The sequence below is a fragment of the Rhamphochromis sp. 'chilingali' genome (assembly GCF_963969265.1).
Source record: "Rhamphochromis sp. 'chilingali' genome assembly, chromosome: 22".
NCBI classification, from domain to species: domain Eukaryota; kingdom Metazoa; phylum Chordata; class Actinopteri; order Cichliformes; family Cichlidae; genus Rhamphochromis; species Rhamphochromis sp. 'chilingali'.
This window is the reverse complement of record NC_137950.1, coordinates 21,539,146-21,607,176: the sequence shown is the minus strand read 5'-3', so window position 1 is coordinate 21,607,176 and position 68,031 is coordinate 21,539,146. Positions and strand designations below refer to the sequence as shown.

Below are 68,031 nucleotides of genomic sequence, written 5' to 3'. Positions count from 1 at the left end.
GGAAAGGGCGGAGGCGATTGATATTACGGAGTTGGAAATATGCTGCACGTGTGACATTATTGATATGTGAATTAAAGGATAATGTGCTACCATCACGTTATAGATTGTGTAGTGAGCTGGATGGATCAAGCTGTTACTCAGCAGGATAATGTAGAGAAGCTAACCAAATGCACCATGCATTGCATCAGTTTGTGTGCAGTTCCAAGTTACCATTGCCAGCTCACATTTCTAGCAGGCAACAAAGCCCCAAGCAGCAATTTGGTCAGTGTTGGATAATGACACCAGTCTTGAAAGCCTACAGAGACAGCTTTGTGTATCCTGTTATGTATATGTACCATTTTCTAGATGGCTGAACTGTATGAAACCAAAGTGGTGCATTTGAAACTCATTGCTCAAACTGAAGTTCCAATAAAGCAGCTTTTTTATTGCAGCACACATTTTAAGACATTACATGGACCCACTCCGTTGTCAGACCCCGGCCTTGGTCTGGCTGTTGGCTGGCAGTGGCTTGCCCATGTGGATCCCCACTGTGAGGCCAGATTCTTTGCTGGCATATTTCTCTTTGACCTCAGGCTTCAGCAGGAAACCCTTCTCCTTGTCAAAGTAGTCCAAGGGAGCAAAGTACACACTGGCTTCCCCACAGAGGTTTTGCAGTCGTGTGCGCCAGCCCTCCAGCATGGAGCTGCGAGATTCAGGAGAACCAGTAGCAGGATCCCAGAAGATCTGAGGGGCAAAAACCTGGAAGCCACAGTAGTTCAGGATCCCGTTCTGCACACAGGGAGGAGCAGCTGTTACCACATGACAGATCATTTCATGCTTGGCTCCGTTTATAGTGAGACCTCACCTGCAGTGGCCACAGTGTGACATTGATGTCACCATTGATGCCAGTGTCACTGTACACAGATTCAGGACAGTCAGTGGTGAAGGACAGCATGGCTTTCTTGTCCTGTACAGAGAGCAAGGAGTGAGCAAAGAGGGAGAGGACACAGCCTGAACACAGACATGTTGGTGGAGCTCTCACCTTGAAGATCCCCTCACTGTACCGCTTCTCCTGTGCGTAGGCAAAGCCCAACACACGATCCATCCACCCCTTCATGATTGCCGGAACAGATGACCAGTACATGGGGAACTGGGAACACAGGTTTAATGGTCATTTTGATGTTGACACCTGTTAGCTGACCACAAAGACGATTCCAGTCAGACACTACCTGAAAGATGACAAGGTCTGCCTCCTTGAGCTTCTCCTGCTCTTTTTTGATGTCATCTGCAAGTCTGCCCTCCTCTGATGCCAATTTGATCTCTTTTGCGTAGCAGAAGTTCTCAGCATCCTTCACTCCACCTGTGACAAAAATACAGTATTTGTATCTGAAAAGCAATCACAGCTAAAGCATTGCTATACCTGCAGAATATTTGTATACCAGTGATGTCCTCAGTAGTAGCAGCAGCTTTGAACTTCATGGCGTACAGGTCAGACACCTCTACAGTGCAGCCTTGAGCAGTCAGAGCTGCCACAGCAGCATCTTTGGCAGCAGCATTGAAAGAGGCAGGGCTCTCATGGGCATACACAATCAGCACTTTCTTGGCTGCAAAGCCAAAGAATAAATTTTAAAACAATACAAGTTTTGGTAAAGTTTAAGTCAGCACAGAAACCTTTCACTCCTTTGGCCAAACAAGTTGCAGCAATTACTAGGAAGAAGTCTTACCCATTCTCAAAAGTGCTGCGCAACAGTAAATGCTGAGTTTTCTGCCAAGCTGGTATAACAACAGAAAAGGTGCCCATACTGAAGCAAAACACACCTGCTGCTTTTATACACACTTCAAGCACTACTTCACACAGGTGCTGTCAATCAGCAATAAACCTCAAGAGTCAGTCAGCTGCTACTGGGGTAATATCTCTCAGACTGGTTGGTGGCAGTAATGCACCATTTTGCTGTTTACCAATCAATCAATATCAATCAATACTTTATTTATATAGCACATTTAAAACCAGAGGTACACCAAAGTGCTTCTCAATAGTAAAATATGAAATAAAATTAAATACATATGGGTACGATAATAGAGTAGAAATATATTTCCATACAAAACAAAGCACTAATCAACCTGTGAGTACTATGTTGAAAGAAATATTGCACACCTAGGCCCTATTTCAGGAAGCGGGTTTAGAAAACTCAGAGTAAAAAACGATACTCAGGGTTGAGTAACCCCGAACTGTCCAACTCGGAATATTCGGTTTCAGAAAGGCTGATAACAATTAGTTCAGTCAACGCGGAGTTGCTTTAACCCCAAGTTAAGCGTGTGCACGAGGATACATAAAGCCCTGATTAGTGGAGCACAGATTAAGCGAGTCACCATGGAGACGGAGGGAAAGAAGGCGCGGTCAATGTATTTCACAGCGCTTGAGTCCGAAATTCTGATGGCAGCATATGCCGATAACATGCAAATTCCGCGGAAAAAAAGTAACACAGCCTCAGCTGTAAACAAAGGGTGCATGCATGGCAAAACAAAGCCGACAGAGTCAATGCGTGAGTGTTAATTTAAACATTGATCTAGGGATTTCCACCCATTTAACACGTTATTTTATTATATTTTATTTTATTTTTTATTTTATACATTTGATTTTGTGATGTGATTTAAGCGCAGGTGCAACCCAACAGGCCCCAAACGTTCCTGGCAGCAAGTAAAAATGAAATATAAAAATATAGTCCAAACAGGTAAGGTGTAATTGTATTATGAGCCATAGTGCTTGGTCTGTTTGTCCGATGTAAATCAATTGCAGTTAGAGGCTACATTAATTTCCCCTCTGTAAGCACTTATTGAAATTATCTGAGCACATTACAAGTACATATTTGCTTACTCTGTATGCTCAAATGTGACCCATTATAGCCAACAGAAAAAAAAGCGGAGGCCCGAAAAACAGGTGGAGGTTGTCCACCACCACCACTCACAGAGGCTGAGCAGTTGGCTTCCATATTTGTGATAATGTTGGCAGCATCACATATGATCTTCACAGTGCAGAGAACACAAATTAGCATCCATTACTATAATGAAATAATTTGTTAGTTTGAAATGCTACAGGGAGCTATGTACCTGTACATTAATGCTGTGGAAAGACTTCCTGTTCACATAGTCTCCTTCATTTACTGAAGGAGCAATGATTGGAATGTGAGTGCTATCTATACAGCCAATCACGCCTGGGAACCGTGAGAATAAATGTAAAATTTAAGTAGTAGTTCAAGTATCACCACATCATGAATTAAGTTTCGTTCATCCTGATACCTGCAATTTTGTGGCATCCCTCTTTGATAAATCTTGTGGGTCTATGACCGGGGAACACCACAAACAAGTACAGGAGACGTTTCAGTGTAACTGTAACATTCCTGACTGCCCGACAGACGGTAGCCTTGGAAACGTGCTCAGCGTCACCAATATTATACAGAAAGCTCCCGTTTGCAAAAAACCGAAGTGCAATACAAATAATATGTACAGAACTGAGAGAATGTCCGCGATGTGTCACATGAGCAATATTAGGCCTGAGGATGTTATTCAAATAAATTATAGATTGTGCTGAAAAACGGTAACGTTCACACAGGAAATCATCAGGAAATGATAAAATGTCCGAACGCGCTCTAATCACTCTCCCCCGGCGGAGAGCTCTGCGGAGAATTTGGGCTTCAACATCTACTGGCTCTTCAAGGAAGGGGCATGCCATGTCTGACACTTCCTACAGTCAGGTTTCTGACAAAGAGGCGGAGAAGGTCAGGGTTAGTTGAAGTAAACCTGCTAGGGGGCAGGTTAGCTTCACGGAGTGTGTCGTCATAGTAACTCACTCAGAATTAATCTAAACTCGCTTTGTGAAACCGAAAACCCAGAGTTTTCGTTAACTTAGGGTATACTTACTCAGAGTTTGCACTAAACCCGCTTCCTGAAATAGGGCCCTAGTGTTAAAGTTAGGTAAAATCAACACAGAAATATCAGCTGGAAAAACCCAGTAATACAATAGGTTAAAATTACATACAAATGCAATAAAAGTACAAAGTGTACATCTGATAACTGACTAACTAATCTAAAATGCAAGATCAAATAAATAAGTTTTCAATCGTGTTTTAAAAGATTAAAACAATTCAGACGTGTGAAGTTTAGCTGGAAGATTGTTCCAGAGGTTAGGTGCAGCAATGGCAAAGGCACAATCACCTCTGGTTTTCAGCCGGGACCTAGGTTGCACCAAGAGCATTTGACTCAATGATTGAAGTGCTCTCCTAGGAGTATACAGGCGGAGAGGTTCAGTTAAATAGCAAGGCACAATATTATTTACGATTTTGAATGTAAGAAATAAAATCTTAAAATCAATCCGATATTTGATGGGCAGCCAATGTAGGTCAGCAAGGATCGGGGTAATGGAATAAAACCTTCTAGTACCAGTTAAAAGGCGTGCCGCTGCATTTTGGACAAGTTGTAGTTTATGAAGACGGGCAGATTGGAGGCCCAGGTAAAGGGGGTTGCAGTAGTCTAATCTTGAAGTAACAAATGCATGTGTAAGTTTTTCAAGATCCATCCGTGGTATGTAATGCTTAGCCTTAGAAATTTGTCATATTTGGTAAAAGCTAGACTGTACTACAGAAGACACTTGTTTATCAAGTGTAAAGGAGCTGTCCAAAAGAACGCCTAAGTTACGTACTGTATCAGAGAGGGAGGTAGCAAAGGGCCCAAATATATTGGCTAATTGTCGCCGAGGGATGTGGCTATCAAAGACAATAATTTACGTTTTCTTTTCATTTAGAAAAAGGGAGTTACTCGTTAACCACCCTTTGATCTCCTTCATACAATCAAGAAAGCAGCGTAGTGAAGATGGGGTATCGTCAGTCAGACAAAAATAGATTTGAATATCATCAGCATAAAAATGAAAATAAATGTTACATTTGTGAGATATAGAGCCCAAGGGAAGCATGTACAATGAGAACAACATAGCCAACTGCCAATAAACCCTATAAGAAGTAGAAGAAGAATTTCTCTCAGGTTTCCTATTTTGTATGGAAACTGGTGGAAGTAACTCTTGAGATTAACCTAAACCTTCAGCCCAGTTTAAACACAACATGAATATATACTTCATATAATCATAATCATCTCAGTTTCACACACATCATTTTCCCATGGTGATTGTTGCCCAACATGACGAACCAATGATTTGCCTTACGCCCTGCGGTCTGAGAACCTTTGGTATAAACTATACATAAGGATATAAAAGGCGGCCTACATGGATGAAGTGAACAATCTGGCATCATGGTGCCAGGACAACCACCTCCACCTGAACATCGGCAAGACCAAGGAGCTGGTGGTGGACTTCAGAAGGAGTCAGCACAGAGACTACAAGCCCATTATCATCAATGGAGCTCCAGTGGAGAGGGTGCAGTCCTTCAAGTATCTTGGTGTCCACATCTCCTCAGACCTGACATGGGCTGCCCACATTCAGGTCCAGACCAAAAAGGCTAGGTGTTAGGTTTTGTATTGTTGATTGTCATTTATGCTTAGAAATATTTACTCATATATGCTTAGAAGTATATAATCATTTGTAGATTGAAAGATTGTCTCATCCTAGGAGGTCTGTAACAACTCTGTGTAGCATGAAGAGGGGAGTGTGAAGGACCAAAAAGCTCTCCAGAGAGTGATCCGTACAGCAGAATGCTGCTGCAGGATTGCTCTCCCCCCGCTTCAGGACACCTACACCAGGAGATGCCGGACTAGAGCAGCGCAGATACTGAAGGACCCGTCCCATCCTGGCAACAAACTGTTCCAACTTCTGCAATCTGGTAGAAGGTTCCGCATCTTCCGGGCAAGGACAGAGAGACTCAAGTGGAGCTTCTATCCCCAAGCCATCCGTGCCCTAAACACACACACCCGCCCTCTCACATCATCTATAATTGACTGAGACAGGACTCTTCCAGACACTAAACCAAGGCACAATGTACATTTCAATTCCTTTAATTTTAAATATGTTTATATTGTCTATCCTGTAAAATAGTCAGATGTCTATTCATATCAGAATTCACCTGCTTGCTGCTACTACTGCACATTCACCCAATGTATGTATATATATATATATATATATAGAGCAGCTGGATAGCGTAGTGGTTAAACTACACGCCTTTGGAACAGAGGATCGCAAGTTCGATTCCTGCCTGGGGCGTCTGTATCCAGTAAGGGTCCTAAGGCTAGACCCCCTATGCTAAGCAAGCCTACCGCAGACATGAGCGAGACAGATAAATATGAAGGCATGCCGGCTCGGACGTCGCCCGGATCAACAAGGTCCGCGTCAGGTGTTGAGGAACCAGGGCACCCTGACGAAAAGTGGGCTACTGGAACAAGAAGGCATCGGTGGGCAAGGGACGAAAACAGGGCGTTGTTGGAATGCTACTACGCAAGTAACCCCGGCGGAAGGGGCTACATGAATAGGATGAGGGACCTATGGATTCTTCGATACCCAACATCCACAATGACGGCGAAACAACTAGTAGCTCAGTGTTCCAACATTCGAAAGAAGGGACTGCTCTCACAGCTAGAGATTGACGAGGTACAACACAAATGCTACGGCAAGGAGGAGTCAGGACGCCAGGTCAGGGGGGAGATATCATCACCCCCACCCGAGATTGGGTACATAGCCCCAAGTGCGATAGGAGAAGGATCGTTGAGTGCGAGAGGAACTGACCTGAAAAATAGGATCATGGCCAAGCTTGAAACCTGGATCCCCCGTAGCCGGTTACCAAGATTACGTGAAGTACCCTCAGAAGGTCTGCTAGATGATGTTAATGCAGCACTACGGGCAATACCTACAACCACGAAATAAGGTGCCTAAGAAATACAGCAAGCTGTCCATACCTGAGGCCTTGGAAACTGCCAAGCAAAGACTCACAGCCTTGGCCAGCCGCTTGAGGAGGTACACCAGAGAAATAGAAGGCAGGAGAATAAACCAGCTGTTCTCCACAGAACCAGCAAAGGTGTACTCTCAGTGGCAAGGGAACAATAAGAGAACAGCACCACCAAGGCTGGAGACGGAGCAATACTGGAAGAGCATATGGGAGAAGGATGCAACCCATAACGGCAATGCTCAGTGGCTAGTGGATCTGAGGGCAGACCACAGCGACCTCCCTGAACAGGGTCCAGTAACCATCACAGTGGCAGATATCCAAGAAAGGGTCTCCAGTATGAAGAGTTGGACAGCACCAGGGCCCGACATGGTTCACGCCTACTGGCTGAAGAAGCTGACTGCACTCCACGAGCGTCTGGCAGCACAAATGAACCAGCTGCTAGTTAACGAGAGACACCCGGAATGGCTAACTGAAGGCCGGACGGTCCTGATCCCCAAGGACCCCAAGAAGGGACCGGTCCCCTCCAACTACCGACCAATAACCTGCCTCAGTACTACATGGAAGCTCCTGTCAGGCATCATATCGGCTAAGATGAACAGGCACATGGGTCAATACATGAGCGGGACACAGAAAGGAATTGGCAAGAATACCAGAGGCGCAAAACACCAGCTACTGGTAGACAGAACAATCAGCCGAGACTGCAAGACCAGACTGACCAACCTGTGCACTGCCTGGATTGATTACAAGAAGGCCTATGACTCAATGCCCCACAGCTGGATACTGGAATGCCTAGAATTGTACAAGATCAATGGGACCCTAAGAGCCTTCATCAGGAACTCAATGGGGATGTGGCGTACAACACTAGAGGCCAACTCCAAGCCCATAGCACAAGTTACCATCAAGTGCGGGATCTACCAAGGAGATGCTCTGTCCCCACTGCTGTTCTGCATAGGCCTGAACCCCCTCAGTGAGATCATTAACAAGACTGGCTACGGATACCGACTACGGAACGGAGCAGTTGTCAGCCACCTCCTGTACATGGATGACATCAAGCTGTATGCCAAGAGTGAACGAGACATCGATTCACTGATCCACACTACCAGGCTATACAGCAATGACATTGGAATGTCGTTCGGACTGGAGAAGTGTAGTCGGATGGTAACAAAGAGAGGGAAGGTAGTCAGAACTGAGGGGATTGAACTACCAGAAGGCAACATTGCAGACATAGAGGACAGTTACAAGTACCTGGGGATCCCGCAGGCAAATGGGAACCATGAAGAGGCCGCTAGAAAGGCTGCAACCACCAAGTACCTGCAGAGGGTCAGGCAAGTCCTGAGGAGTCAGCTGAATGGTAAGAACAAGATCCGGGCCATCAACACGTACGCCCTGCCCGTGATCAGGTACCCTGCTGGGGTAATAGGCTGGCCAAAGGAGGAGATAGAAGCCACTGACATAAAGACAAGAAAGCTCCTGACCATGCATGGAGGGTTTCACCCCAAGTCCAGCACCCTGAGGCTGTACGCTAAGCGGAAGGAAGGGGGCCGGGGACTGGTGAGTGTCAGCACCACAGTCCAGGATGAGACAAGGAACATCCAAGAATACATTGGGAAGATGGCCCCAACTGACCGAGTGCTCAGTGAATACCTCAGGCAGCAGAAACCCAAGAAAGAGGAGGGAGACGAGGAACCATCATGGAAGGACAGGCCCCTGCACGGTATGTACCACCGGCAGATAGAGGAGGTGGCTGATATCCAGAAATCCTACCAGTGGCTGGACAAAGCTGGACTGAAAGACAGCACAGAGGCACTAATCATGGCAGCACAAGAACAAGCTCTGAGTACAAGATCCATAGAGGCTGGGGTCTATCACACCAGGCAAGACCCCAGGTGCAGGCTGTGTAAAGATGCCCCAGAGACAATCCAGCACATAACAGCAGGGTGCAAGATGCTAGCAGGCAAGGCATACATGGAACGCCATAACCAAGTGGCCGGCATAGTGTACAGGAACATCTGTGCCGAGTATAACCTAGAAGTCCCGAGGTCAAAATGGGAGATGCCCCCAAGGGTGGTGGAGAATGACCGAGCTAAGATCCTGTGGGACTTCCAGATACAGACGGACAAAATGGTGGTGGCTAACCAACCGGACATAGTGGTGGTAGACAAACAGAAGAAGACGGCCGTAGTGATCGATGTAGCGGTTCCGAATGACAGCAATATCAGGAAGAAGGAACACGAGAAGCTGGAGAAATACCAAGGGCTCAGAGAAGAGCTCGAGAGGATGTGGAGGGTGAAGGTAACGGTGGTCCCCGTGGTAATCGGAGCACTAGGTGCGGTGACTCCCAAGCTAGGCGAGTGGCTCCAGCAGATCCCGGGAATAACATCGGAGATCTCTGTCCAGAAGAGCGCAGTCCTGGGAACAGCTAAGATACTGCGCAGGACCCTCAAGCTCCCAGGCCTCTGGTAGAGGACCCGAGCTTGAAGGATAAACCGCCCGCAGGGGCGTGCTGGGTGTTTTATATATATATATATATATATATATATATATATATAATGTTCTTCCTCTACACCCCCCCAATTTTTTTGCACATGTCAAGGAGCGTGTCAGGCTACATTTCACTGTGTGTTATACTTGTATAACTATGCATGTGACAAATAAAGAACCTTGAACCTTGAACCTTGAAAAGGTACACACACACACAAACAGCCAAAATTCTCTGACTTTGGAAGAACGTCTATATCAAGGTGGTTAATAGCTCACATTGAAAATAAACAGAAACAAAAAATAGCAGAACAAACACAGAGAGGTATAAGTCTGGATTTCTTAATCTTTATTTTGAATGTTGTTCATTTTAAAGATGTCATAAAGTCTGTTGACATTTTCAGTGAGCTCAGCATTTATCTTTTTCATTAGTTAAGCATTAGCTCAAAGTTTATGCTCCAGGTGAGGCTTGAACTCACAACCTCGGCATAGCTCAGCCCAATACTGTCATATAAGTACCGCGCGCTAACCAATTGCGCCACTGGAGTACATGCTCAAAGGTTTTATTCCTTTCTCCCTTCATTCAACTGGTCTAAGGGAAAAAGCAGGAGGACAGAAGCAGCTTAGTCAGTAACTCATAGGACAAACGCTTTACACTATACTATATTGCCACAAATCTCACGCTTGTAGTCTATGTACTATATATAGGATTCATCGATAGATGCATCGTAACAGCAGTCTGGCGAGGGAGGAGCGGCTAGCAGGTCCAGCGGGCGTGTGGTGTGGAGGTTAGCCGGATAACTCAGAGCCAGTCAGTTAAACAGACCTTTATTTGACGTTAGCAACATAAGACCATACAAGCCAGGTCCCACGGCTCTACCCTGTCCATACATACATGTGCGGGGATCGGTAGTCGCCGGCGCCAGCCAAGTTACAACGGTAAGGTTTCTCTGAACAGCAACGCGATCAGCATGTAACGGCCACCACTATACTCCCACACCCACTAGCAGGGATGGGTACCGGTATCCGGTGCCATGATGGCACTGGTTCTGACATAAACAGTAGTAACCAGACCGAAAAGCAGTGCACATTTCGGTGCTTTTTTTCGGTGCTTTTTTTTCCTGAGATGTCATACACTTTGGATTCTAGCCAATCATTTTACCTTTGCAAGCGTAGTAGGCGGGCCCAGGTACGTACGTTCTTTTAGAGCAGAGCTACAGATTAAAAATGCCCAAGGCGAAGCGGTCAAAAGTCTGGCTGTACTTCACAGCAAAAGATGCAAACTCAGCAGCCTGCAACAAGTGCTTTAAGCTGATACTGTGCAAAGAAGGTAACACCTCGAATCTGATGAAACACCTGGCGACGTATAACATTTTGTTAAAAGCCGAGAAATGCACCATATTTGATAGCTTGCTGCGAGACCTCACACCGTGCACATCTACTGCGGGTGTGGTGCCTGCTATCGGACCCGGAGCAACATCCCCCAAAAATCCAAAGAGGGGAGTCCTGGCCCGTAGCCCTGCCAGTGTAGCAGAAATGATGACGGATGATGATGGCAGCAGCAGCCGTTCTTCTCTGCGTGAGTAGCTTAATGTTGTTTGTGTGTAATTTACGTTGAGTGGACTAACCACATTATTACATTAATGCATGTAAGGTGAACTAGCAAACACCGTCGTAGTTACATGCGGCTGTCTTCTTGTTTGATGGCAGACACTCCCTTCACCCTGGCTAAAAAGGCTAAATGACCAAAGAAAAAGTGGAAAACGGCTAAATATGAAAGGTTTTTGGACAAAGTTTGTGTTTTTCTCCATTGTTTAAGCACTGCTTCCAGCCAAGAGTGATACCATATACGCCCTATAGCTGCAGAAAAGTCTAACGTTGTTATCGTTTTACAAAAAAACAGCAGAACATGTGTTCTCCATTCTTTAAGGACCAGTTCAAGCACCAGCACCATTTCAAAAGTACCGGTTTGGTAGTGGTATCAGATAAAACCTAAACGATACCCATCCCTACCCACTAGGGGACTCCCTCAACTACAATAATAGTAGGGCAACACCCCCACCCCCCAGTGGTGCTATAATACAATAAGGGTTGTCACAGCATGCATTAATATATGTGGGGAATCAATTTTTTTTCTATACATCTATGTTACAAATGCTTTTGTTACAGTCTGTGCGCATTTGTTTCAGATCATTTCTGTACCCTTTTTTCATATTTCACTTTTATTCTTTAATTTTCGTAGGTTTTAGTGTAGTTTACTAAGAGATATTGAACTAATTGATAAAGAATTCAAGCATGTGGCAACAAAGTCTTTGTATCCCTGTATTCTACCACTATACCATGAACTTCCATTTAGCAAAACTAAATTAAATGAACGAAAGTGTAAGTCTGTGTCGACTTCTTTTCATATAAATGAGCTTTGCCTCAAGTAAAATTTGCTTCTCTGTTATACTATTTCCCAGTAATGTTTTAGAAGCAGTTAACTGTACTATTTGATTGACTTTCACGCATTTAAATGAGCTATTCTGACATCCTTGGCTCTTACTTTTTAAAAAGCAGCTAAGTGAACTACATATAAATGTTATTTAGCCTTCAGTACAGTTAGTGTGCTTCCACTGCAGCAAGAGCTGATTGGCTTCTACAGTTCTTGGTAGTGGAGGAGCACATGACTGGCTAAATCTTGGTTGAATTTGGTACAAAAAAAAACTATAGCCGCTCACATGATGGATTTGCTTGACCAACCGGTGGCAGGGGAATAGAAATGCTTAAAAGCCTTCAGTACAAATATTAGAAAAAGGACAAACACAATCTTTAAATATTAAACATGCTTTACTCTTCCTGTGCACTGGCATCACAGTCAGCTGATTTCAGTTCATGTGTGGGAGGAGGGAAATGGTGGAAGATCCCACAGTGGCAATAGACATTTTTACCTCACAAAAATGTCAAGAGTGCAATGGTAAACTCAACTGCATCTAGGACAGAAAGAACACATACTGCTGAAAGTGTGATTAAGAAGGAGATTTTAATGCAGGTTGAACACCATCTTGACCCCTTCCAGTTCACCTATAGCGCAGGGAGAGGTGTGGAGGACGCTGTTGTCACACTCCTGCATCTCTTGTATAAGCATCTTGAGTCCCCCCACACCCATGCAAGATTATTATTTGCTGACTTTTCATCTGCATTTAATACAATTCAACCCTTCTTACTTGCTGACAGGCTTTACAATCATTTCAAGCTTGACACTAGTCTGGTCGGCTGGGTGACAGACTTTCTGATCAATAGGTCACAATGTGTTAGGGTGAATCATGTATTTTCTGATGTGCTTTATTCCTCCACTGGATCACCCCACCCAACAGACACATCCTGAAGTTTGCTGACGACACAGTAATCGTCAGTCTTCTAGTGGAGGATGACTCAGGCCATGGACAGGTTGTAAATGATTTTGTGAATTGGTGTGATGAGTCCTTCCTTTCACTTAATGTGTCAAAAACTAAAGACATGATTATTGATTTTAGGAAGTCCTCTTATAGCTCATCACCCACTATCATTAAAACTGCCGATATTGGGATCGTTGAGAGTTATAAATATCTAGGTGTGGTACTTGACCATAAACTGTGTTTTGAATCTCATTCTGATGCCACTACTAAAAAAGTTCAACAAAGACTGTTCTTTTTAAAGAAAATGGGATCTTTTAATGTCTCATCTGAGATGTTGTCTTTGTTTTATAGAAGTTTTATCGAATCTGTGATGTCTTTTTTATATTGCTGCCTGGTTTGGTAACCTGACGGTGAAGAATAAGAATCGGTTGGGACTTGTGGTAAAAACTGCTAGCAAAATTTCAGGGCGCTGGCAAGATGGACTTTTGGCCATTTACAATAGAAATGTGCTTAGAAAGGCTCATTCTATTATTAATTGTGTGAACCATCCACTTCACAGTGAATTTAAGTTGTTGCCTTCTGGCCACCGTTTTAGAGTAACTCCGAGGAGGACCAAAAGACTCCAGGTCTCTTTTATCCCTACTGCGTCTTGTCTCCTTAATGGCAAATAATTGTTCAACTTTCTATTATTTCATAGTATTGTTCTGTTTATTTTTATCCTCCTGCTGCTAAACTAATTTCCCCTTGTGGGACAAAAAACGAAATTGAAAGCTGCTTTCACGCCAAACCCAGCAGTATAGGCAGTGAGGCGCAATAGGGCTTGCAGTCACCTGATCTACAGCAGTGGTCAGGTGTCAGTCTTGCTTTCAACCTTGGTGTACGGTCACCCCCCCCTCCCCAAACACCTGTGTGTTCTTATTAGAACAGGGATTTGCATGAGCATGTGGAACCATAGCCAGCCCCCCCCCCCCCCAATCACATTTAAAGCCATACATGACTTGATCCTATATGGACTAAGAACCATCATTACATTGCGGTAGTATACATCATGTTCTAGAGGGATAACATGTATGAAACCCAAGTGGTGCATTTATAACTCATTGCTCAAAGTTTGAATAAAGCAGGCTTTATTTTAAGATCAAGACATTACATGGACCCACTCCATCATCAGACCCTGGCCTTGGTCTGACTGTTGGCTGGCAGTGGCTTGCCCATGTGGATCCCCACTGTGAGGCCAGACTCTTTGCTGGCATATTTCTCTTTGACCTCAGGCTTCAGCAGGAAACCCTTCTCCTTGTCAAAGTAGTCCAAGGGAGCAAAGTACACAGTGGCTTCCCCACAGAGGTTTTGCAGCCGTGTGCGCCAGCCCTCCAGCATGGAGCTGCGAGATTCAGGAGAATCAGTAGCAGGATCCCAGAAGATCTGAGGGGCAAAAACCTGGAAGCCACAGTAGTTCAGGATCCCGTTCTGCACACAGGGAGGAGCAGCTGTTACCACATGACAGATCATTTCATGCTTGGCTCCGTTTATAGTGAGACCTCACCTGCAGTGGCCACAGTGTGACATTGATGTCACCATTGATGCCAGTGTCACTGTACACAGATTCAGGACAGTCAGTGGTGAAGGACAGCATGGCTTTCTTGTCCTGTACAGAGAGCAAGGAGTGAGCAAAGAGGGAGAGGACACAGCCTGAACACAGACACGTTGGTGGAGCTCTCACCTTGAAGATCCCCTCACTGTACCGCTTCTCCTGTGCGTAGGCAAAGCCCAACACACGATCCATCCACCCCTTCATGATTGCAGGAACAGATGACCAGTACATGGGGAACTGGGAACACAGGTTTAATGGTCATTTTGATGTTGACACCTGTTAGCTGACCACAAAGACGATTCCAGTCAGACACTACCTGAAAGATGACAAGGTCTGCCTCCTTGAGCTTCTCCTGCTCTTTTTTGATGTCTTCTGCAAGTCTGCCCTCCTCTGATGCCAATTTGATCTCTTTTGCGTAGCAGAAGTTCTCAGCATCCTTCACTCCACCTGCAAATAAAGCTAATGTTTACACCTGAAGTACAATCAAAGCATTGCTATACTTGCAGAATATTTGTATACCAATGATGTCCTCAGTAGTAGCAGCAGCTTTGAACTTCATGGCGTACAGGTCAGACACCTCTACAGTGCAGCCTTGAGCAGTCAGAGCTGCCACAGCAGCATCTTTGGCAGCAGCATTGAAGGAGGCAGGGCTCTCATGGGCATACACAATCAGCACTTTCTTGGCTGCAAAGCCAAAGAATAAAAAAACAATACATAAAGTTCCATTCAACACACAAAGCTTTCCAGAAGCTTTACCAGGAAGAAAAAGTCTTACCCATTCTCAAAACTGGTGCACAACAGTAAATGCTGCGTTTTCTGTCTAACTGGTATAACAACAGAAAAGGTGCCCCCTGCTTTTATACACACTTCAAGCACTACTTCACACAGGTGCTGTCAATCAGCAATAAACCTCAAGAGTCAGCCAGCTGGTACTGCGGCATTTTCTCTCGGACCAGTTGGTGGCGGTAATGCTCTATTTTGCTGTTTGCCAACTGCCAATAAACCGTATAAAGAAGTAGAAGAAGAATTTCTCTCAGGTTTCCCATTTTGTATGGAAACTGGTGGAAGTAACCCTGAGATTAACTTAAACCTTCAGCCCAGTTTAAACACAAGATGAATATATACTTCATATAATCATAATCATCTTAGTTTCACACACATCATTTTCTCATGGTGATTGTTGCCCAACTTGGTGAACCAATGATTTGCCTTACGCCCTGCGGTCTGAGGACAAAAAAGGTACACACACACACACACACACACACACACACACACACACACACACACATACTTCCAGAAATCTGACTTTGAAGGAAAAGCTATATCTCGATGGTTAATAGCTTGCATTGGTCGACAAAAAAGAAGCAGAACAAACACAGAGAGGTATAATTCTGGGTTTGTTAATCTCTATTTTGAATGTTGCTCATTTTTAAACATGCGATGAAGTCTGTTGGCATTTTCAGTGTGCTCAGCATTTATCCCTTTCATTAGCTCAAAGTTTATGCTCCAGGTGAGGCTTGAACTCACAACCTCGGCATAGCTCAGCCCAATACTGCCGTATAAGTACCGCGCGCTAACCGATTGCGCCACTGGAGCACATGCGCAAAGAGTTTATTCCTTTCTCCCTTCATTCAACTGGTCTAAGGGAAAAAACAGGGAGACAGAAACAGCTTAGTCAGTAACTCATAGGACAAACGCTTTACACTATACTATATTGCCACAAATCTCACGCTCGTAGTCTATGTACTATATATAGGATTAATCAATAGATGTATTGTAACAGCAGTCTGGCGAGGGAGGAGCGGTTAGCAGGTCCAGTGGGCATGTGGTGTGGAGGTTAGCCGGATAACTCAGAGCCAGTCAGTTGTCCTTTGTGTCTTCCCTGGGACACTGTTTGCCTTTCCTGGACTGCGCCGTGCACATTGAAGAGAACGGCAAACTCAACATCGAAGTTTGCCGGAAGCCCACACACACGGACCAGTACCTCCTCTTTGACTCCCATCACCCTTTGGAACACAAACTTGGAGTAATTAGAACCCTACACCACCGGGCAGAACATGTTCCCTCTAAGCCTGAAGGAAAAAAGAAGGAACACACACATGTAAAGGAAGCACTCAAAACGTGCGGCTATCCTAAATGGGCGTTCTTAAAGTCAGCAAAGAGGCACAGAAAAGAAGACCAGACACCAGCGAGGGAGGATAAGAAGGACAGACGCAACAACATTGTCATCCCCTATGTAGCCGGTGTATCAGAGAAACTCAGGAGAGTTTTCTCCAAGCATGACATCCCAGTGTGTTTCAGACCCAGCAACACGCTCAGACAGAAACTGGTTCACCCGAAAGACAAAACGCCAAAACACAAACTTAACAATGTGGTATGCTGTACAGTGCAGCGAGGAATGCTCAGACCTCTACATTGGAGAGACCAAACAGCCACTTCACAAGCGCATGGCACAACACAGAAGAGCCACCTCCACAGGACAAGACTCAGCAGTCCATCTGCATCTTAAGGATAAAGGACACTCTTTCAAGGATGCCAATGTTCACATTTTGGACAGAGAGGACAGATGGTTTGAAAGAGGAGTGAAAGAAGCCATCTATGTCCACTGTGAGTGACCATCTTTGAACAGAGGCGGGGGTTTACGACACCAACTCTCTGCCATCTATAATCCAGTTTTGAGATCCCTTCCCAGACGCCTTAACGCCCACTCACATCCTGGGCCATCTGACCTCAGGAATTCGCATGATAAGGTGGGGCCAGGTTTCACAATGAACATACCCGAAACTCTGGCTGATTGGGACCCACGCTCAGTTTCACACCTTGGCTCAGGCGATTAGAGGATCATCAGGGGGTCCTTTTGTCCCTCTGTGGGGGGTTACTCCCACTAGGTTTATATCTGGGACTCTCTACCATTTGACCTTAGAACTGAAGAAGCTTCTCGGATGAGAGGTGAAACGTCTTCAAGCAACTTAAAGAAGTCCAGACGCTTTTCTTTGCAAGCTCCTTTGACTACAATGACCTGGATGACTGAGAACCTTCACAGACATATTGTATGCTGTAATCGTACTGGGCAATTAGTGATACAAAAAAAACTGTTTTATCCTGTGAATAAAAGTATATGTTTTTGTCAGTGTACCATAATAACAGAAGCGAAACGCAATATTGTGTCAGGACAATTCACTATTTATGCACAATAAACAAAGGAGCATAGCGCGACCATTTCTGTTCAGCGCCAGACTTGCTTGTAACCTATATCACCAATTATGTTATGAAAATGACGCATTAACTACAACAGCAGACTGACCTTTGTGTAAATGCTTGGAGCAGACTAACATGTGAGCTGGAGTGTTCTGGGACGTTATATTTGATCTTTGAATGGCTGCAATCCAGGCCACCCGTCGCCTCTTTGTTACTTTGGAAACATGGCTCGAACAATTTCTCTTCAACGACATAATCCGATAACAACCGATCTCTTTACCCGTCGGCTTCCCATGGCTGTCATGCGACCGGCTATTGCAGTTAATTATACAACAGCTTCTTGCCATTTTTTGTGTTTCTTTTTATCGCTGTGTGACTGATTTCAATTAAAAGCCTGCGTGCGCTAGTACCTCTTGCCACGAGTTCCCAGAATCCTTTGTGGTTCTACCCCTGAATGACGTCACATTTTCAATCTCTATATAATATGCATGTTAAATTTTATATTTGGGGTGAAATATCAAGTCTTTTCAAGTAAACCGGTCCAAGTCCAATTCAAGTCCCAGGTCATTGGTGTAAAAGTCTAAGTCAAGTCACAAGTCTTAGAACATTTTTTCAAGTCAAGTCTAAAGTCATAAAATTAATGACTCGAGTCTGACTTGAGTCCAAGTCATGTGACTCGAGTCCACACCTCTGAGTAGGGCAGTGGTGCTATAATACAATAAGGGTTGTCACAGCATGCATTAACACACACACACATACAGCCAAAAATCTGACTTTGAAGGAAAAACTATATCTTGATGGTTAATAGCTCACATTGGTCGACAAAAAAGAAGCAGAACAAACAAAGGTACAATTCTGGGTTTCTTAATCTCTATTTTGAATGTTGCTTGTTTTTAAAGATGCTGTAAAGTCTGTTGGCATTTTCAGTGTGCTCAGCATTTATCTGTTCTCATCAGATAAGTATTAGCTCAAAGTTTATGCTCCAGGTGAGGCTTGAACTCACAACCTCGGCATAGCTCAGCCCAATACTGTCATATAAGTACCGCGCACTAACCAATTGCGCCACTGGAGTACATGAGTAACGATTTTATTCCTTTCTCCCTTCATTCAACTGGTCTAATGGAAAAACGAGGGGACAGTAACCACTCGCTCAGTCATTCATAGAAAGAATACTTTACACTATACTATATTGCCACAAATCTCACGCTTGTAGTCTATGTACTATATATAGGATTAATCGATAGATTCATTGTAACAGCAGTCTGGCGAGGAAGGAGCAGCTAGCAGGTCCAGCGGGCATGTGGTGTGGAGGTTAGCTGGTGTTCTGACAAACCATCCTACTTTGGCAAAACGTCCTACCGTAAGTAGTTTATGCACATTTCTGCTGTCACAGAGTAATTCCAGACGTTTCACCTCTCATCCGAGAAGCTTCTTCAGTTCTCTCAACTTACTCGGCGTTGCTTAGCGTGTAATATCAGCCTCGAATCCCGCCGATCGTCATTCATCGAGGAGAAAAGACAGACAGTTAATCCACAGGAACTTCCTGGCTGACGTCAGTCTTTCAGCGTGCCTCTTCTCCCCTCGGTGAATGCCGACTCCAGGGATCCGACATCGAAGGACCAATTAATGATAGGTTTGTAGCTTGAACCTATTCGCTGGAACGTTGAAGACAATATAATTACATATAATTTCAATTATAATTACAAGCAAGCCACGAAGTAGGCAAAGTTCTTCATGTTTCTCGTGCATGGGAGAGAACCGGACAAACGCCGTTCCTTCGCTTGACCCCAGTTGCTCTCGTCCGTTCCCCCGTAACACTGCTCTTTTATTGAGGTTACATGAATATGCATAGGTTCATTAACATATGACGTCTACATACACACAAAGAGTACCTTGCCTTTGTGTGTGTGTGTGTGTGTGTGTGTGTGTGTGTGTGTGTGTGTGGTCAAGATGTGACCCCGTGAAGACCCTCCCCAAAGCTGGTGCCAGGAGTCCAGCGGGTCCATCTGAACAAAAGGCTCTTATACTTAAAGAGATATATACGTGTGTTTGCTATGCCATATATCAGCAAGAGAAGATACGACCTCTCCTAGGAGGTGTGTGATCTATGCCAGAACACTCTGTAGAGGAGTGAACGCACTCCCCTCTTCATGCTACACAGAGTTGTTACAGACCTCCTAGGATGAGACAATCTTTCAATCTACAAATGATTATATACTTCTAAGCATATATGAGTAAATATTTCTAAGCATAAATGACAATCAACAATACAAAACCTAACACCTAGCCTTTTTGGTCTGGACCTGAATGTGGGCAGACCATGTCAGGTCTGAGGAGATGTGGACACCAAGATGTCCACAGGACTGCACCCTCTCCACTGGAGCTCCATTGATGATAATGGGCTTGTAGTCTCTGTGCTGACCCCTTCTGAAGTCCACCACCAGCTCCTTGGTCTTGCCGATGTTCAGGTGGAGGTGGTTGTCCTGGCACCATGATGCCAGATTCTTCACTTCATCCATGTAGGCCGCCTCATCGTTGTTGGAGATGGCACCCAACACCACTGTGTCATCAGCAAACTTCACAATGGTGTTGGAGCCGTGGGTGGCCACACAGTCTGAAGTGTAGAGGGAGTAGAGCAGTGGCGAGAGGACACATCCCTGAGGTGCTCCTGTGTTGATGGTGATGCTGTTAGAGACGCATCTACCCACCCTCACCACCTGAGTTCTGCCAGTGAGGAAGTCCAACACCCATGCACACAGACGGCTGTTAAGTCCCAGATCCCTGAGCTTTGTGAACAGTCTGCAGGGCACTATTGTGTTAAACGCTGAACTGTAATCAACAAACAGCATTCGCACATAGTTACCCTGTTTCTTGTCCACGTGGATGAGAGTGGTGTGTAGGACGTGGGCGATGGCACCTGCTCCTTGTCGTTTCTATCTCTGACTTTACTCTACAAGAGTTTCTGGGGGTTTTTTGCTAGCTCTTCAAATGTTCAATAAAAACATGTATGCTAATTCATAACGAAGAAAGCTTTGTAACTATCCCTACCAGTGAAGACTCATTTCCAGAACCCCCCCATGGTCCGCAGCGCTGTTGAAAAGGTTGTGGATAGTGATGGGACGTTCTGTATCGAGGCTTCGGAGCGTGTGTCGAGTAATGGAGGGGGCGTTTCCGCGAAGCGCGTATCGAGGCTTGCTTCATTTATGGGAGGAGCTGAAAATGATGACGTCCGAAGCCTCGCTGCCCGGCTGTACCACGTGACTGGTTCATGAAGCGGTTCGAACTTTGCCGCAAATAATCATTTTCCATACTGCCAGCATAAATATACACAGTATACTGCCATCACTACACTATAGGTGTTTTACACACTCCTTTTGTTGTTGACATTTACAGGCTGTGTGCAAAATGCCACACTCTTCAAATTCATGCCAGCTATTATTTTTACGTCCAGTAGGTGTCCTGCTAGAGCAAATGAAGCTTCATGAAGCTTCGCGTTGGGGTGAACCAATTGGATGAAAAGCTTCAGTGCTTCATGGGGCTTCATCTGCCCATCACTAGTTGTGGAAGTCCCTGTATTAAGCATGTAAACCTGTGACACAAAAATCACCAAACTCAGACCACCACAGACTGTTTTCCTTCGTGGTGATGAAGGAAAAGGGGCATGTAAAAGGGCATTTATTCCCTTCAAGGACCTGAAGCTCCATAAAGCACCCTCTCCAATAGCCAAACCGATCTGTTCTCTCACATGATGGATTTGCTTGACCAACCGGTGGCAGGGGAATAGAAATGCTTAAAAGCCTTCAGTACAAATATTAGAAAAAGGACAAACACAATCTTTAAATATTAAACATGCTTTACTCTTCCTGTGCACTGGCATCACAGTCAGCTGATTTCAGTTCATGTGTGGGAGGAGGGAAATGGTGGAAGATCCCACAGTGGCAATAGACATTTTTACCTCACAAAAATGTCAAGAGTGCAATGGTAAACTCAACTGCATCTAGGACAGAAAGAACACATACTGCTGAAAGTGGGATATTAAAGCTGCGTTCATGCGAAACCCAGCAAAAGACTGTAGTATAAGCAGTTAGGCGCAATAGGGCTAAAGTAGCAATCGGGTGTCAGGCTTGCTTTCAACCTTGGTGTACGGTCCCCCCCCCCCCCACCTGTGTGTTCTTATTAGAATAGGGATTTGCATTAGCATGTGGAACCATAGCCAGCCCCCCCAAACTCAGTTCCCCATCACATTTAAAGCCATACATGACTGGATCCTATACGGACTTAGAACAATCATTACATTGTGGTAGTATACATCATGTTCTAGAGGGATAACATGTATGAAACCCAAGTGGTGCATTTATAACTCATTGCTCAAAGTTTGAATAAAGCAGGCTTTATTTTAAGATCAAGACATTACATGGACCCACTCCATCATCAGACCCTGGCCTTGGTCTGGCTGTTGGCTGGCAGTGGCTTGCCCATGTGGATCCCCACTGTGAGGCCAGACTCGTTGCTGGCATATTTCTCTTTGACCTCAGGCTTCAGCAGGAAACCCTTCTCCTTGTCAAAGTAGTCCAAGGGAGCAAAGTACACACTGGCTTCCCCACAGAGGTTTTGCAGTCGTATGCGCCAGCCCTCCAGCATGGAGCTGCGAGATTCAGGAGAACCAGTAGCAGGATCCCAGAAGATCTGAGGGGCAAAAACCTGGAAGCCACAGTAGTTCAGGATCCCGTTCTGCACACAGGGAGGAGCAGCTGTTACCACATGACAGATCATTTCATGCTTGGCTCTGTTTATAGTGAGACCTCACCTGCAGTGGCCACAGTGTGACATTGATGTCACCATTGATGCCAGTGTCACTGTACACAGATTCAGGACAGTCAGTGGTGAAGGACAGCATGGCTTTCTTGTCCTGTACAGAGAGCAAGGAGTGAGCAAAGAGGGAGAGGACACAGCCTGAACACAGACATGTTGGTGGAGCTCTCACCTTGAAGATCCCCTCACTGTACCGCTTCTCCTGTGCGTAGGCACAGCCCAACACACGATCCATCCACCCCTTCATGATTGCAGGAACATATGACCAGTACATGGGGAACTGGGAACACAGGTTTAATGGTCATTTTGATGTGGACACCCGTTAGCTGACCACAAAGACACTTCCAGTCAGATACTACCTGAAAGATGACAAGGTCTGCCTCCTTGAGCTTCTCCTGCTCTTTTTTGATGTCATCTGCAAGTCTGCCCTCCTCTGATGCCAATTTGATCTCCTTTGCGTAGCAGAAGTTCTCAGCATCCTTCACTCCACCTGCAAATAAAGCTAATATTTACAACTGAAGCACAAAGCATTGCTATACCTGCAGAATATTTGTATACCAGTGATGTCCTCAGTAGTAGCAGCAGCTTTGAACTTCATGGCGTACAGGTCAGACACCTCTACAGTGCAGCCTTGAGCAGTCAGAGCTGCCACAGCAGCATCTTTGGCAGCAGCATTGAAAGAGGCAGGGCTTTCATGGGCATACACAATCAGCACTTTCTTTGCTACACCCCCCAAAAAAAGAAGTTGTGATAAAATTCCAGTCAGATCACAAACCTTTCACTCTTCTTGTCAAAGATTATCAGCTTTGGCCAAACAGATTTCAGCAGTTACCAGGAAGAACAAGTCTTACCCATTCTCAAAACTGGCACACAACAGTAAGTGATGAGTTTTCTGACTAGCTGCTGTAGTAACAGAAAAACCACTCATATTCAAGCAAAACACACCTGCTGCTTTTATACACACTTTGAGCACTACTTCACACAGGTGCTGTCAATCAGCAATCAGCCTCATGAGTCAGCCAGCTGCTACTGCTGGATTTTTTCTCAGGTTTCCCATTTTGTCTGGAAACTGGTGGGAGTAACTCTGAGATTAACTTAAACCTTCAGCCCAGTTTAAACACAACATGAATATTTACTTCATATAATCATAATCATCTTAGTTTCACACACATCATTTTCTCATGGTGATTGTTGCCCAACTTGGCGAACCAATGATTTGCCTTACGCCCTGCGGTTTGAGAGCCTTTGGTATAAACTATACATAAGAACATAAAAGGCACACACACACACACACAGCCAAAATTCTTTAACTTTGGAAGAACGTCTATATCTCGATGGTTAATAGCTCGCATTGAAAATAAACAGAAACAAAAATACCAGAACAAACATACAAAGAGTTTCTTAATCTTTATTTTGAATGTTGTTCATTTTTAAAGATGATATAAAGTCTGTTGGCATTTTCAGTGTGCTCAGCATTTATCTGTTCTCATCAGATAAGTATTAGCTCAAAGTTGATGCTCCAGGTGAGGCTTGAACTCACAACCTTGGCATAGCTCAGCCCAATACTGTCATATAAGTACCGCGCGCTAACCGATTGCGCCACTGGAGCACATGCACAATGACCTTATTCCTTTCTCCCTTCATTCAACTGGTCTAATGGAAAAAAGGGGGGACAGTAACCGCTCGCTCAGTCATTCATAGAAAGAATACTTTACACTATACTATATTGCCACAAATCTCACGCTTGTAGTCTATGTACTATATATAGGATTCATGGATAGATCCATGCATTAATATATGTGGGAAATCAGTCTTTTTTTCTATACATCTTACAAATGTTTTTTCAGTATGTACACGTTTGTTTCAGATCATTTCTGTTTCCTTTTTTCATATTTCCCTTTTATTCTTTAATTTTTGTAGTTTTTAGTGTATTTTACCTAATAGATATGGAACTAATGGATAAAGAATTTAACCATGTGACAATAAAGGCTTTGTATCCCTGTATTTTACCACTGTATCCTGAACTCTTATTTTACAAAACAAATAGATTAAAGAAAACTGAAGTCTGTGTGTACTTCTTTTCATGTAAATGAAATGTGCTTCTCTGTTATACTGTTTTCTAATAACGTGTTAGCAGCAATTAACTATACTAATGGACCTAACTGTACGCATGTCATTGCTATTCTCACTTCCTTGGCTCTAACTTTTTAAACAGTAGCTAAGTGAACGACACAAATGTTGATTAGCTCGCTACCATGGCAAGAAACGACCATCATATCAATACTTGTGTTTTTAACACTAACCTTTGACAGATTTAATTGCAGTATTGATGCAAGTCAAGCAGAACCTTGGTAGCCATAACAATGAATGATCAAATCCTGGTAGGTGGTTGGCTTCTGTAGTTCTTGGTAGTGGAAAAGCGTATGATTACCCATTTACCAAGAATTAGCCAAAGATACTGATATAATTCATTTCCCACCACAATTCCAGCAGTGGTGCTGCTGGAATAGAGAGACAGTACAGGAAAGCAGCAGTCAAGTGTTCCCAAGTAAACCATTAAGCGGAGAACACCATCACGTTATAGATGGTGTAGTGAGCTGGATGGATCAAGCTGTTACTCAGCAGGATAATGTAGAGAAGCTAACCAAATGCACCATGCATTGCATCAGTTTGTGTGCAGTTCCAAGTTACCATTGCCAGCTCACATTTCTAGCAGGCAACAAAGCCCCAAGCAGCAATTTGGTCAGTGTTGGATAATGACACCAGTCTTGAAAGCCTACAGAGACAGCTTTGTGTATCCTGTTATGTATATGTACCATTTTCTAGATGGCTGAACTGTATGAAACCAAGTGGTGCATTTGAAACTCATTGCTCAAACTGAAGATCCAATAAAGCAGCCTTTTTTATTGCAGCACACATTTTAAGACATTACATGGACCCACTCCATTGTCAGACCCCGGCCTTGGTCTGGCTGTTGGCTGGCAGTGGCTTGCCCATGTGGATCCCCACTGTGAGGCCAGACTCGTTGCTGGCATATTTCTCTTTGACCTCAGGCTTCAGCAGGAAACCCTTCTCCTTGTCAAAGTAGTCCAAGGGAGCAAAGTACACAGTGGCTTCCCCACAGAGGTTTTGCAGTCGTATGCGCCAGCCCTCCAGCATGGAGCTGCGAGATTCAGGAGAACCAGTAGCAGGATCCCAGAAGATCTGAGGGGCAAAAACCTGGAAGCCACAGTAGTTCAGGATCCCGTTCTGCACACAGGGAGGAGCAGCTGTTACCACATGACAGATCATTTCATGCTTGGCTCTGTTTATAGTGAGACCTCACCTGCAGTGGCCACAGTGTGACATTGATGTCACCATTGATGCCAGTGTCACTGTACACAGATTCAGGACAGTCAGTGGTGAAGGACAGCATGGCTTTCTTGTCCTGTACAGAGAGCAAGGAGTGAGCAAAGAGGGAGAGGACACAGCCTGAACACAGACACGTTGGTGGAGCTCTCACCTTGAAGATGCCCTCACTGTACCGCTTCTCCTGTGCGTAGGTAAAGCCCAACACACGATCCATCCACCCCTTCATGATTGCAGGAACAGATGACCAGTACATGGGGAACTGGGAACACAGGTTTAATGGTCATTTTGATGTGGATACCTGTCAGCCGACCATACACATTTCCAGTCAGGCACTACCTGAAAGATGACAAGGTCTGCCTCCTTGAGCTTCTCCTGCTCTTTTTTGATGTCTTCTGCAAGTCTGCCCTCCTCTGATGCCAATTTGATCTCCTTTGCGTAGCAGAAGTTCTCAGCATCCTTCACTCCACCTGTGACAAAAATCCAGTGTTTGCATCTGAAGAGCAATCAAAGCATTGCTATACTTGCAGAATATTTGTATACCAGTGATGTCCTCAGTAGTAGCAGCAGCTTTGAACTTCATGGCGTACAGGTCAGACACCTCTACAGTGCAGCCTTGAGCAGTCAGAGCTGCCACAGCAGCATCTTTGGCAGCAGCATTGAAGGAGGCAGGGCTCTCATGGGCATACACAATCAGCACTTTCTTGGCTACAAAGCCAAAGAATAAAACAAAACAAAACATAAAGCTCCATTCAGCACAGAAACCTTACACTCCTTTGACCAAACAAGTTGCAGCAATTACCAGGAAGAAAAAGTCTTACCCATTCTCGAAACTGGTGCACAACCGTAAATGATGAGTTTTCTGTCTAACTGGTATAACAACAGAAAAGGTGCCCATACTAGAGCAAAATACACCTGCTGCTTTTATACACACTTCGAGCACTACTTCACACAGGTGCTGTCAATCAGCAATAAACCTCAAGAGTCAGCCAGCTGGTACTGCGGCATTTTCTCTCGGACCAGTTGGTGGCGGTAATGCTCTATTTTGCTGTTTGCCAACTGCCAATAAACCGTATAAAGAAGTAGAAGAAGAATTTCTCTCAGGTTTTCCATTTTGTATGGAAACTGGTGGAAGTAACTCTGAGATTAACCTAAACCTTCAGCCCAGTTTAAACACAACATGAATATATACTTCATATAATCATAATCATCTTAGTTTCACACACATTTTCTCATGGTGATTGGTGCCCAACTTGGCGAACCAATGATATGCCTTACGCCCTGCGGTCTGAGGACAAAAAAGGTACACACACACACACATACAGCCAAAAATCTGTCTTTGAAGGAAAAACTATATCTTGATGGTTAATAGCTCACATTGGTCAACAAAAAAGAAGCAGAACAAACAAAGAGTGGTACAATTCTGGGTTTCTTAATCTCTATTTTGAATGTTGCTTGTTTTTAAAGATGCGATGAAGTCTGTTGGCATTTTCAGTGTGCTCAGCATTTATCTGTTCTCATCAGATAAGTATTAGCTCAAAGTTTATGCTCCAGGTGAGGCTTGAACTCACAACCTCAGCATAGCTTAGCCCAATACTTTCATATAAGTACCGCGTGCTAACCGATTGCGCCACTGGAACACATACATAAAGATTTTATTCCTTTCTCCCTTCATTCAACTGGTCTAATGGAAAAAACGAGGGGACAGTAACCACTTGCTCAGTCATTCATAGAAAGAATACTTTACACTATACTATATTGCCACAAATCTCACGCTTGTAGTCTATGTACTACATATAGGATTAATCGATAGATTCATTGTAATAGCAGTCTGGAGCGGAAGGAGCAGCTAGCAGGTCCAGCGGGCATGTGGTGTGGAGGTTAGCCGGTGTTCTGACAAACCATCCTACTTTGGCAAAACATCCTACCGTAAGTAGTTTATGCACATTTCTGCTGTCACAGAGTAATTCCAGCACAAAATTAAGTAGGTATGACAGTTTGCCACTTATGTTTGCCCATCACAGTATGCTTTTAGCTCATATTGATAAAGCCAGGATGGTTTGTCACTTCATTTTACCAGTTAAAGTATGCTTGTAGGTAACATTCACAAAGGTAGCATGGTTTGGCACTTTATTTTACCCGTCAGAGTATGTTTCTAGCTCTTATTAACAAAGGTAGAATGGTTCGCCACTGAATTTTAGCTATTAAAGTATGCTTCTAACTCAGATTAACAAAGATAGGACGATTTGTATGGGCTCAAATTGTGGTCATAAATATTTTGTACTTGTAAATCAGTTTTGTATTTGTAAACTGGGATTTGTATGTGTAAAAAGAATTTGTGTGTGCGTAAAAAAGATTTGTGTTTGGACTTAGCCAAAAAATGCCTGTGAAACTCTCGCACTCAAGTTTCAACTTACAAGTACGAATTTTGACCCTATTTTTCTTCCTTTCATCTGATTGGTCAATGTCATGTCAATCACAAATTTAACTATCCAATCAGAGAACACATGGGTTTGGCTGTCAGAGGGGCGCTTTTTTCAACTGCAGGTCCTTAAAGGGTAATACAGTTTGAAGCTGAAGGATCTCTATATAAATATCCGATAGAAGCTAGGTCCCGTAACGTTCAGCAGTGGTTGAAAGGATAAATCTGTGGTATATCAGTGGTTAGAAATACCATTATTACTTTAGGATTAATTTAACACAAAGTAAGGGCTGACCCGGGACCATTGCTGTGAGTCACAGTGCTCAGCATAAAGGTCCTTTCACATCGGACGCAGGATGTGCTGTTAATGCTAACTAAAAGCCAAGGATCCAGAATTTGTTGGACTGGCTGCTGAGCTCTGTGGGTTTTTGCAGCAGCTCTACCTGTACTAGAGGCACCTGCTCCTTGTCGTTTCTATCTCAGACTTTATGTGCTCTGCAAGAGTTTCTGATTTTTTTTTTTTGCTAGCTCTTCAAATGTTCAATAAAAACATGCATGCTAATTCGTAACGAAGAAAGCTTTGTAACTATCCCCACCAGTGAAGACTGTCATTTCCAGAACTGTCATTCCCCCCCATGGTCCGCAGCGCTGTTGAAAAGGTTGTGGAAGTCCCTGTATTAAGCACGTAAACCTGTGACACAAAAATCACCAAACTCAGACCACCACAGACTGTTTTCCTTCATGGTGATGAAGGAAAAAGGGCATGTAAAAGGGCATTTATTCCCTTCAAGGACCTGAAGCTCCATAAAGCACCCCTCCAATAGCCAAACCCATCTGTTCTCTGATTGGATAGTTAAATTTGTGATTGACATGACGTTGGCCAATCAGATGAAAGGAAGAAAAGTAGGGTCAAAATTCATACTTGTAACTTGCAGAGTTTCACACGTATTTTTTGGCTAAGTTCACACACAAACATTTTTTACACACACACACACACACACAAATTCTTTTTACACATACAAATCCTGATTTACAAGTACAAAATATTTATGACCACAATTTGAGCCCATAGAGTTGCCACTGAATTTTAGCTGTTAAAGTAAACAGAAACAAACAATAGCAGAACAAACACAGAGAGGTATAAGTCTGGATTTCTTAATCTTTATTTTGAATGTTGTTCATTTTAACAATGTTATAAAGTCTGTTGACATTTTCAGTGAGCTCAGCATTTATCTTTTTCATTAACTAAGCATTAGCTTAAAGTTCATGCTCCAGGTGAGGCTTGAACTCACAACCTCGGCATAGCTCAGCCCAATACTGTCATATAAGCACCGCGCGCTAACCGATTGCGCCACTGGAGTACATGCTCAAAGGTTTTATTCCTTTCTCCCTTCATTCAACTGGTCGATTGGAAAAAACAGGGACAGAAGCAGCTTAGTCAGTCACTCAAAGGACAAACGCTTTACACTACACTATATTGCCACAAATCTCACGCTCGTAGTCTATGTACTATATATAAGATTAATCGATAGATGCATTGTAACAGCAGTCTGGCAAGGGAGGAGCGGTTAGCAGGTTCAGCAGGCACCTGTGGTGTGGAGGTTAGCCGGATAACTCAGAGCCAGTGAGTTAAACAGACCTTTATTTGACGTTAGCAACATAAGACCATACAAGCCAGGTCCCACGGCTCTACCCTGTCCATACATACATGTGCGGGTATCGGTAGTCGCCGGCGCCAGCCAAGTTACAACGGTAAGGTTTCTTTGAACAGCGACACGATCAGCATGTAACGGCCACCACTATACTCCCACACCCACTAGGGGACTCCCCCAACTACAATAATAGTAGGGCAACACCCCCCCCCCCCCTCCCCCCAGTGGTGCTATAATACAATAAGGGTTGTCACAGCATGCATTAATATATGTGGGGAATCAATTTTTTTTCCTATACATCTATGTTACAAATGCTTTTTTTTTCCAGTCTGTGCACATTTGTTTCAGATCATTTCTGTACCCTTTTTTCATATTTCACTTTTATTCTTTAATTTTCGTAGGTTTTAGTGTAGTTTACTAAGAGATATTGAACTAATTGATAAAGAATTCAAGCATGTGGCAACCAGTGTTGGTCAAGTTACTTGAAAAAAGTAATCAGTAACTAATTACTGATTACTTCCCCAAAAAAGTAATCCCGTTACTTTACTGATTACTTATTTTCAAAAGTAATTAATTACTTAGTTACTTAGTTACTTTTTAAAAACACGATTTACAACCTGAATAGGTGATAAAGAAATAGATCTTTCAGCCCAATTCTACTTTTTCTGCATAATCCATCATACAAAATGTAATCAAATGGAAAAGTCCCTTTTTAAAACTTGTTTTATTAGTTTTAATCTTTTAACTTTATGCATCAAGGAAAAATTTAATTATATGCAACATTCTCTGACTGGAAGAATTTTGTTTAATATTTAAACCTATTTTCTGCATATTCCAGCTCATAAAATATATATTTTTTTGTGTGTTTACACTCAGTCTTTCAAATAGATGCAAGTAAAACACAGCAGAAAATAAATAAAGTCAAAGACTAGCAGTCCTTTTGCTCTATTTTTACCTGTAAAGCAGGAGTAGGGTAGGCGGAGGTTTACCCTGGTGCAGGTGTGCCGCAGCGGTCAGTGGAAGAATCCGAGAGTTTCTCTATGAATTTCCCATTACATCGTAGCGCACTCGGTGCTTGCTTGGAAGTTTAGGGGGTTTTTTTCGCTGTAAAAAGAAGTTTTCTTCCCACGCACGATGGACACTAATGTTTTTGTCACTTTTTATGGAATCAAACTCAAAGTAAGGTCAGTACGTCCACGCTTTAAACGCTGCACGCTCATACTCTCTCCTGTACTCGATATATGATGCACTGTTGATCTGCACACAGCTGTTGTCACGAACGTTGCACTCGCTTACGTCACTGTCATGAGACACACTCGCAAGAAAATCACGGTTTTAGTAACGCAGCGTTCCTACGGGAAAGTAACAGTAATCTAATTACCATTTTTGCAATAGTAATCCCTTACTTTGCTCGTTACTTGAATCAAGTAATCGGATTACAGTAACGTGTTACAAGTAACGCGTTACTGCCCATCTCTGGTGGCAACAAAGTCTTTGTATCCCTGTATTCTACCACTATACCATGAACTTCCATTTAGCAAAACTAAATTAAATGAAAGGAAGTTGAAGTCTGTGTCTACTTTTCATATGAGCTTTGCCTCAAATAAAATTTGCCTCTCTGTTATACTATTTCCCAGTAATGTTTTAGAAGCAGTTAACTGTACTATTTGATTGACTTTCACGCATTTAAATGAGCTATTCTGACATCCTTGGCTCTTACTTTTTAAAAAGCAGCTAAGTGAACTACATATAAATGTTATTTAGCCTTCAGTACAGTTAGTGTGCTTCCACTGCAGCAAGAGGTGATTGGCTTCTACAGTTCTTGGTAGTGGAGGAGCACATGACTGGCTAAATCTTGGTTGAATTTGGTACCAAAAAAAAACTATAGCCGCTCACATGGATTTGCTTGACCAACCGGTGGTCCCACAGTGGCAATAGACATTTTTACCTCACAGAAATTGCAAGAGTGCAACTGCATGTAGGACAGAAGGAACACATACTGCTGAAAGTGTGATCCATGAAGCACCTTGAGATGACTTTTGTGATTTGGCGCTATATAAATAAAATTGAATTAAAGCTGCGTTCATGCTAAACCCAGCCAAAGCCTGTAGTATAGGTAGTGAGGCGCAATAGGGCTTGCAGTCACCTGATCTACAGCAGTGGTCAGGTGTCAGGCTTGCTTTCAACCTTGGTGTACGGTCACCCCCCCCCCCACCTGTGTGTTCTTATTAGAACAGGGATTTTCATTAGCATGTGGAACGATAACCAGCCCCCCCCCCCCCCCCCCCCAATCACATTTAAAGCCATACATGACTGGATCCTATACGGACTAAGAACCATCATTACATTGTGGTAGTATACATCATGTTCTAGAGGGATAACATGTATGAAACCCAAGTGGTGCATTTATAACTCATTGCTCAAAGTTTGAATAAAGCAGGCTTTATTTTAAGATCAAGACATTACATGGACCCACTCCATCAGACCCTGGCCTTGGTCTGGCTGTTGGCTGGCAGTGGCTTGCCCATGTGGATCCCCACTGTGAGGCCAGACTCTTTGCTGGCATATTTCTCTTTGACCTCAGGCTTCAGCAGGAAACCCTTCTCCTTGTCAAAGTAGTCCAAGGGAGCAAAGTACACAGTGGCTTCCCCACAGAGGTTTTGCAGCCGTGTGCGCCAGCCCTCCAGCATGGAGCTGCGAGATTCAGGAGAACCAGTAGCAGGATCCCAGAAGATCTGAGGGGCAAAAACCTGGAAGCCACAGTAGTTCAGGATCCCGTTCTGCACACAGGGAGGAGCAGCTGTTACCACATGACAGATCATTTCATGCTTGGCTCTGTTTATAGTGAGACCTCACCTGCAGTGGCCACAGTGTGACATTGATGTCACCATTGATGCCAGTGTCACTGTACACAGATTCAGGACAGTCAGTGGTGAAGGACAGCATGGCTTTCTTGTCCTGTACAGAGAGCAAGGAGTGAGCAAAGAGGGAGAGGACACAGCCTGAACACAGACATGTTGGTGGAGCTCTCACCTTGAAGATCCCCTCACTGTACCGCTTCTCCTGTGCGTAGGCAAAGCCCAACACACGATCCATCCACCCCTTCATGATTGCAGGAACAGATGACCAGTACATGGGGAACTGGGAACACAGGTTTAATGGTCATTTTAATGTGATGAGAGCCTTTATTGCAAGAGAATGTGAAATTCACTTTGTTGCAGCAGTAAAGTACACACAGAAGAAATAAAATAAGCAGTTTACTTAACCATACTACGTGAAGATATATTTCTACATTGTATAGTGTATCCAATTTAGATATACGTACATCCATATGCAAATTACAGAACTACAGTATTTTGGTAGCACCAGAACAGAATCTTTCACAGTGCAGTGGCTGATGTTAATAGAATAAAATATGTGCAGGTCTGTTTTGAAGTGTACATTCACTGCTGATGTGGACACCCTTCATCCTATCACAAAGACATTTCCAGTCAGACACTACCTGAAAGATGACAAGGTCTGCCTCCTTGAGCTTCTCCTGCTCTTTTTTGATGTCTTCTGCAAGTCTGCCCTCCTCTGATGCCAATTTGATCTCCTTTGCGTAGCAGAAGTTCTCAGCATCCTTCACACCACCTGCAAATAAAGCTAATATTTACAACTGAAGCACAAAGCATTGCTATACCTGCAGAATATTTGTATACCAGTGATGTCCTCAGTAGTAGCAGCAGCTTTGAACTTCATGGCGTACAGGTCAGACACCTCTACAGTGCAGCCTTGAGCAGTCAAGGCTGCAACAGCAGCATCTTTGGCAGCAGCATTGAAAGAGGCAGGGCTTTCATGGGCATACACAATCAGCACTTTCTTGGCTGCAAAGCCAAAAATAAAGATTTGATAGAGTTCCAGTCACATACAAATATTTCACATTAATTGCCAAAGGAAACAGCCAAAACAAAAACCAAACACTTTCACAATTAGAAACCAAACACGTTTCAGCAGTTACCAGGAAGAAAACCTCTTACCCATTCTCAAAACTGGTGCACAACTGTAACTGATGAGTTTTCTGACTAGCTGACGTAGGAACAGGAGAAAAAAAAAATACTCATACTGAAACAAAACACAGTCTGCTGCTTTTATACACACTTCGAGCACTACTTCACACAGGTGCTGTCAATCAGCAATCAGGGTCATGAGTCAGCCAGCTGCTGGGATTTTCACTCAGGTTTCCTATTCATTACTAAAACTGGAAAATATTTTAGTGGGAGTAACACTCAGACTAAATTGAATGTTCATCCCAGTTGAAACACAGCATAAATGTATAACAGTTCATTATATTCATTCTGTTTTTTAATTTTCTCTTATAAATAATATTCACCTCAGTTTTTCTCCATCATCTCCTGTGATGATTGGTGTTCAACTTGGACCAATGTTGGATGTTTGACCAAGCCCTGCAGTCTCAGAACCACTGATATAAACTATACAAGAGGACACACACACACACACACAATAATGCTTTATTTTTAAATCATTATTAGGAACGTTTACAATAATTTCTTAAGGTGTTCTACAGTGCCATCATGTGGTCGTGGTTTAAGTCATCATAATGCTTATGAAGCCAGACAGTGTTTTATATCTCTGAAAACAAAGAGGTGGGTTTTAAGAAAGAAGTTTTTATATAATAAATAGATGGCAAAATTTCTATAAAATAATCAGAATCAGAATCAGGATACTTTATTGATCCCTAGGGGAAATTATTTTTCGTTACAGTGCTCCATTATAAACAAACATTAACAAAGACAGACAATACACTAACTAAGATGCTTCCCCAGCATGCAACAGCATAGAGGATCGCACTGGCCACAACAGACTCATAGAAAATCCTGAGCATTTTCTGGCAGATGTTGAAGGACCTCAGTCGCCTCAAAAAATAGAGACGACTCTGACCCTTTCTGTAAAATGCTGTGGTGTTTGTAGCCCAGTCCAGTTTATTGTCAGTGTGTACTCCAAGGTATTTATAGTCCTCCACAATGTCAACACTGACCCCCTGGATTGAAACAGGGGTCAAGTGTTTCCTGGTCTTCCTGAAGTTCACTATCAATTCCTGGGTCTTTGCCACATTGAGCTGCAGATGATTCTGCTCACACCACGTAACAAAGGAGTCAACCACAGTCCGGTACTCTGTCACATCATCCCTGCTGACGCATCCAACCACCGCGGAGTCATCAGAAAACTTCTGAAGATGGCAGGTCTCTGTGCAGTGGCTGAAGTCTGTGGTGTAGAGGGTGAAGAGGAAGGGGGAAAGGACAGTCCCCTGTGGTGCCCCTATGTTGCTGATTACCTTGTCAGACACACACTGTGGGAGACGTACATATTGTGATCTTCCTGTCAGGTAATCAACAATCCAGGACACCAGAGAAGCATCCACCTGCATTGCTGTTAACTTATCACCCAGGAGGGTCGGCCTGATGGTGTTGAAAGCACTGGAAAAGTCAAAAAACATGACCCTCACAGTGCTGGTCCAGATGGGTGTAGACTCGATTGAGCAGGTAGATGATGGCGTCCTCTGTTCCGAGACGAAGCTGATAAGCAAATTGAAGGGGATCCAGATGTGGTCTGACAATGGGTCGCAGCTGGTCCAGGATGAGCCTTTCCAGGGTCTTCATGATGTGGGAGGTCAGTGCCTGTAATCCTGGGGGCCACTGGGACGTGGCGTCTTTGGAATAGGGATGAGGCATGATGTCTTCCACATCACTGGTACCCTCTGCAGACTCAAACTCAGCATAAACAGTTTATGAAAGACTCCACACAGCTGGGGGGCACAGGCCTTGAGGACGAGGGGACTCACTCCGTCTGGTCCAGCAGACTTGCCTGAGTGAAGTCTCCTCATTTGCATCTCAACCTGGTATCGTGGACTACAGGAGGAATGCTGACCCACATCCACCCATCCACATTAAGGGGACGGCTGTGGAGCGTGTGAGCAGCTTCAAGTTCCTGGGAGTCCACATCTCCGAGGATCTCACCTGGACGACCAACTGCTCCAAGCTGGTCAAGAAGGCTCACCAGCGCCTCTTCTTCTTGAGGACTCTGAGGAAGAACCACCTGTCCTCAGACATCCTGGTGAACTTCTATCGCTGCACCATCGAGAGCATCCTGACCAACTGTATAACAGTCTGGTACGGGAACTGCTCTGCCTCGGACCGGAAGGCGTTGCAGAGGGTCGTGAAAACTGCCCAGCGCATCGCCGGAGCACCACTTCCTGCCATAAAAGACATCTACAGGAAGCGGTGTCTGAAAAGGGCTGGGAAAATCATCAGAGACCCCAGTCACCCATCACATGGACTCTTCACCCTCCTGCCCTCTGGGAGGCGCTACAGGAGCCTCCGGACTAAGACCACCAGGTACCGGAACAGCTTCTTCCCCACAGCTGTCAGACTCCTGAACTCTGCCTCCTGACATCTGACCCACGTTAAACTCATGGACTGAACATACACACACACACACAATGGACAACTGTACCCTCAAACACACAATAATAACATGGAGTGAACCACCACTCACAACCACTAGCACTTTATATAGCCTCTGTAGAAATTATCCACACCCTCACTTACCTTAACTGCACTACTGTATAGCCCTGTGTAAATAATCATTCTGTACATACGATAATTTTTAACCCTACAACTGTTTACAACTTGCATAGTTCCCATTTCTGTATAGCTGTATATCTCAGATTCCTGTAAAGTTATTTATTTCATATTCTGTATAGTTTTTCATATTTATATCCTGTACATATCCTGTACATAGCTTGTACTCACTACAGCCTGTACATACTTATAGTTATAGAATATTCACAACATACTTCATACCGTGTACATTATAACATAATAGACCCATTTCTGTAATATACTTACATATCTATATTATTGCTAATATATATTGTAATATATCTATATCACTAAGCACTTCTGGATGGATGCAAACTGCATTTCGTTGCCCTGTACCTGTGCATGTGCAATGACAATAAAGTTGAATTCTATTCTATTCTATTCTATTCTATTGAGTGAAGGTGATGGGTGGGGGAGGGGTGTCAGGAATCTCACAGGAGGCAACAGCGCCATGTGAAGAGAGAGGCTGGCACAGTCCTTAGTCACCCACGGCTTGTTATTTGGGTAACAATGAACAGTCTGAGCTGGAACAACGGAGTTGGTGCAGAAAGTTATGTAGTCTGTGATACACTCAGTAAGCCCATTGATGTCCTCGGCGTGAGGCTCACAAAAGATACTTTCTTTGAAGAAAGTACACAAATTCACTTTATAATAGGCATACATGACATTTGTTGTCTCTTAAAGAAAACAGGTTAAGGAGATACTTCTTTCCCCTTTAGGTAAACATTGACTTCAAGAATCTGCTCCAGGTGAGGTTTGAACTCACAACCTCAGCATAGCTCATCCCAATACTGCCATATAAGTACCACGCGCTACCCAATTGCGCCACTGGAGCACATGCACAAAGCTTTGATTCCTTTCTCCCTTCATTCAATTGGAAGCCAATGTAGTGAAGCCAGAATCGGAGTGATGCGATCAAATTTCCTTCTACCAGTTAAAAAACGTGCTGCCGCATTTTGCACTAATTGCAAGCGTGACAGGGTGCCCAACCCAACCCAAATTATAAGGGAACTGCAATAGTCCAAACGTGACGTGATAAAAGCATGAATAACAGTTTCCAAATTGTGTTTGGAAAGGAAAGGCTTGACCTTCGATAGGCATCTGAGGTGATAAAAAGACGAGTTTACCACCCTATTTAAATGATCATCAAAGGAATTTTTAGTATTATATAAAACACGGGGGTTGTGTGAGTTGGCCGAAATAAGTTGAGAAAGACAGGCAAGTTTATCGGCTTTAACCGCCTTAGGATAACTTTTCCAACTACTTTTTAAGGTTTCCAGACAGAAATGCAGCCTGTCTTTCTTCCGCTGTCTTTCACATCTCCCACATTGTTTTCTAATTTCTCGGGTGAAATCAGTTAGCCAAAACCTTGTCTTGGATTTACATTGTCTTAGTGTCAATGGGGCAACAACATCCAGCGCAGATTTACAAGCAAAATCAAAATACAGAAGTAAGTCATTTGAGGTAGGCAACTCCGAAGAATATGACATGAGATTGTCAAACAATATAAAACTGTTCGGCAGTATCAGAACGAAAGGCACAATAATATCGAACAGGCACAGCCCAATTTGCAATGGCGTTAAGAGAAGCAATATCAAATAAAATAGGCATATGGTCGGAAAAAAACGCATCTTTAACACATACATTGTTAAAGATCACAAGATAAAACCAAGTCTAGCATGTGTCCACATTCTTAAGTGGCACCATTTACAGATTGGAGGAAATCAAAAGACTTTACTAAGTCCAGGTATTATTAAACACCGTGAATTAACAGTTTGGAGCACTAGAAGAAAGGGTGTACCCTGCCTCTTTTTTCATCTTGTTTAAGTCATCACAATTAAAACGCCTTGTAGTTGAGAAAAATACTAAAAACACAGGAGTTTTAATAAAGAAAGATTTTAGGTAATATGTGAATGGCAAAATGTCTATTTTGTATTACTTATATTGAGTATACTTGATGTAATCAGTCTCTATTATTTGATAGTTTATTTATATTCTGTATATGTTTTTCCTATTTCACAATAGAGTGCTACCTAACACAACCTTTGTAGCAGTGAGTGCAAGATCGCAGCACTGTAGCGCCAAAAGAGTTCCATTTATGAGCCTATAATAAATTACGGGGAAATAAATTTCAGGCCATTTAAGATATAAAATTGCCTCTGCAACAGGCTGGTTACCTACAGAGGTGGGAAAAGTATAATCGTTCTGTACTTACGTAGAGGCACAGATACTAGTGCCAAACCCTCAGAAACACGGGGAGAATATGCAAATTCCACACAGAAAAACCCAAGGACGATGGTGGAATTGAACTCAGGTCCTTCTTACTGTAAGGCAACAATGCTAACCAACATGCTGCTTCAAACTGCTTACTCAAAGAAAAAATTAGCCTCTGAAATATACTCAAAATCAAAAGTCAAAGCTCTTTGGAGAACATTACTAGCAGCTATTTTTGTGCAAAGCTAAGTGAACACTGTGCTGTATGTATTATATTATTAATAACAGTAAATGTGAATAAAGACTTTATTTCAGTGTAAGGTTGAGTCCTAATACATTGGGTGTACCTTGCCTGTTGTCCTATAGGTACTGGGAAAGGTTCAAGTCCCAAGTCCCCATGCAGATGTGAGTTATCAATGTATATATGGAAAATAAAACCAGAAAATGAACTGCAGAACAATTCTCTTTCCATACCAAAAGATTAGATAGATATAATGGTTACTCAATGAGAGTAACGTATTCTGAATACTTTGGATTACTTATTAATATATTATCATGGTGTTTACAACTACATGAATGTGACCTATTACTATTACTGAAGGTCCGCGGCTCCGAACCATAGTAAAGGGACCTCTGGCTAATACGTCGGGTCCGTGTTGGGCTTGTAGCCGAAAAATATCTTTACTTTGTTGTCTGGGTCAAATTTGCTAGCGAGAGACAGAGAGAGGCGTTGAAAGGCTGCTCCAATGGAATTTATTGTTTCGGAAGAAAACACGAACAGGGTGTACAGTCGAGTCTTAATAGCTTACTTACACGTGGGCTCGTCAGGCACTCTTCTTGGCTGCAGTGGTTATTATATTTACATGCTTCCAGCTCCCGTTTCTGCTCGATGACAACTCGTGTTTTTCCACTTTCCTTTTTCTCCCTCCTTGCACTCACAGAAACATAACGGGTATGGTAGTCCATTCTCCCTGCAGCACGGACTACACTACCCATGAGGCTACATTCTTTAGGGCTATGTCTCTAGCATTCAGCTTAGCACAACAAGAACAACAAGGCGCTCTGTCACCCAGGAAACAGACATTCGCAGAGAGAGCGTTGCCCTGTAACCATGGCAACCGTAACGCTGCCGCCTGGAACAACAGAACATAGCTGTCAAACAAAACCCAAACAATCCTACGACATGAAACAGAAAAATACCACCGTGTAATCCATTTCTTTCAACAAAGTATCTTTTCTCATAATACCACCTTTTTAAACCGTAACGGAATACAGTCACTCATACTTTGCATTTTAAATACCTAACGGTGGTACATGTATTCCGTTACTCCCCAACACTGCCTGTAGGCTGCCAACTTGTAGAACAGGGAGACTGAAGTAAGCAATAGCTGAGAACAGCTATTTCTAGTCCTGTCACAGACATCTGAGTTGTATGAATTTTGTACATATGTAATGCTCAGTTTTAAAAAGAAATTGATAATAATAATTTAGTTGTGCAATTTTTGAAATGACTATTCTATTTAATACAGGGATCTGTCTTTTGACCATGACTAAAAAGAAAGTCACATTTCCTGTCCTCCCACATGCACATGCTAAGGTTTTTAAACATGGCAATCAGAATTCATCCAGTCTTGAAAGCTTGCCGAGTATCCTGTTATGTACATAGACCATTTTCTAGGTGGTTGAACTGTATGAAAGCAAGTGGTGAATTTAAAAATCACTTCTCAAACTGAAGTTACAATAAAGCAGCCTTTTTATTGCAGTAGACATTTTAAGACCAAGACATTACATGGACCCACTCCATTGTCAGAGCCCGGCCTTGGTCTGGCTGTTGGCTGGCAGTGGCTTGCCCATGTGGATCCCCACTGTGAGGCCACATTCTTTGCTGGCATATTTCTCTTTGACCTCAGGCTTCAGCAGGAAACCCTTCTCCTTGTCAAAGTAGTCCAGGGGAGCAAAGTACACAGTGGCTTCCCCACAGAGGTTTTGCAGTCGTGTGCGCCAGCCCTCCAGCATGGAGCTGCGAGATTCAGGAGAACCAGTAGCAGGATCCCAGAAGATCTGAGGGGCAAAAACCTGGAAGCCACAGTAGTTCAGGATCCCGTTCTGCACACAGGGAGGAGCAGCTGTTACTACATGACAGATCATTTCATGCTTGGCTCTGTTTATAGTGAGACCTCACCTGCAGTGGCCACAGTGTGACATTGATGTCTCCATTGATGCCAGTGTCACTGTACACAGATTCAGGACAGTCAGTGGTGAAGGACAGCATGGCTTTCTTGTCCTGTACAGAGAGCAAGGAGTGAGCAAAGAGGGAGAGGACACAGCCTGAACACAGACACGTTGGTGGAGCTCTCACCTTGAAGATGCCCTCACTGTACCGCTTCTCCTGTGCGTAGGCACAGCCCAACACCCGATCCATCCACCCCTTCATGATGGCAGGAACAGATGACCAGTACATGGGGAACTGGGAACACAGGTTTAATGGTCATTTTGATGTGGACACCTGTTAGCTGACCACAAAGACACTTCCAGTCAGACACTACCTGAAAGATGACAAGGTCTGCCTCCTTGAGCTTCTCCTGCTCTTTTTTGATGTTATCTGCAATTCTGCCCTCCTCCCATGCCAATTTAATCTGATCTGCATAGCGGTCTGCTGCATTCTTCACACCACCTGCAACAAAAATTTAGTGTTTGCATCTGAAGAGCAATCAAAGCATTGCTATACCTGCAGAATATTTGTATACCAGTGATGTCCTCAGTAGTAGCAGCAGCTTTGAACTTCATGGCGTACAGGTCAGACACGTCTACAGTGCAGCCTTGAGCAGTCAAAGCTGCCACAGCAGCATCTTTGGCAGCAGCATTGAAAGAGGCAGGGCTCTCATGGGCATACACAATCAGCACTTTCTTGGCTGCAAAGCCAAAAAAATAAAAAGAGAGTTCCAGTCAGATCACAAACATACAAATATTTCACATTGTTCAAAATAAGAGACCAAACAAGTTTCAGCAGTTACCAGGAAGAAAAAGTCTTACCCATTCTCAAAACAACAGTAAATGATGAGCGTTCTCTCTAGCTGGTATAATAAGAGGAAAAAGGTGCCCATACTGAAGAAAAACACACCTGCTGCTTTTATACACACTTCGAGCACTACTTCACACAGATGCTGTCAATCAGCAATCAGCCTCATGGGTCAGCCAGCTGCTACTGCGGGATTTTCTCTCAGGTTTCCCATTTTGTACAGAAACTTGGGCATAACTCTGAGATTAACCTAAACCTTCAGCCCAGTTCAAACACAAGATTCATTTATAAGTCATAGTCATCTTAGCTTCACTCATTCTACAGTGCCATCATGTGGTCAAAGTGTCCTTTCAGTGTAGGAGCTATGGTACATGGTTTAAGTCACCATAACGTACCTTCTTCTAGAAAGTTGGTTCTGTTCATCTGGATGGTTTGTTTATAGTGGAAGGAACCTTTTGTCAGTCGTCCATGTGAGCTTATTGGTCAGAATCGGCTGATTTGAGGTTTTTCCAACATTAGAAACGCACCTTTGCACAATGTCTGAACGTTCCATCACTTACTTGCAACTGGCCATGAGGTCAGTCAGTACGTATGAATATGCAAATTGTCATGACCATAGGCCAAGAGCATATTCGCAGCGAGATAGTATCTGCAACCACAGCACCATTCCTCTGTTCCCATTTCAGATCAGTTCAATTCAATTCAATTCAATTCAATTCAATTTTATTTATACAGTGCAGTTTTAAATATTCTGGGAGACACAAGTCAGCCTGCAGTCTCAGAGAAAAGAGCTCTAATAGGGTGATATGGTACTAGAAAGTCACTGAGTTAAGATGGGGCCTGATTATTGAAGACCTTGTATATAAGGAGCCAGATTTTGAATTTGGTTCTGGATTTAACAGGTAGCCAGTTAAGGGAAGCCAATATAGGAGAAATATGCTCTCTCTGTCTACTCCCTGTCAGTGCTCTTGCTGCAGCATTTTGGATCAGCTGAAGGCTTTTCAGGGCGTTTTTAGGACAACTTTTCAAACTCTTCAAACTCTTCTTTTATCTCAAGAATTCTTGAGATAAAAGAAAGGTTGGAGATTGACCTGTAACTAGCTAAGTAAGAGAGTAAGAGATTACTTTTTAGGTAATAGTTTAACTACCGCTAGCTTGAAGGCCTGCGGTATAGAGCCGATTATGAGAGATGGGTTGATCATATTTAAGATTGAAGCATAAATTAATGGCAGGATTCTTGGAGCAGTCTTGTAGGAATGGGGTCTAAAAGACACATTGATGGTTTGGAGGAATTAATTACTGAAGTTAACTCAGAAAGATTAATTGGAGAAAAAGACTAAATGAATACAAATTGCACTGAAATTCGATGGATATAATATTACGTCTGTGAGATGATTAAAGTTTTGTTTGTAAAGAAATTCATGAAATCATTTCTAGTTATCATTAAAGGAATGGTTGGCTTAACAGAGCTCTGAATTTTTGTCAGTCTGGCTACAGTGCTGAAGAGAAACCTTGACTCTGTGCTCAAACCAGCGTTCCTCCCTGTCCAGGATGTGTACATCCTCATCACTGAAAGAGTGTCCACTGGCCTGTAGGTGTAAATAGACTGCAGAGTCCTGGCTTGACGAGGTAGCCTTCTGTGTTGTGCCATCTGCTTCGTCGGAGGTTGTTTGGTTTCTCTGATGTATAAATCCTGGCAATCCTCCTTGCACTTAACAGCGTACAGTATATTACTCTGTTTGTGTCGAGGGACCCGATCCTTGGGGTGGACCAATTTTTGGTGCAGCGTGTTTTGGGGATAAAAAGTAACCGAGACGCGGCGTTTAAGAGGAAATGTGTCTCAACTGTTCTGATACTCCTGACACATACGAGATCACTAAGGGTTTTTGCTTAGGCAGCAGTTGTCCTTCTCTCCTGGATTGGTTGGAGCTTTCTTTAGGCCCCTGGTTTGAGCGGGGAGTCAAGGAGGCCATTTACGTGAAAAGGGAAAGACCATCTCTGAATCGAGGAGGGGGCCTAAGGGTACATCTTTTGCCATCTTACAATGCTGTGATTGCAGCCATTCCCCAACTGTCTGTGAATGATACTCATGGCCATTGATCAGTGGGCTTTGATCAGTAAGCTTTTATCAGTGGTTACTGATCAATCGTCATGACAATTTGCATATTAATGATCAAGGAACTGACCTCTGTGCAAATGTACTGTTTATAAGCTGGGGAAACCTGCAGTCAGCTGAGACTGAAGAAGTCACTTGGAAGAGTGACGAAATGTTTCTCCCATTGAAAACACTACGTTCAGATGAACAGAATCAACCTTTTGGGATTTACTTACCTGGATCATTGAGCGTGCGTCAAGAGATTTCTAGTTTGTTGTTTAGGAGCTGACACAGTCTCTAAGGGGATGGGGTTTGGAGGATAACAGGAAAAGAGAAGCTGCAGAGAGGCATGTAAGACTGCAACTCTGCTTCCTGGTCCCAGTGCTGGATAGTCACATTTTGGGGGTTTAATCAACTTGGCCAGATTTCTAGAAATGAGAGCTGCTCCATCCAAAGTGGGATGGATGCTGTCTTTCCAAACAAGACCAGGTTTCCTCCAGAAAGTTTCCCAGTTATCTATAAAGCCCACATCATTTTTTGGACACCACTCAGACAGCCAGCAATTTAAGGAGAACATGTGGCTAAACATGTCACTGCTGGTTGGGGAGGGGAATAGAGAAAACTACATAATCCAACATCGTTTTGGCAAAGTTACACACCGATTCAGTATTGATTTTAGTGACTTCCTATTGATGTAACCGAGTATATCATTATGGGATATGGCATATATCTATAAGTTTTTAATTACATTTTCTGACAAGCTACACAAAAACTCCACCGTATGTTGCAACAAGAACAGGAAGCTCTGCCACAAAGAGAGCACCACCCTTTCAACCTGGCACCAGCTTTTCCCTTCAATGGCCCCTCAACTCCTCTTGAAGCTGAGTCAAGCGGTTCTCTTTTTGAAGAAAGCAGACAGTAGTGCTGTCAGTAGCATTTGCCTACATGAGATTTGTTATTTTCTCAAGAAACAAGGACACATTTTTTTTCCTTGAGCATTTATCTATTGGCATTGGGTAAAAAAATTAGCTTGAACACTCTGCTCCAGGTGAGGCTTGAACTCACAACCTCGGCATTGCTCTGCCCAATACTGTCATATAAGTACCGCGCGCTAACCAATTGCGCCACTGGAGCGCTGAAAAAAAAAAGCCATTCATGGACCTATAATAAATCAAAGAAAAATTAATGAACAAATGAGTACTAGGCTTGAGATAGGCTGGCAGCCTGTCTAGGGTGTGTACCGCCTCTTCTTCTTTGTTGTGTATTTTTGTCATTCAAGGACCATGGACATAGAGCCACAACATTGGCTCTGATACTATCATACATGCACTGATTGGAGCACCACAAGCAAGGGTGTACCCCGCCTCATCTTAATGCTTAAAGTACAAGATACTTGGTTATAACTCAGCATACAAATAGGCTGAATTATTCAACAGTCTGTTCATTTGGTATATATTGCATATTTTCCTATTTCATATATGGGTGTTAGCCAACACAACCTTTGTAGCAGTAACCTACAAGAGTTTTTCTATCATAAATGTGGAGAAGCATGAAGCCACTGCTCCAGGTGAGGCTTCAACTCTCACCCTCAGCATTGCTCAGCCAAATACTGTCATATAAGTACCGCGCGCTAACCGATTGTGCCACTGGAGCCTCATTCAAATCTGGAGCATTCATGTACCTATTTACAAAATTAAGGAGAAATTTCACACTACTGGATATAAAATGGACTGTACAACAGGCCAGTTTCGTATTTAGGATGTACCCTACCTCTTGCCCAATGGGAGTTGGGATAGGTTCCAGCCCTGAATCGGTATCAGTTGGTGAATGGACCAAAACCAGAAAATGTATTGCAGAAAAATGAAATTTTGGATGTAATTAGACCCAGTGTTTTTAGGCTGCCAGCTTCAGGACAACTATTTCTAATTCTCTCAAAGACATCTTATGTTGGAATTTTGTACAAATTCTAAATAGCTAATGAGTTAAAATATATTTAGGTGTGTCATTTTTGGCCTTTGATTCACCACTACTGAAAGGTAATGGCTGACCACACCTTCATATTTTAAAATGCCACATTTCCCCTCTGCTCACATGCTGAAAATTACTTGGTAATCTGAGCTCCTCCCTCCCCTTGATGAAAAGCACCAACATTCCCCACAATTCCAGCAGTGGTGCTACTGGTAGAGAGACAGTACCTGTACAGGAAAGAGGCGATGAAGTAGTGCCAAGTGAACCATGAAGGTGACGACACCATCATGTTCTAGATGGTGTAGTGAGCTGGATGGATCAAGCCGTCACTCGGCATGCTAATGCCACACGTTGCATCAGTTCTTTGTGTACCATTGCCAGCTCACATTTCTGGTATACAACAAAGCCCCAAGTGTCAATTTGGTCAGTGTTGGATAATGACACCAGTCTTGAAAGCCTACAGAGACAGCTTTGTGTATCCTGTTATGTATATGTACCATTTTCTAGATGGCTGAACTGTATGAAACCAAGTGGTGCATTTGAAACTCATTGCTCAAACTGAAGTTCCAATAAAGCAGCCTTTATTGCAGCACACATTTTAAGACACTACATGGACCCACTCCATTGTCAGACCCCGGCCTTGGTCTGGCTGTTGGCTGGCAGTGGCTTGCCCATGTGGATCCCCACTGTGAGGCCACATTCTTTGCTGGCATATTTCTCTTTGACCTCAGGCTTCAGCAGGAAACCCTTCTCCTTGTCAAAGTAGTCCAAAGGAGCAAAGTACACAGTGGCTTCCCCACAGAGGTTTTGCAGTCGTGTGCGCCAGCCCTCCAGCATGGAGCTGCGAGATTCAGGAGAACCAGTAGCAGGATCCCAGAAGATCTGAGGGGCAAAAACCTGGAAGCCACAGTAGTTCAGGATCCCGTTCTGCACACAGGGAGGAGCAGCTGTTACCACATGACAGATCATTTCATGCTTGGCTCTGTTTATAGTGAGACCTCACCTGCAGTGGCCACAGTGTGACATTGATGTCTCCATTGATGCCAGTGTCACTGTACACAGATTCAGGACAGTCAGTGGTGAAGGACAGCATGGCTTTCTTGTCCTGTACAGAGAGCAAGGAGTGAGCAAAGAGGGAGAGGACACAGCCTGAACACAGACACGTTGGTGGAGCTCTCACCTTGAAGATCCCCTCACTGTACCGCTTCTCCTGTGCGTAGGCACAGCCCAACACACGATCCATCCACCCCTTCATGATTGCAGGAACAGATGACCAGTACATGGGGAACTGGGAACACAGGTTTAATGGTCATTTTGATGAGGACACCTGACCGCAACGACATTCCCAGTCAAACACTACCTGAAAGATGACAAGGTCTGCCTCCTTGAGTTTCTCCTGCTCTTTTTTGATGTCTTCTGCAAGTCTGCCCTCCTCTGATGCCAATTTGATCTCCTTTGCGTAGCAGAAGCTCTCAGCATCCTTCACACCACCTGCAAATAAAGCTAATATTTACAACTGAAGAACAATCAAAGCATTGCTATACCCGCAGAATATTTGTATACCAGTGATGTCCTCAGTAGTAGCAGCAGCTTTGAACTTCATGGCGTACAGGTCAGACACCTCTACAGTGCAGCCTTGAGCAGTCAGAGCTGCCACAGCAGCATCTTTGGCAGCAGCATTGAAAGAGGTAGGGCTCTCATGGGCATACACAATCAGCACTTTCTTGGCTGCAAAGACAAGGAGAATAGATTAATTTCCTACTCTGTCAAGAATATTTTAATCACACACTATGAAAAAAAAAAAATTACAACCTCCAATGTTTAATTTAAGTAACAATAACAGCAATCATGACCACAGAGAAGAATGGGGAGGGATAAAAGAGATACTTACCCATTTCACAGCAAGCACCTGACTATGCCTGATCAGCCTTGCAAGTGGCAAGTAGGTTGTTGAGAAAGCTGCTACTAGTGGAAGGCTTGGCATGGTAGTTTTATATACCTTCTAGCTCTCGTTACTTCAGGTGCTGTCCATCAGCAATCAGGGTCATCAATCAGACAGTTGGCTGATTGATGTCTGGCTCTGAGTATCACTGAATTGGCTCGATAACAGCTAATAGTATTATTAGTATAGTATTAGTATTAGTATTTCAAGAGGTGTCTTACCTTGAGAAATGCAAATATATAAATTAAAATACTATTTCGGTATCTAAGGCAGATAACCTAAGCAAGAAGTATGCTTACATGATGTACATACTGTGAATGCCTGCTTTTGAAACCTTAATAAAAATAAATTAATTAATTAAAAATAAAAAAAAAGAGAAATGCAAATATACAATTACCTAGCAGAACACAGGAACTGGACTGTACTTCATAGTTGGCAAAAGGTGCAATTAAAAAAAAAATCATGTTAAATGCAAAGTAAAATGATCAAAGTCAGAAGTGAAAAGTATTGTATAGAAACAGATAAAAACACAGTGACAACTTAATTGGGAAAACAGTACAAGGGGAAGGCATTTGTATTCATTACTAAATAAAACTGGCACCCTACTCTATCAAAGGACCAGTAGAAGGAAGCATAGTCTTAAACAGAAGCCCCAGTTACACCACCAACCTGTTCATGTGTCTAACCGTTTTTCCCCACTCGGCGACACACCCGCCGGGGGTCAAACTCTGGTAATTGGTGATTCTGTTCTCAGACATGTGAAGCTAGAGACAACCATAGTCTATTGTCTTCCAGAGGCCAGAGCAGGCGACATTGAAGGAAATTTAAAACTGCTGGCTAAGGGTAAACGTAAATTCAGTAAAATCATAATTCACGTCGGCAGTAATGACACCCGGTTACGCCAATCGGAGGTCACTAAAATCAATATTGAATCGGTGTGTAACTTTGGCAAAACAATGTGGGACTCTGTAGTTTTCTCTGGTCCCCTCCCCAATCAGACCAGGAGTGACATGTTTAGCCACATGTTCTCCTTAAATTGCTGGCTGTCTGAGTGGTGTCCCAGAAACAATGTGGGCTTCATAGATAATTGGCAAACCTTCTGGAGGAAACCTGGTCTTGTTAGGAGAGACGGCATCCATCCCACTTTGGATGGAGCAGCTCTCACTTCTAGAAATATGGACAAATTTATTAAACCCCCCAAAATATGACTATCCAGAGTTGGGACCAGGAAGCAGAGTTGCAGTCTTACACGCATCTCTGCAGCTTCTCTCCTCCTGCTACCCCCCCCCCCCCCCCCCCCCAAAAAAAAGCCCATCTCCATAGAGACTGTGTCAGCTTCCAAAAAGACAAAAAAACAAACTAAAAACCAGCAACAAACCACTTAAACATAAACAATCACAAAGAAAGAACAATACAGTATCCACATCTGAACCAAAAAGTAAAACAGTAAAATGTGGATTATTATATATTAGGTCTCTCTCCTCCAAGTCTCTGTTAGTACATGACTTAATAATTGAGCGAAATCGATTTACTTTGCCTTACAGAAACCTGGTTGCAGCAGGATGATTATGTTAGTTTAAATGAATCAACACCCCCGAGTCATTCTAACTACCAGAAATCTCGAAGCACAGGCCGAGGGGGCGGTGTGGCAGCAATTTTTCCCACCAGCCTATTAATTAATGAAAGACAAAGACAGACTTTTAATTCATTTGAAAGCCTGATGCTTAGCTTTGTCCACCCCAGCTGTAAAACTCAGAAAACAGTCTTACTTGTTATCATCTGTCGTCCACCTGGGCCTTACACAGAGTTTCTCTCTGATTTCTCAGACTTTTTATCTGATTTAGTGCTCAGCTCAGATAAAATAATTATTGTGGGTGATTTTAACATCCATGTAGATGCTAAAAATGACAGCCTCAACATGACATTTAATCTGTTATTAGACTCAATTTGGCTTCTCTCAAACTTTAAAAGAACCCACCCACCACTTTAATCACACTCTAGATCTTGTTTTAACATATGGCATAGAAACTGAATATTTAACAGTGTTTCCTGAAAACCCTCTCCTGTCTGATCATTTCCTGATAACATTTACATTTACAATAATTGATTACACAGCGGTGGAGAGTAGACTTTATCACAGTAGATGTCTTTCTGAAAGCCTTGTAACTAAGTTTAAGAATATAATCCACCCACTGTTATCATCTTCAATGCCCTGTACCAACACAGAGCAGAGCAGCTATCTGAACGCTACTCCAACAGAGGTCGGTTATCTTGTTAATAATTTTACCTCCTCACTGCGTATGACTCTGGATATAGCGCCGATGAAAACTAAGGCCTCAAATCAGAAGTACCTGACTCCGTGGTATAATTCTCAAACACGTACCCTAAAGCAGATGACTCGTAATCTGGAGAGGAAATGGCGTGTCACAAATTTAAAAGATCATCATTTAGCCTGGAGAAATAGTTTGCTGCTTTATAAGAAAGCCCTCCGCAAAGCCAGAACATCTTACTATTCATCACTGATTGAAGAAAATAAGAACAACCCCAGGTTTCTCCTCAGCACTGTAGCCAGGCTGACAAAAAGTCAGAGCTCTTTTGAGTCAACCATCCCTTTAAAGTTAACTAGTAATGACTTCATGAACTTCTTCACAAATAAAATTTTTATCATTAGAGAAAAAATTACCAATAATTATCCCACAGATGTAATATTATCTACAGCTAATTTTAGTACCATTGATATTCATTTAGACTCTTTTTCTCCAATTGATCTTTCTGAGTTAACTTCAATAATTAATTCCTCCAAACCATCAACGTGTCTTTTAGACCCCATTCCTACAAAACTGCTCAAAGAAGTCCTGACATTAATTTATGCTTCAATCTTAAATATGATCAACCTATCTCTAATAATCGGCTATGTACCACAGGCCTTCAAGCTAGCGGTAGTTAAACTATTACCTAAAAAGTAATCTCTTGGCCCAGCTGTCTTAGCTAGTTACAGGTCAATCTCCAACCTTTCTTTTATCTCAAGAATTCTTGAAAGTTGTCAAACAGCTAACAGATCATCTGCAGAGGAAAGGCTTATTTGAAGAGTTTCAGTCAGGTTCCAGAGCTCATCACAGCACAGAAACAGCTTTAGTGAAGGTTACAAATGATCTTCTTATGGCCTCTGACAGTGGACTCATCTCTGTGCTTGTCCTGCTAGACCTTAGTGCAGCGTTCGATACTGTCAGTAGAACATGCTGTAGGTATTACATGTACTGCGCTGCAGTGGTTTGTATCATATCTATCTACTAGACTCCAATTTGTACAAGTAAATGGAGAGTCCTCTTCACCCACTTAGGTCAATTATGGAGTTCCACAGGGTTCAGTGCTAGGACCAATTCTGTTTACATTATACATGCTTCCTCTCTGCAGCATCATTAGAAGACATAGCATACATTTTCACTGCTATGCAGATGACACCCAGCTCTATCTATCCATGAAGCCAGGTAACACACACCAATTAGTTAAACTGCAGGAATGTCTTAAAGACATAAAGACCTGGATGGCTGCTAACTTTCTGCTTCTTAATTCAGATAAAACTGAGGTTATTGTACTCGGCCCTGAAAAGCTTAGAAATATGGTATCTAACCAGATTCTTACTCTGGATGGCATTACCTTGGCCTCCAGTAATGCTGTGAGGAACCTTGGAGTCATTTTTGACCAGGACATGTCCTTCAACGCACACATTAAACAAATATGTAAGACTGCTTTCTTCCATTTGCGCAACATCTCTAAAGTTAGAAATATCCTGTCTCAGAGTGACGCTGAAAAACTAGTTCATGCATTCATTACTTCCAGGCTGGACTACTGCAATATTATCAGGATGTCCAAAAAACTCTCTGAAAAGTCTACAGTTAATCCAAAATGCTGCAGCAAGAGTACTGACAGGGACTAGAAAGAGAGAGTAGATTTCTCCTGTTTTGGCTTCCCTTCATTGGCTTCTTGTTAAATCCAGAATTGAATTCAAAATCCTGCTCCTCACATACAAGGTCTTAAATAATCAGGGCCCATCTTATCTTAATGACCTTGTAGTACCATATCACCCTATTAGAGCACTTCGCTCTCACACTGCAGGCCTACTTGTTGTTCCTAGAGGCCTAAACGCCATACACGTCGACCAAGCCGGTTTGAGGACTTTGATGTTAACTATACAGGCCACCTCTTTAGGGAAATGCTGCAGTGGGATACCCCACAGCCTCACACAAGAAGCGACAGAGTTCAGCCTCAGTATAGTCATACGCCACCCCTCTACAGCGACAGGGATGGGGCCTATTACAATACACCCCCTCCACTGGGAAGAAGTGAACAAGATGTGGACCTTAATAGGAGCCTCTCACCTGAATTTGCACCTTCTAATTTGCTAGGGTCTTCAATACACACATTTCATACAGAATTCAGAGCCTTGCAGGCCGAAAGAGAGCAGCTACTCCAATCACAGCAAGTTTTACAGGAGGGCCTCAAAGAACTGAAGGAAGCAAAGAGTGACCTCAGAGAGCTGATTGAAGTGGCTCACCTGCTGAGGAAGGATATGGCTCACCTGACTGCCTCACAGCCTAGCACCAATCATCCCCCCAAACGCGGTTCAGGAGAGGTATACACCACCCCTGAGACAATGCCACAGGAGGAGGATGAGGAGGTGTGGCCCGACCCACCGCCATGGCCTGAACCGATGGAAGAGTTGCACATGGGATTCTCCCAAATGAAGGTTGACGAACAATACTCCGATGATGGTGTACAGTACCACCCTCTACCCCGCACACCATATTTCGCTGGTGAGCCTTCGCTGCCTAGTCATCGCTGCACCCTATATCAGGACCCTGTGGTTAAGGATGGAAACACGTTTCATGCCCCTCCACAACACTCTGTGCCACCCCCCTGCTGGGCACCAAGTAAGACAGGTTTGCTCCCAACCAAGCCTGTTCCAGCCAGTTCCCCCTCTCTTGTCACTGGAGTAACCAGTGGGCACGGCAGCAACCCATCTGCTCCTCTTTCGGCTGAGCTAGTGTACAGGGGGCCCAAACCAACCATTCCAAGGTTCATTCATTCTGATCCCTCTGAGTTTGCTAGGCTCCGCATGGCTTTAGAGAACCTACTCCCTCCTAATGCTACTGAGCTCTTCAAGTATCAGATACTTGTGGACCACCTCAAACTAGATGAAGCTCGACTTATTGCCGATGCTTACCTGAACTCACCCAAGCCTTATACTGACACCATGGCAGCCCTCCACGACAAATTTGGACAACCTCATCAGCTCGCCTTGAGAAAGATAGCAAGTGTCCTGGATGGTCCTGAAATAAGGCGAGGTGACACAGTAGCCTTCCAAAGGTTCTCCCTTCAGGTGCAGTCACTAGTTGGGCTGTTACAAACATTAGGACTGGAAGGAGAAGCGGAGTTGAACTGTGGGTCCCACGTTGCCCGACTAATAAGTAAGCTTCCTGCCGAACAGAGAGCTGATTTTCGTCAACACCAGTTTAAACAGCCCGGGAGCACCTACACTCTGTACGACCTATCTGCATGGCTTCGTCAGGAGTCCTGGTGTCAAGGATTTGACGGCCAAGCAGGTGTAAGAAGCAGTAGAGAAAGGACCAGTGTAAAGGCTGAGGCCCGTCCAGGCCGACAAACCGTGACAGTCCTACATAACCTAAAGGGGCCATCAGAACACACTTTTTCACCAGTGAAGGAGAGTCGAGCTAGAGGGAAGGTTAAGAACAAAGCCTACTGTGCCTACTGTGAGAGCACAGAACACTATTTCAGCCAATGTGATGATGTAGCCAAGCTCTCCAAAGAGGAAATAAAGGACTGGATACAGGTCAACAAACGATGCTGGCGCTGTGCCCGAACTCATTTAGCTGCTCAGTGCACACTAAAGAAACCCTGCAGCCGCTGCCAGGGTAAACATCTGCTGGCTCTTCACGAGGTAAATGCCAGGACAGAAGGAAACAACGCTGGCATGGCTGCAAAGGAGGAAAGCTGCCTAACCAGTTCGGCTTCGGGCTCACTCTACCTTGATATCGTGTCATGCTGAAGATTGTACCTGTGCTTTTGAGCCATGGAGAGCGGACTCTAGACACCTATGCTATACTTGATGACGGTTCAGAGAGGACCATGCTGCTCCCTGCTGCTGCAAAGACTCTTGGTCTGGCAGGCATCCCGGAGGACCTGCCATTACGAACCGTCCGCCAAGATATTCAGATGCTTCATGGACATACCGTATCCTTCAGCGTCTCTGCTGCTACCAACCCCGGATCCTACTACAAGGTTGATGGAGCGTTTACAGCTGATCGTCTCAACTTAGCTCACCATACTTATCCTATCGACCAGCTGAGAAGGAAGTACAAATACCTGCATGGGATCCCGGTCCCTGCCCTGAAGGAAGCCAAGCCTCTGCTTCTCATTGGTTCAGACCAGCCACACCTGATCACCCCCATAGAACCAGTCCGCCTCGGCCCACCTGGAGGCCCAGCAGCAGTCCACACCCGGCTTGGCTGGACCCTTCAAGGGCCAAGTCTTTTCATGGGGCGGCAGACCCAGCCTGTCCTATCCCTGTATACATCCGCCCAATCAGACGAGTTGCTCAAACATGTGGAGCGGCTCTGGCAGGTGGACGTGGTGCCTTACCGATCCGAGAAAGAGGTCACTCGGTCGAAACAGGATCAGCAGGCTGTGGCCCTGCTCGAGGCAAGAACAACTCGCAGGATGGTCGATGGAGTCTTCAGGTATGCTACACCTCTACTCCGTCACCCACAGATGCCGCCACTGAATGCACCAAAGGAATCAGTCATGCCCATGCTTCGAAGCACAGAAAGGCGCCTGTTAAAGGATCCCAGTCAGGCTGATGCCTACAGGGCAGAAATGCAGAAGCTGATCCAATCAGGAGCCGTGAAGGAAGTTACGCATGAGACTTCGCCCAAGGAGAACTGGTACATACCGCATCATCTTGTCAGTCATAACGGGAAGAATCGCCTGGTGTTTAACTGTTCCCATAAATACCTTGGACAGTCCCTGAACCAGTTCCTGTTGCCTGGCCCTACTCTTGGAGCTTCCCTGCTGGGGGTGCTGGTCAGGTTTCGTGAACACCCCATAGCTGTGAGTGGAGACATCAAGGGGATGTTCCATCAGGTACTGCTCCTCCCTGAAGACCGGCCCCTGTTGAAGTTCCTTTGGCGGGACTTAAAGGTGAATGAACCCCCTAAAATCTTCGAGTGGCAGGTCCTGCCATTTGGGACAACTTCAAGCCCCTGCTGCGCCACCTTCGCCCTGCAGCATCACGTGATGGAGCACACACAGCCTGACGACAGCCTGAGATTCTCCATCGAGAGGTGTTTCTACGTAGACAACTGCCTACAGAGTGTTGGCTCACCGGAAGAAGCGAGAGATCTGGTGGATCGGCTAAGAGAGTTGCTGAAATCAGCTGGCTTCGAGCTACGTCAGTGGGCTTGTAATGATCCAAGTGTCCTGAGCCATTTGCCTCCAGAAGCTAGATCACAGAGTCTGGATCTGTGGCTAGCCGAGGACAAATCCAACCCGCTAGAGACCACGCTCGGGCTCAGCTGGGACTGGAATACCGACTCCTTGGGTTATAAGCACAGGCCCGTGTCCTATGAGGTGCCAACCCTCAGAAACATCTATAGAGTCCTAGCCTCACAGTACGACCCTTTGGGCTATCTGTTACCCTTCACCACTCGGGCCAAGCTCCTTCTCAGGCAGTTATGGGATAAGAAGCATGGTTGGGACGACTCGAATCTTCCCTCCACCCTCCTGCAAGCTTGGTCTGACTGGGAGGTGGAGCTTCAGTTTTTACCTCACCTTACCTTCCCACGTGCCTATGTTCCTGCCAGTGCTAACTTAAAGGGGGCCATTCGTGAGGTGCACATTTTTGGGAATGCTTCTGAGAAAGCTTATGGAGCGGTGTCCTATATGAGGACTGTAGAACAGGATGGGCAAGTTCACCTCACCTTCATCCTAGCTCACTCCCGGGTAGCCCCCAAACGAGCTCTCTCTATTCCCCGCCTCGAGCTCTGTGGAGCTTTGCTGGCAGCGCAGCTGGCCAGTACCCTGAATAAGGAACTCACCTCAGCGATTGAAAGAACAGTCCTGTGGTCTGATTCGACCACTGTTCTTACCTGGTTGAGCTCACAGTCCTGCCGCTACAAGGTTTTTGTAGGAGCCAGGGTAGCTGAGATACAGGAGTTGACGGAACACTGTACCTGGCGCTACATAGACTCAGAGAGTAATCCAGCGGATGACCTGACGAGAGGGAAGGCTCTGGCCGAGCTCAAAGTGCCTAATCGGTGGTCGAATGGACCCCCCTTTCTGCTCAACAGTCCTGACACATGGCCAGAGAACCCGAGCTCCGAGCCCAGTAATGACGAACTTGAGCTCCGGAAAACAGTCTTCTGTGGAACCTCTATCACCTCCACACCTACCTGTCAGGATGGAATGGCATGCAAGACTTGGCAGGAGCTCTTGGATGTTACTGTTAAAGAGCTTTGTGGTCAGGGACTCTCGACTGCGCCATTTAGTGCCGAGGACTATCAGAATGCTGAACAGGCCATCCTCCGGCAGGCTCAACAGGAGTCATTTCCTGAGGAGTGCAGATTGCTTTCAGAAAGGAAACCTGTCTCATCCAGAAGCCGCTTGCTTACCCTGGCACCTGAACTGGATACCTCAGTGGGCCTCATCAGAGTAGGGGGTCGGTTGCGACGCCTAGAAGGTCTTGACGGACCTATATTGCATCCGATTGTCTTGGATCCTTCACACCCTTTCACACGCCTGCTTATCCAGAAATATGATGTTGATCTGCATCATCCAGGCCCCGAACGGGTCTTCGCAGAGCTGCGGAGGTCTTACTGGATACTGCGTGGAAGAGAGGCAATTCGCAAGCACCAGCGAACCTGTCCTGAGTGTCAGCGTTGGAGGGCACAACCCTCTGTTCCCAAGATGGCTGACCTTCCAGCTGCTCGGCTTAGACTGTACAAACCAGCCTTTTACTCAACCGGTGTTGACTGTTTCGGGCCTATGTTTGTGAAGGTAGGAAGACGTCATGAGAAACGCTGGGGAATCATTTTCAAGTGTATGACGACGAGGGCGGTACATCTTGATCTCCTAAGTAGCTTAGACGCGGATGCGTTCCTCATGGCCCTGAGGCGATTCATAGCCAGAAGAGGGACACCGGCAGAGTTATGGTCTGACTGTGGGACCAATTTCAAAGGGGGAGAACGAGAACTCAGAGAAGCCTTTGCCAACATGTCAGAGACATTGCAAGGGAGGCTCGCCCGTCAGAAGATCAGATTCCAGTTCAACCCCCCGGCAGCCCCACATTTCGGAGGTGTATGGGAGAGGGAAATCCGTTCAGTGAAGACAGCTCTGCGCACCTGTGTGGGTTCCCAACCTCTTCACGAGGAGGTACTCCGTACAGTTCTGCTGGAGGTTGAATTGATCCTTAACGCAAAGCCCTTAGGCTACGTTTCCACCGACGTAGCCGATGTGGACCCTGTGACACCCAATAGTCTCCTCATGGGGCGGCCTGATGGATCACTACCCCAGGTGGTCTACTCTGAGACAGAGAACCTCAGTCGGCGACGTTGGAGGCACTCACAGATGCTTGCTGATCAGTTCTGGGCAAGATTCATCAGGGAATACTTGCCTCGCTTACAGGCAAGGCAGAAGTGGCAGTCAACTCCTCCTGAACTTCTGGAAAAGGCAGTTATTATGGTTGCAGATCCACAGCTGCCTCGAGCCTTGTGGCCAATAGGCCATGTGATTAAGGTTCATCGTAGTGATGATGGACTTGTCCGATCTGCTGATGTGAACGTTAATGGACGTGTTTACACCAGACCAGTTGCTCGGTTGGTAGTTTTACCTGCCGTGCCATCGGAAGACAGCGATACTAAGCAGAATAGCAAGTCGCCTCCCTCAACTGATTAGGGAGCCTTTTTTCGGGGAGCAAATGTGTAACCACATTTGGGGGCGGCTGTATAAAAGGCTCTGGGATTTTATGTCTATGTTCTGCAATATTGTGTGGGGTGGAGTCGTAGGAAATGACGTAGGCAGAAGTTGGGGGTATCGCGATGCTACTCGAGAAGAGGAGATTTTTCTGTGTTAGTTCTGTTACCTCGTAAGCTGTGTTCCTGGTTGCCATCCTTCACGTGATGCTCCGAGTGTTAAGTTCATGACTGGAAACTGCTGGCAACACTGAGCATCTAGGTGGCAATAAAACAGCTGGCGGTGACAATCCAGCAAAGTGGAAGCCTGTTGTCCTCCTTCCTGTATCCTGACCGATACACCATCTTGTTAGCTGCTGAACCTAAAAGAACTAGCCCTCACCAAGTACTCCTCAACATTGTGTCTACACATAATGGACAACTTGGCAAAGAAACAACATTAAATTGTATATTTAGGCACTTTGTTACTAGCAGCCAGTTGCCCAAACACATAATTGGTTCCATTTTCTTCATCTGCATCTATTAAAAATGCCAAAGATAACAGAGTTTGACAGCTAAAAATTTTACTTTTTACCAAAAAGGTGATTCTCAAATAGCTTCTAGCCAAGAACGTATCTTAGTCATATCTTAGTAAGTGTCCTTAAAAATGAGGGAAACTGGAAAAGTGGAGAACAAAAGAAGAAGTGGAGGAAGTAGTGAAAAGCAGATGGAAAGTATCTGAAATCCCTAAGAAATAGGGGGGAAAGCAAAGACCTGATACAGAACCTGAGAGATGCATCAGGCCCTTTAGCTGAACCATCTACTGTTCACTGAAGGCTCATCAGAAATGTTCTCAGTGGATGGTTGGCTGTCAAGAAGCCATTCTTACGGAAGGGAAATGGGGAGAAAAGGCTGAGGTATGCCAAATTACACAGAAACTGAAGTGAAACATCAGTGGTATTGGGTCTCATGGAGTGATGAATCCAAATGTGAACATTTTATTCACGTTATTGTCAATATAAGGTCAGGAGAATGATGAACAGTGAGTATCCATGGCCACCTGTAAAACGTGGTGGATGCCACATCAGCGTCATGGTCTGGGGCTGCTTTTCTGACAGTGATGTTTGGATCCACAATGATATAACATCTGGAAACTTCAGACTGGCAACATTTTTCACCATAACAATCATGCCAAACACATTGCCAATGAAGCAACGCAGACCTGGATAGAAAAACACACACTGGGACACTATCAGTCACTGATTGGCATCCCCAGAGCCCAAAACTCAATATTACTGAAGCAGTGTGGGATCATCATCAAAGAGAAAAGAAAAAAAGGCAGAAAACATGAAAAGAAAAGCTTTGGTGTGACCTCCAAGAGACCTGGAGAATTATTCCCAAAACTATTATGGAAATCACAAGAAAGCTTTCCAAAGAGAGTTCAGAATAAAGGTGTCATACAAATATTGCCAAGTTTGTTAAAATTGTACATGTACTGTATTTCCATGTAAGTTTGCACACATTTCAGTAAGTAGCTCCACCGATTTCCTATTTTCCTAACCACCCCTTATATAAATAAAAAAGGGTGGTTCAATATGTTCCAAACTCTTTCAAATATCTGCTCTAGCTACCATAAATAAAGCCATTTACAAAAGTATTCCTGCATAAAATTGCACACTTTGAATGTTATCAGCCCCAACCACCACTGGGTTGTTTTAGTCACTAAATTAGGTTGAGTCAGTGGAGTCAATGCTCTGAAAAAAAAAAAAAAAAAAAACCACTTTGGAGGATTATGTATAAGACATAAGAGAAAATATACTGTATGCCAATGTTTAAGGTCTGGTTTCCTAGACATGTAATTAAAACTTTAAACTTTACTGTTGATGCTGGGAGTGACTCAGCTAAGGAGAATATTAGCATGGCCATGTTAGCTGCTAGCAGTGACAGAGCTAGAAATATCTCAACGTTGGTTTTAGTTGAAAAGAAAAGTCACGTGCTAAATTACTGGCACAGGTGGCAGGACTTAAGAGTCCTGTGAGGCCGCTGGCAGCTCTCATTTCTTGACCTCAGCATGGTGATTAGCTCGCCAACTATAACCCGGTATTCAGATTGTGCTGCAAATAGCATATTGTAGAAAATTAATGAAGTCCGTTTGACAAAGCCAGAAAAAGTCACTTGACTGCACTTTTAAACACTTGGGTGGTTGCACTGTACAATTGCACCAACCTGCTCAGTTGCGTAGATTGGTCAGCACAATTACACGCGTTTGGTGGCAACTTGTGTCAAGTGATTACTATAAATCAATGACGCATCAGACTAATCAGGCCAGCCTGAATAAGAACAGGCATCTCCATATAGAAGTAGTCGCTATACAAACTTGCTATGCAGGGTTGTCAGTGAGTACTTGTAGGTGGCAAGTTTCTTTAAGTCATTGTGCAGTAGTAGTGTCCAAATTACTGAACTCACAACCACTTTACACACATTATCCAGTTACAACTTGAGAGCTTTGATTCATTAATAGACTCGATGCTCAAAAATCAGAATAAAGCAGCCTTTTTATTGCAGCACACATTTTAAGACATTACATGGACCCACTCCATTGTCAGACCCCGGCCTTGGTCTGGCTGTTGGCTGGCAGTGGCTTGCCCATGTGGATCCCCACTGTGAGGCCACATTCTTTGCTGGCATATTTCTCTTTGACCTCAGGCTTCAGCAGGAAACCCTTCTCCTTGTCAAAGTAGTCCAAGGGAGCAAAGTACACAGTGGCTTCCCCACAGAGGTTTTGCAGTCGTGTGCGCCAGCCCTCCAGCATGGAGCTGCGAGATTCAGGAGAACCAGTAGCAGGATCCCAGAAGATCTGAGGGGCAAAAACCTGGAAGCCACAGTAGTTCAGGATCCCGTTCTGCACACAGGGAGGAGCAGCTGTTACTACATGACAGATCATTTCATGCTTGGCTCGGTTTATAGGGAGACCTCACCTGCAGTGGCCACAGTGTGACATTGATGTCACCATTGATGCCAGTGTCACTGCACACAGATTCAGGACAGTCAGTGGTGAAGGACAGCATGGCTTTCTTGTCCTGTACAGAGGAAGGAGTGAGCAAAGAGGGAGAGGACACAGCCTGAACACAGACACGTTGGTGGAGCTCTCACCTTGAAGATCCCCTCACTGTACCGCTTCTCCTGTGCGTAGGCAAAGCCCAACACCCGATCCATCCACCCCTTCATGATTGCAGGAACAGATGACCAGTACATGGGGAACTGGGAACACAGGTTTAATGGTCATTTTGATGACGACACCTGATCACAAAGACATTCCCAGTCAAACACTACCTGAAAGATGACAAGGTCTGCCTCCTTGAGCTTCTCCTGCTCTTTTTTGAGGTCTTCTGCAAGTCTGCCCTCCTCTGATGCCAGTTTGATCTCCTTTGCGTAGCAGAAGTTCTCAGCATCCTTCAATCCACCTGCAACAAAAATCTAGTGTTTGTATCTGATGAACAGAGCAAAGATGTTTTAATACCTGTAGGATACTGGTATACCAGTGATGTCCTCAGTTGTAGCAGCAGCTTTGAACTTCATGGCGTACAGGTCAGACACCTCTACAGTGCAGCCTTGAGCAGTCAGAGCTGCCACAGCAGCATCTTTGGCAGCAGCATTGAAAGAGGCAGGGCTTTCATGGGCATACACAATCAGTAGTGATGGGACGTTCTGTATCGAGGCTTCGGAGCGTGTGTCGAGTAATGGAGGGGGCGTTTCCGCGAAGCGCGTATCGAGGCTTGCTTCATTTATGGGAGGAGCTGAAAATAATGACGTCCGAAGCCTCGCTGCCCGGCTGTACCACGTGACTGGTTCATGAAGTGGTTCGAACTTTGCCGCGAGATATGACAGCGATATAAACCCCTCAGACTTCATTCAAAAATGTGGGTGTTTGATGGAGAGTTGCGGTTAGTGAGAGTTTGGAGACAGTTTGGAGGTTTATGAGAGTGAGGAGAGAAAGTCAGGAGAGAATGGAGCCAGCTAAGAAGAGGAGGATGTCCTCCCCTGTGTGGGAACATTTTGATCTTATTCCTCCCAACAAGGTATTTCTACAGAAGATGTATTTTCATGATACTGATGGTGCAATACAATTTATGTTGAGCTGTCTTGACTTTTGTACAAGGTGAAGTGTTTGCTATGTGCCAGGGAGCTGGGATATAACAGCAACACCTCATCCATGCTTAGGCACTACAGAGCTTTGCATGAGAATAAGGGGGACACCGATCGTGGAGCAAAACCAGGTGAGCCATCAAATGCAATGATAATATAGCATGCAGTAATGTTACTAAATGATATAACAATATTATACAACTGTTATAAGTTACGTGTGTGATATTTATATTTGTGCTTTATCTTTATTGTCTTTCCTCAGGAGAACAATCTCAAATAGATGAAGACCTGGTCAGCATGGTGATTGAGGACTCCCAGCCATTTAGCATTGTGGAGGACAAAGGATTCAAAAGATTTGTTAAATCATTAAATCCTAGCTATGTTCTCCCCACTAAAAAGGTCATAAAAGCAGTGAAAATTTAGTTTTTACAGAATAAAATGTGAACAGGCAGGACTGAGGCTCAAAGCCTCAGTGTGTAGCTGTCCATACCTCAACGTTACAAAAGCACAACCACTGTCCACACCCCAACCACACCTCACCTCACAGTAAATGATCATTTCCATTTTAAGCATTTCCAAATAATCATTTCCCATACTGCCACTATAAATATACACAGTATACTGCCATCACTACAATATACATGTTTTACACACTCCTTTTGTTGTTGACATTTACAGGCTGTGTGCAAAAGGCCACACTCTTCAAATTCATGCCAACTAATATTTTTACGTCCAGTAGGTGTCCTGCTAGAGCAAATGAAGCTTCATGAAGCTTCGCGTTGGGGTGAACCAATTGGATGAAAAGCTTCAGTGCTTCATGGGGCTTCATCTGCCCATCACTAACAATCAGCACTTTCTTGACTGCAAAGTCAAAGAGAATAGATAACACAAAGTGCCCATTAGAGCAGAACCAGTTCATTAAAGCACTGAAAATAAAAACAACCATCAAAAATACTTACACATTCTGACACAAGCGCTCCGCGGTGACTGCTGATGCTCACAAGTCACTAGTACTCCAATGGGGGGAAAGCTGCTACTGGTGTAAAGCTCAGTATCCAGGATTTATACACCCAATGGGCTCTGCTTCAACCAGGTGCAGTCAATCAGCAATCAGAGTCATCACTCTGCCAGCTGGAAGTGGGGGATTTTCTCTAAGGCCTCTCATCTTCAGATCTTTTTGTCTTTTAACTGCATGGACACCAAGCATGCGTCACTCCTACAAGATGATTAAAATTAGTTTTTCAATGTCTGTCATTTAAAAGACATGAAAATGAATCATCTTTCAGAGAAACTGATGTCGTCACCATGACATGAATGTTATCTAAGGGTTAATTAATTCTATTAGATGTTGAAACGAGGAGCTAAGCAATTAAACAGGGGAATGATCTTCATTAATCTATATACTTATGCAAAATTAGCGCCAAGATAAAAGTTTGTAGCTATTACAGATATTATGAAAGCAGCCGTGAAATATTATTACTAAATCCTTCATGCCTGTAGCTGGAAAAGCAAATTATAACATGTCAAGTTCAATCTGCTACAGATCGCATAGAAAACATCGGTTGAGAAAGCATCAAAACAATCGCAACAGTTAACTGTGGTCATTCTTCTCTAGCTGCAGGCTGTGGGGGGGAGCATAAGCTGCAGGTTAAAAACCTTTTTAAACAGAACAACGGGGGTGCAACAAAGCGTGCACATGTACACACAGTGAAGTCACTCAAAGAAAGCTGCGTGCTCCCACTAACATGATTTATATTCTGAAAACACTCCTCATTCTTCACCTCTGTGTCAAATTGCCATATTTTGTGGGGGTATATTATGGCAACCTCACGCAGGCCACAGTGCGTATGAGGCCCCATCTATCATATACAACCCACCCTCTCGAGAACAACACAAACAGACACACAGAGGCAGAGAGATGGAGTAGGCGGCTGGTAGACAAGGCAGAATGTGAGTGTATAACACCACCAAATGACTCTCTCTGACAATGGACACCATTATCTAGCACTGCGTTGTTTTTCTCTTTTATTGGTCTCAGCATATTCATAATTCAACACATGACATACAGGAAACACTAACATAAACATTCTGACTGAAAGAAGAAATCAAGTGACCCATCGGTCAGCTGAGGCTCTCACCTCAAAGACATGCGGCGGCAATGCCAGTTCTAAAACTCAGAATAAACACACCCGGATGCGCTGGCAGGCAGCTTTTTGAGGCAATTTGGCGGTACAGCAGGGGGAGAGAGGTTTGAAATCAGTAAAAATGCAAGCGTCAGCTTTAAAGAACAAAAAGCAGAGGATGTTAGCTCATAGCAAACAGCTGCTGGCAAAGCCGCATGTATTTTTATGCCTCAAAAAGTTGCCGGGACATCACAGCCTTGAGGGAAATGTGACGGATCCATGCCCTTTTCTGCTGCAAAGGAAGTGCTTTAGTACCCATGTTTGGGATAGGTAGGTAGAACTGGCCATAGAAAGAAGATGAGTTCAATTTACAGTGATGTAATGACATATACAATATATTATACAGCGGTTTATGTGGGAGGTTTATGTTGTTTGATGTAAGCTGGCTCTTAATTTCTCTGCCTCGTTATACTTCAAGCAGATTCATCATGAGTAACATAGTTTCTTAGGTAGAATTATACACGTTTTGTTGTTTTTATTGTTGTTTTTAAGAGGGCCTGTTATGCATTTTCTTATGTTATGACATATATATTTATATATATATATAGAGAGAGAGAGAAATTACAAGTTTCATGTCCATATTAAAGAGGATCTGTTCTATTCATTTATAGTCCATATTTCTATTCCTGGGCACTACTAAAGTACCTTTTAATAAAAGCAGCTCAAAATAATCCTTATTTATATTTATTTGATCCTTTTTGCAGCCCTTGCTCCGTCCTCTGAGTGAAACAAGTTGTTCAACTGTGTCACCGCTCCATGTAAGCTATCTTATTCTAATTGGATATCCCTCGTAAACAAAAGGTTTGAACAACAGGTGGGCGGGACTTCTGTTGTCACAGTAAGAGAAGGAAAAACTGTGTGAAACTGAGCATTTGGCTCACAGGCGTTACTTATTAAACTTTTAATATCAGCAACACTGATAATACAACCCCTTTAAACATGCCAAAAGTGTGTGTGTATGAAACAAAAGCTTATGCTTGAGACAGTTTTTTCCATTCTTAACTCTGAATTCCTTTTAGGATGTTCTGTTTGCAAGAAGCTGCCAATCAGTTAAAAGTTGGCTTGAACAGGAGAGGAGATAAAAATGCTTTACTTTGCTTGTGAGAATCTGCACCAAAGCCCAGCATAAGATATACAAGGCTCATTTTGAGCCTGAGTGAATGATGCAAAACCACTTCAGTATAGTCCAAGAATAGAAATATGGAGCCAGAAACAGACCCCACTTAAATATCTCATCTCTCTTCAACACTGATTCCAGCTCATTTATTTAGATTTCAAGAGGTGTGTGAATGACTGAAACTAAAACACAGTTTATAGCATTCGTGTCTTAAATGGCCAATCTCAGTATAGTGCATTTTCTTTTTTAATGTTAGCAGTGGACTCGTGTCTTGATACCCATATTAAAAGAACCCCATTCCCCCTTAAATGCAGCGCTACCCCTTCCCCACACTAATTCAAGCCCCCATGCCCCCACCCAATATAACTTTATACAAACTGATAAAACTTCACGAAAATTCACCATCAACACAAAGGTCACACAAAGTCCTGTGGTTACATCCATCCTGTAAAAACTAAAAACAGCGGACATCAACATCCGCTCGGACCGCTCCCTCATGTGTTGGTTGATAGGGTCACATATATATAAGCACGCTCTCTACGTGCACCCAGATACAGTATATACATATACAAATGTAATCCCCAGGGGAGTAAAGACAGGCAGCACTTGCAGTCAGGTCAGGCTTATGTTTCTATTGCATTGCAGCTCATTGCATCCTTCTGTTGCCAAACAGTTAGACAGGTTGTTTAAGTGTTGTCAGGGGATACAATGGTATTTTTAGGACTAAAAGTAAAGGGGGAGTTTGAGGATTTAGTGGCAGAACAGGTGGTGAGAATTCATTAGTGTGTACGCAGAAGTGCAGGTGGAGTGGAGGTCGGAGAGTCCATATCCGATCAATCGTGGATAACAATGGGGCCTCGCATTCTCAGGCTGGGGTGAGGGTGTGGAGGGGCGAGGACAAGCCCCTGCGGTGGACCCTGGGAGACCCTGCGCAGGGTGATTTGCTCACAAGGTTGCCGGCAAGCGTGCCTCAGCTGGGAGCGAGACAACATCCGTCGAGCCCGCCTAGATAGATGGAGACAACATGGGACAAGATGAGTGAAGAAAAAAAAAAAAAACAGGGATGCAGAGATAAACAGCATTAATAAAACTAAAAGGATGTTCCTGATCTTAGGCGTTTGGTACTTGTTTTATGCTTCCTCTCTGCCATATTTCAGGGGCTTATATTATGTTTTTCATTCAACTCCAGGTCTGAAGCAAACTTCTAAGTGCCTCAGTTCTACAAAAGACTACCAGAGACTGGCTTCATAGTTGGTTAGTCTGGTTGCCATAAACTCATGTGTTAAAATGCACAACTTTGCAGCTGAAATTAACATGTTTACACCTGGGCAGTAGTTCAACTACCGGTATGCTTGTAAGATTTTGAAATTTTTTTAATGCAGTAATCTGAAAAAATGGCATACTGTGTGGTGCAGTTTGTGCATCAGACTGGCTATGTCCATACTATATATTCATCTTTTATTTTTCCAACCTTTTCTAACAATCGACACTACTGACTTTGCAAATTCAGATTAATAATACAAAGATTTGGTAAATTTTATAGGTAAGACTTTATCGATCCCCTAGGAAATTCCCTAGCAAGCCAAGCTGCAATGTCAGCAGTTATAACCCATTAGACTACATTTTACAGAAATGGTATTATAAGTAAATTTACCTTTGGTACTTTAACTGTATTTCACTGCTTAAAAATGCAAATATCAGCAGCTAATCCAACTATTGCCTCGAGGGTCAGGGAAACAATAATCACTCAACATGAGTCGAAAATCCTTAAATAAATAAAACAAAACAACAACAAAAAATGTTTTTACTAATACTTTAGCACTGAATTGCTGTCATGTGACTGACTGATTGTACAATAACAAGCAGATGAGTAGGTGTACTTAATAAAGTGGTTTCTGAATGTATTTCTTAGCCTGCAAATAATGCTTGTCTGAGACGATTACTCATGTTGACTGCATCAACACATAGAGCCCAAATATACAAATTATGAAACTGACTTCATGAGACAGCTGATTTATCACCGTGGGCTTGCCATACTGCGCTACTGGTTGTTAATCATCTGGTTGTTTGGTTGGAAAAAATGTAATCATCAGTCAACATCTGATTCTGGTTTTAGAATCAGTGTCTCTTAAATATGAGCAAGAAAATGGCTTCTGATTTCTCTGATCAGTGCAATTTAAGCAGAAAAGTGCAAACAGCCAGAGAACGGCGAGTTCAAGACACGAAGATGAAAAATCTCATAAAGAGAGAAAGCTGTGAAGTTTAGGGTAGTTTGAATGATTTAATATGAGCACAGTTCAGCTGGAGGGCAATACATTGCGGATCCAGGCTGTTGAGAAGGTAATTAGATACAACTAGATTCTTCTCATCTCGAGAGATTTACTATAGGAGAGTGCAGCGCGTTCCGAGCACCAGAACAAATACACGTGTCTGTTATGAAGTAATAGAGGAGAACATTTTTGCAGGATTTTCTGGCTCGTTGAGGGTTTTGTAGGTAATTTCCAGACTGCAGTGGGCTTTGCGGCGTGACAGGAAAGCACTTTTTACAACCCACAGGCACTAAAGAATCCCAGATTCTTGGGACACACTCACAAGTCTTGGACAGAGCGCTAATTGAATCCAAATGGAGACAAATGCAAGGTGCATAACCACAATGTATAGGTGATTATTCATGGTTCCCTTAGAGCAGTCTGAGACTTAATGCACAGCAAAGCTCTTTGTGCAATCTCATTTTCTTCCCCTTTCCTATTGCTGTAAATGTTGTCTCGTATTGTGAATGCAAAACACACCGGCTGCCTCCAAATCCCCGCTGCACTGCACAACTATAATGTGCCGAACCACGGGGATCTCCTACCGAGCAGATTACAGTACATTATGTGCCAGTACATCCAACAACACCAAATGTGTCTGAATGTGCATGTAAGAGTCTCCACACAAATCTCTCAAGTACAGTATACCCTGACACTGAGCACCGCATGCGTG

General features: G+C 43.8%; 9 protein-coding genes across 13 annotated transcripts in view; all 9 read right to left on the bottom strand.

Moving 5' to 3' along the window:
* Positions 1-423: 423 nt before the first annotated feature.
* LOC308390681 (NAD(P)H dehydrogenase [quinone] 1-like) lies at positions 424-1,757 on the bottom strand. Its single transcript, XM_080872921.1, has 6 exons — positions 1,704-1,757; positions 1,419-1,583; positions 1,209-1,339; positions 1,022-1,129; positions 845-946; positions 424-768 (listed from the first exon to the last, which is right to left on the bottom strand). Exons 1-6 carry the CDS (start codon positions 1,705-1,707, stop codon positions 469-471), a joined length of 810 nt encoding a protein of 269 aa, XP_080729047.1. The 5' UTR covers positions 1,708-1,757; the 3' UTR covers positions 424-468.
* Positions 1,758-13,708: 11,951 nt separating this feature from the next.
* On the bottom strand, positions 13,709-19,181 carry LOC308391009 (NAD(P)H dehydrogenase [quinone] 1-like). 2 transcript variants are annotated; one of them, XM_080873423.1, is made up of 6 exons: positions 18,956-19,181; positions 14,826-14,990; positions 14,623-14,753; positions 14,436-14,543; positions 14,259-14,360; positions 13,709-14,182 (listed from the first exon to the last, which is right to left on the bottom strand). In XM_080873423.1, exons 2-6 carry the CDS (start codon positions 14,863-14,865, stop codon positions 13,883-13,885), a joined length of 681 nt encoding a protein of 226 aa, XP_080729549.1. In that variant the 5' UTR covers positions 14,866-14,990; positions 18,956-19,181; the 3' UTR covers positions 13,709-13,882. The 2 variants fall into 2 exon arrangements, with proteins under 2 accessions (XP_080729549.1, XP_080729548.1); XM_080873422.1 differs by lacking the exon at positions 18,956-19,181 and adding an exon at positions 15,082-15,118.
* A 2,628-nt stretch (positions 19,182-21,809) lies between these two features.
* On the bottom strand, positions 21,810-23,224 carry LOC308390739 (NAD(P)H dehydrogenase [quinone] 1-like). Its single transcript, XM_080873009.1, has 6 exons — positions 23,168-23,224; positions 22,875-23,039; positions 22,676-22,806; positions 22,489-22,596; positions 22,312-22,413; positions 21,810-22,235 (listed from the first exon to the last, which is right to left on the bottom strand). Exons 1-6 carry the CDS (start codon positions 23,169-23,171, stop codon positions 21,936-21,938), a joined length of 810 nt encoding a protein of 269 aa, XP_080729135.1. The 5' UTR covers positions 23,172-23,224; the 3' UTR covers positions 21,810-21,935.
* A 2,031-nt stretch (positions 23,225-25,255) lies between these two features.
* On the bottom strand, positions 25,256-26,543 carry LOC308390697 (NAD(P)H dehydrogenase [quinone] 1-like). The gene is made up of 6 exons (XM_080872941.1): positions 26,486-26,543; positions 26,208-26,372; positions 26,004-26,134; positions 25,819-25,926; positions 25,642-25,743; positions 25,256-25,565 (listed from the first exon to the last, which is right to left on the bottom strand). The coding sequence occupies exons 1-6, from the start codon at positions 26,487-26,489 to the stop codon at positions 25,266-25,268; spliced, it is 810 nt and encodes a 269-aa protein (XP_080729067.1). The 5' UTR covers positions 26,490-26,543; the 3' UTR covers positions 25,256-25,265.
* Positions 26,544-32,186: 5,643 nt separating this feature from the next.
* On the bottom strand, positions 32,187-39,634 carry LOC308390696 (NAD(P)H dehydrogenase [quinone] 1-like). 4 transcript variants are annotated; one of them, XM_080872940.1, is made up of 7 exons: positions 39,428-39,634; positions 34,111-34,210; positions 33,440-33,604; positions 33,241-33,371; positions 32,772-32,879; positions 32,595-32,696; positions 32,187-32,518 (listed from the first exon to the last, which is right to left on the bottom strand). In XM_080872940.1, the coding sequence occupies exons 3-7, from the start codon at positions 33,477-33,479 to the stop codon at positions 32,219-32,221; spliced, it is 681 nt and encodes a 226-aa protein (XP_080729066.1). In that variant the 5' UTR covers positions 33,480-33,604; positions 34,111-34,210; positions 39,428-39,634; the 3' UTR covers positions 32,187-32,218. The 4 variants fall into 4 exon arrangements, with proteins under 4 accessions (XP_080729066.1, XP_080729065.1, XP_080729064.1 ...); XM_080872939.1 differs by lacking the exon at positions 34,111-34,210; XM_080872938.1 differs by lacking the exons at positions 34,111-34,210; positions 39,428-39,634 and adding an exon at positions 33,758-34,036.
* A 715-nt stretch (positions 39,635-40,349) lies between these two features.
* On the bottom strand, positions 40,350-41,708 carry LOC308391127 (NAD(P)H dehydrogenase [quinone] 1-like). Its single transcript, XM_080873592.1, has 6 exons — positions 41,648-41,708; positions 41,362-41,526; positions 41,161-41,288; positions 40,974-41,081; positions 40,797-40,898; positions 40,350-40,720 (listed from the first exon to the last, which is right to left on the bottom strand). The coding sequence occupies exons 1-6, from the start codon at positions 41,649-41,651 to the stop codon at positions 40,421-40,423; spliced, it is 807 nt and encodes a 268-aa protein (XP_080729718.1). The 5' UTR covers positions 41,652-41,708; the 3' UTR covers positions 40,350-40,420.
* A 4,580-nt stretch (positions 41,709-46,288) lies between these two features.
* Positions 46,289-47,653, bottom strand: LOC308391128 (NAD(P)H dehydrogenase [quinone] 1-like). The gene is made up of 6 exons (XM_080873593.1): positions 47,588-47,653; positions 47,260-47,424; positions 47,057-47,187; positions 46,877-46,984; positions 46,700-46,801; positions 46,289-46,623 (listed from the first exon to the last, which is right to left on the bottom strand). Exons 1-6 carry the CDS (start codon positions 47,589-47,591, stop codon positions 46,324-46,326), a joined length of 810 nt encoding a protein of 269 aa, XP_080729719.1. The 5' UTR covers positions 47,592-47,653; the 3' UTR covers positions 46,289-46,323.
* Positions 47,654-60,140: 12,487 nt separating this feature from the next.
* On the bottom strand, positions 60,141-62,814 carry LOC308390771 (NAD(P)H dehydrogenase [quinone] 1-like). Its single transcript, XM_080873044.1, has 7 exons — positions 62,709-62,814; positions 62,600-62,610; positions 61,143-61,296; positions 60,937-61,067; positions 60,757-60,864; positions 60,582-60,683; positions 60,141-60,505 (listed from the first exon to the last, which is right to left on the bottom strand). The coding sequence occupies exons 1-7, from the start codon at positions 62,710-62,712 to the stop codon at positions 60,206-60,208; spliced, it is 810 nt and encodes a 269-aa protein (XP_080729170.1). The 5' UTR covers positions 62,713-62,814; the 3' UTR covers positions 60,141-60,205.
* A 2,597-nt stretch (positions 62,815-65,411) lies between these two features.
* The window catches only part of mta3 (metastasis associated 1 family, member 3), a 29,494-nt gene continuing 26,874 nt past the window's right edge, over positions 65,412-68,031 (bottom strand). The window contains exon 19 of the mRNA XM_080873764.1: positions 65,412-66,054. Coding sequence (XP_080729890.1) covers positions 65,883-66,054 — 172 coding nt within the window. The 3' untranslated portion in view covers positions 65,412-65,882. The remainder of the gene's footprint in view (positions 66,055-68,031) is intronic.

What these genes read in the sequence shown, in the direction of transcription:
- LOC308390681 (XM_080872921.1), bottom strand. An exon ending in CAGACCTTGTCATCTTTCAG is followed by an intron (nt 1,130 to 1,208) that starts GTAGTGTCTGAC and finishes CTGTGTTCCCAG; the next exon opens with TTCCCCATGTACTGGTCATC. An exon ending in ACAGTGAGGGGATCTTCAAG is followed by an intron (nt 947 to 1,021) that starts GTGAGAGCTCCA and finishes CTCTCTGTACAG; the next exon opens with GACAAGAAAGCCATGCTGTC.
- LOC308391009 (XM_080873422.1), bottom strand. An exon ending in TACTACTGAGGACATCATTG is followed by an intron (nt 14,754 to 14,825) that starts GTATACAAATAT and finishes CTTTATTTGCAG; the next exon opens with GTGGAGTGAAGGATGCTGAG. An exon ending in TCACACTGTGGCCACTGCAG is followed by an intron (nt 14,183 to 14,258) that starts GTGAGGTCTCAC and finishes CCCTGTGTGCAG; the next exon opens with AACGGGATCCTGAACTACTG.
- LOC308390739 (XM_080873009.1), bottom strand. An exon ending in CAGACCTTGTCATCTTTCAG is followed by an intron (nt 22,597 to 22,675) that starts GTAGTATCTGAC and finishes CTGTGTTCCCAG; the next exon opens with TTCCCCATGTACTGGTCATA. An exon ending in ACAGTGAGGGGATCTTCAAG is followed by an intron (nt 22,414 to 22,488) that starts GTGAGAGCTCCA and finishes CTCTCTGTACAG; the next exon opens with GACAAGAAAGCCATGCTGTC.
- LOC308390697 (XM_080872941.1), bottom strand. An exon ending in CAGACCTTGTCATCTTTCAG is followed by an intron (nt 25,927 to 26,003) that starts GTAGTGCCTGAC and finishes CTGTGTTCCCAG; the next exon opens with TTCCCCATGTACTGGTCATC. An exon ending in ACAGTGAGGGCATCTTCAAG is followed by an intron (nt 25,744 to 25,818) that starts GTGAGAGCTCCA and finishes CTCTCTGTACAG; the next exon opens with GACAAGAAAGCCATGCTGTC.
- LOC308390696 (XM_080872937.1), bottom strand. Translation starts at nt 39,610, where the DNA reads ATGGGTAGTGTAGTCCGTGCTGCAGGGAGAATGGACTACCATACCCGT. An exon ending in CCTGACGAGCCCACGTGTAA is followed by an intron (nt 33,372 to 39,423) that starts GTAAGCTATTAA and finishes CTTTATTTGCAG; the next exon opens with GTGGTGTGAAGGATGCTGAG. An exon ending in CAGACCTTGTCATCTTTCAG is followed by an intron (nt 32,880 to 33,240) that starts GTAGTGTCTGAC and finishes CTGTGTTCCCAG; the next exon opens with TTCCCCATGTACTGGTCATC.
- LOC308391127 (XM_080873592.1), bottom strand. An exon ending in TACTACTGAGGACATCACTG is followed by an intron (nt 41,289 to 41,361) that starts GTATACAAATAT and finishes TTTTTGTTGCAG; the next exon opens with GTGGTGTGAAGAATGCAGCA. An exon ending in CAGACCTTGTCATCTTTCAG is followed by an intron (nt 41,082 to 41,160) that starts GTAGTGTCTGAC and finishes CTGTGTTCCCAG; the next exon opens with TTCCCCATGTACTGGTCATC.
- LOC308391128 (XM_080873593.1), bottom strand. An exon ending in CAGACCTTGTCATCTTTCAG is followed by an intron (nt 46,985 to 47,056) that starts GTAGTGTTTGAC and finishes CTGTGTTCCCAG; the next exon opens with TTCCCCATGTACTGGTCATC. An exon ending in TCACACTGTGGCCACTGCAG is followed by an intron (nt 46,624 to 46,699) that starts GTGAGGTCTCAC and finishes CCCTGTGTGCAG; the next exon opens with AACGGGATCCTGAACTACTG.
- LOC308390771 (XM_080873044.1), bottom strand. An exon ending in ACAGTGAGGGGATCTTCAAG is followed by an intron (nt 60,684 to 60,756) that starts GTGAGAGCTCCA and finishes TCCTCTGTACAG; the next exon opens with GACAAGAAAGCCATGCTGTC. An exon ending in TCACACTGTGGCCACTGCAG is followed by an intron (nt 60,506 to 60,581) that starts GTGAGGTCTCCC and finishes CCCTGTGTGCAG; the next exon opens with AACGGGATCCTGAACTACTG.